The following is a 72,089-nucleotide window of genomic DNA, read 5'->3' on the forward strand; positions in this document are numbered from 1 at the left end:
GTGCATTGCCCTTTCTCACCTCGAGAGCTGGTGCAAACTTCGCCGGTGCATCCAAACCCCGTGATATGAGACGCTCTATCACACATAAGCCTCCTTATATCTTCCTTCAAACAGCCACCATACCTACCTATATTATGGCATTTCCATAGTAATTCTGAGATATATTGCCATGCAACTTCCATCATCATCATATACGTGACTTGAGCATTCATTGTCATATTGGTTTGCATGATCGTAAGATAGTTAGCATAATGTTTCCATGGCTTGTCCGTTTTTTGATGTCATTGCTACGCTAGATCATTGCACATCCTGGTACACCGCCAGAGGCATTCATATAGTGTCATACTTTGTTCTAGACATCGAGTTGTAATATTGAGTTGTAAGTAAATAAAAGTGTGATGATCATCATTAATAGAGCATTTCCCCGGTGAGGAAAGGATGATGGAGACTATGATTCCCCCACAAGTCAGGCTGAGACTCCGGACTTTAAAAAAAATAAAAGAGGCCAAAGAAGCCCAAATAAATAAAGAGGCCAAAGAAGCCCACAAAAAAATGAGAGAAAAAGAGAGAAGGGGCAATGCTACTATCCTTTTACCACACTTGTGCTTCAGAGTAGCACCATGTTCTTCATATAGAGAGTCTCTTGAGTTATCACTTTCATATACTAGTGGGAATTTTCATTATAGAACTTGGCTTGTATATTCCGATGATGGGCTTCCTCAAATGCCTGAGGTCTTCATGAGCAAGCAAGTTGGATGCACACCCACTTAGTTTCCAGTTTGAGCTTTCATACACTTATAGGTCTTGGTGCATCCATTGCATGGCAATCCCTACTCCTCGCATTGACATCAATTGATGGGCATCTCCATAGCCTGTTGATTAGCCGAGTCGATGTGAGACTTTCTCCCTTTTTTGTCTTCTCCACACAACCTCCATCATCATATTCTATTCCACCCATAGTGCTAAGTCCATGGCTCGCGCTCATGTATTGCGTGAAAGTTGAAAAAGTTTGAGAATACTAAGGTATGAAACAATTGCTTGGCTTGTCATCGGGGTTGTGCATGATGGGAGCATTTTGTGTGACGAAGGTGAAGCATAGCCAAACTATATGATTTTGTAGGGATGAGCTTTCTTTGGCTATGTTATTTTGAGAAGACATAATTGCTTGGTTGGTATGCTTGAACACTACTGCAGGATGCTGCTAACGCGACACTACAATCAGAGACCCTTCGAGAAACTGTGTGCGATGCAATGATCGCAAACGGTGATGTAGGAAAACCGTCAGAAATGTATAAAATGTTTGCGATGACGGATGCATGAAACACGGTTCAGGTTTTAGTTGCGTGTGCGATGAAGGGCATACGGTTCAGTTCAATTAACTGTTTGCGATGAGGAGGAACAAAAGAAACGGGCAGCCAGATGAAGGTGTGTGCGATGTACATCATACGGTTCACTCGGATGAACTGTTTGTGATTAGGCAACACAAAAGAAATGGACAGCCCGATCAAGGTGTGTGCGATGTACAACATACGGTTCACTCAGATGAACTATTTGTGATTAGGCAAGAGAACAGAAACGGTTCAATATAACAAGATGTGTGTGATACGCAGCAAACAGTATGTAATCAGAAATGTGTGCGAAGACCGATAATAACGTAGACGATTGCTTCTAATAAGACGTATGTGATATGCTTTGTCTACACAACATCTATTGGCCATTGTGGGACGGGCGGTCATCTGGATACACCATAAGGATGCGAAGAGGCATTCCTATCAGCAAGGACTAGCTGTTCCACCAGTAGCTCATGTAAGAAAACTATCAAGATAAGTGTGCTCAGGCTGGACCAGCCATCGGATGGGTGACTGGATGGGAAGTTGTGTCGATGTTAAATTAGGTGATGGGATGGGTCATTTCGGTCAAATGACTGAAATGCCCCATTCCCTCAGCTAATTTAACCTTGAGGTCCTTGTTTTTTATTTTTTTATTTTTAACACATGTTAAAGAAGGTCTACGGCATTACTTTTTGACAATGTGCGATACGTGGCATACTGTTGATCCATCCAACCTATTTGTGATGGGATAGGCCGTGTGTGTAGTGGGCAAACACTTGCTAGTATTCAACCATTTGGGATTGATGAATTCATCACCGACGGGATCCCTAGTGTGGTCCGTGTTCATATGATCATCATCTACTTCTTGTCCTAGCTCGATGCTAAGTTTCCATTAATCGATGGCGTTTTATGAACACGCCACCATTTCTCGCCATTTCCTCACCTGTTTCCCACCACCCTGCTATATTGCGCATAGGGGGCGCGCGACGCACGGAGGCGACAAGCGCAGCCTGTAGTACATCCACCTTTTCCAAGCATGCCAACCCACCAAAGCACCACCTCTGCCATCAACCTCATCGACGAGGAAAACAAGTAGGCGCCACGGCCCGTCGAGGCCGAGGCGCTCCCCGGCAACGTGATGGATGGCTGTGATGTGCGTCATCACCAGGGTTGAGCAGACCTTTGGCGCATGGAGCTTGAGCGCCGCGGATCAAGATAGGCATGTCAGTGCCGACAGGCTGTAGCTCACTGCACAACATGATCAATGGCATGCCACAAAGCAGGCTAGGCGCGTCCGCGCCGATAGGCTGCGGCTCTCCGCATGGCGAGACCGTTGGAGCACCGTAGAGCGAGAGGCGCGGCGCGCCGCAAAGCAAGAGCGGATCCATCAGCGCTTGCCTGCTGTCGACACGGCATCGCAGCTAGGTACACGTCCGGTCAGTACCCCCATTCCTCACCAGGAGTGGGCAGAGGCCCTCAGCGCCGTACTTGCACCAGATGCCGGCCACGCCATACTTGCACCGGACACCCGCCGTGCCGTTTGCATGGTTCCCGCCATTCTCCTTGTCCGCGGCCCGCTAGATGCCAATGCACTGGTCCGTAGGCTCGACTGCCTCCTTGGCCCAGGTGTCCGCCTGGGCGCAGTAGAGGAACATGGCCGTCGCATCCTCGAGCTGGTGATCTCCGATGAAATAGCCAACTTGGAGCTCGAGATCGCGCTCCAGATGTACCGTGAGCATGTCGACCGCTTGGAAGAACGCCTGCACAAGTTCAGGCAGAGCCAAGAGCTACCCTAGGCAAGGTCTGCTGGTCATGGTCTCATGGACGCATTTTATATTGAAAACTTGTTTTGACGTGGATAGCTTTGTATTCACAACAATCATAGTATTGCTCTGTTTATTGCTCTGTTTGAATATGTGTACTCTGTTTTCCATTCTTATATGTTCTGTTTCAATGTGTGTATATACGCTTTCCATTCTGTATATGTGGATGATAACAGCTAGATTCAAATTAGTATACAAAAACAGATAGAAAATGGAATTCATAATATATATATTAATTGTTCATTAGATCATCACAAAAAAAATATAAATATATAATATCATCACATATATGTGATGATACTTAACTACTAGGTACAATGCATAAAATTGAAAACGAACAATACTAAAACTAATAATCCCTCCTGGGGCTAGTATTCCGGCAGCCCCTCGCCAGCAGCTCCCTGGTGCGCGGCGTCCTCCCAGTGCGGAGGCAGTACTCCGACTCCTCCGCTCATAGTGCTTGACGTACCGATCTGCCTCTTGCTAGCGGACGCGCGCGACCGATCTTGCCATTTCGTTGGGTGCCCACCGGAGCTCCTCGTCGGTGGCACGCTGGAGCTTATCGACCCACCTCCACGCAGCGACGAGGCCCCCAGCGCCTGTGACCTTCCTCGCGAAGTACCCGTCTTCGTATAGCTCCTTGGCACGACGACGCGCCCACCCCCAAAGCTCCGCTGCCTCCTTTTTCCAGGCGGCATCACGGGTTTCACAGGATGCCTGGTACCTGGCTTCCTCCTCCACCATCTCCTTCTTGAACGCCACTTGCCTGGCTTTCTCAGCCGGTGGCAGCGACTTCCATAGGGAAAGATTGTACTGGCCCCAAAACCAATCCAAAGATGGGGGGTCCGGCGCAACCTCGTCAGGCGGCACATAGGGGTCCTCGTCGCTGCTAATCGAGTGAGCATCCTCGGGGGGGGGGGGGGGGCGACTCCTCATCGGCGCGTGGGAAGACCGGCGGCGCCATGGCAGAGATTTGAGAGAGAGAGAGAGGGCGAGCAAGGGGAGGATGTAGATGACAATGCAGGCGAGACGACGTGAGCAAGGTAGTATTTATTGGCAGCCGGAATCTAGATCGACGGGGACAGTACACACACCGGTCGCCGGAATTTACGAGTACTGTAGTTTGAGTTACACACAATTCCCGCAGCAAATCCATGTGTTTCCAATACAGAACCGTGTCTTATTAATGATCCCCGCCAATCACGTACCAAACCTCGAGCCGCGAGATAGAGTGCTAGTCATGTGGGGGCCGGTTGTCTTGCTAGATCTTTACATTTTTTGAACACCATATATTTACATCGTCTGATGATTTTTTAACTCAGACACAAGTACACAAAAATATGATTTTTCAAACCGTTTAGGTTAGGTGTTGCATGCAGATGTACTTCAAATTTGAATAACGGTCATTAAATGGTTATAAAATCACTTAAATGTCTTTAAAAGGTCAAATGACCCTTGAAAATTTCCAAATTTTCACATGACAGTTGTATTAGTGCATGTTAAACGTAGGAAAAAAATTGAAGGCCGTAAGAGGAAGCTATCTACCGGCCGTCAGCAAACATGAATTGTTCCCTCTCAGAACCATGAACCTTCTAGTGAGTTGCTCCGGTTTGTCAGGGGTGTGTGTCCAAACTTTCGTCAAACGAGCCATTTTTTACCACATCATCTTGGTGACATGACATTAAATCAAGCAAGGTTTCATGTTATTCTGATCATTTTTTATTTTTTTGGAATTAAAATGCCATGGCATGCACTCCATGCATGTGCCCATGCCTTGACACCAATATGTTTAAAAATTTATTCAAATTTACTGCACATGCAATTAACTTGCACACAAGTACACAACAATATGATTTTCAAACCGTTTTGGTTAGGCGTTGCATGTAGATGTAGTTCAAATTTGAATTACGGTCATTGAATGGTTAGAAAATCACTTAAATGTCTTTAGAAGGTCAAATGACCCCTGAAATTTACCAAATTTTCACATGACAGTTGTCTTAGTGCATGTTAAACATAGGAAAAAAATTGAAGGCCGTAAGAGGAAGCTATCTCCCGTTCGTCATCAAACATGCATTGTTCCCTCTCGGAACCACGAACCTTCTAGCGAGTTGCTCCGGTTTGTGAGGGGTGTGTGTCCAAACATTCATCAAACATGCCAATTTCTTTACCACATCATCTTGGTGGCATGAAATTACATCAACCAAGGTTTCATGTGTTTCTGATCATTTTTCTATTTTTTTTTGAATTAAAATTCCATGTCCCTCCATGCATACGTATGCATGTGTCCATGTTGTAAGACCAATATGTTTGAAAATTCCTTCTAATTTACTGCACATGGAATTAACTCAGACACAAGTACACATATATGATTTTTCAAACCGTTTTGGTTAGGCGTTGCATGCAGATGTAGTTCAAATTTGAATTACTGTCATTAAATTGTTAGAAAATCACTTAAATGTCTTTGAAAGGTCAAATGACCCCTAGAATTTTCCACAATTTCACATTACAATCGTAGTAGTGCACGTTAGACATTGAAAAATTTTCAAGGCCATAAGAGGAAGCTATCTCCCGTTCGTCATCAAACATGCATTGTTCCCTCTTGGAGCCACAAACCTTCTAACGAGTTGCTCCAGTTTGTGAGGGGTGTGTGTCCGAACTTTTATCAAACATGCCAATTTCTTTACCACATCATCTTGGTAGCATGACATTAAATCAAGCAAGGTTTCTTGTTTTTCTGATCATTTTTAAAATTTTTGGAATTAAAATACCATGGCATGCACTCCATGCATGTGCCCATGCCTTGACACTAATATGTTTGAAAATTCCGTCGAATTTACTGCACATGGAATTAACTCGCACACAAGTACACAAAAATATGATTTTTTCAAACCGTTATGGTTAGGCGTTGCATGTAGATGTAGTTCAAATTTGAATTACGATCATTAAATGGTTAGAAAATCACTTAAATGTCTTTAAAAGGTGAAATGACCCCTGAAATTTACCAATTTTCACATGACAGTTGTATTAGTGCATGTTAAACGTAGGAAAAAAATTGAAGGCCGTAAGATGAAGCTATCTCCTGTTCATCATCAAACCTGCATTGTTTCCTCCCGGAACCACGAACCTTCTAGCAAGTTGCTCCGGTTTGTGAGGGGTGCATGTCCAAACGTTCGTCAAACATGCCAATTTATTTACCACATCATCTTGGTGGCATGACATTACATCAACCAAGGTTTCATGTGTTTCTAATCATTTTTCTATTTTTTGAATTAAAATGCCATGTCACTCCATGCATACATATGCATGTGTCCATGTCGTGAGACCAATATGTTTGAAAATTCCTTCTAATTTACTGCACATGGAATTAACTCACACACAAGTACACATATATGATTTTTCAAACCGCGTTGGTTAGGCGTTGCATGTAGATGTAGTTTTGAATTACGGTCATTAAATGGTTAGAAAATCACTTAAATGTCTTTGAAAGGTCAAATGACCCCTAGAATTTTCCAAAATTTCACATTACAATCGTAGCAGTGCACGTTAGACGCTAAAAAATTTCAAGGCCGTAAGAGGCAGCTATCTCCCGTTCGTCATCAAACATGCCTTGTTCCCTCTCGGAACCATGAACCTTCTAGCGAGTTGCTCCGGTTTGTGAGGGGTGTGTGTCCAAAATTTTGTCAAACATGCCAATTTCTTTACTACATCATCTTGGTGGCATGACATTACATCAACCAAGGTTTCATGTGTTTCTGATTTTTTTTGGAATTAAAATGCCATGCCACTCCATGCATACGTATTTGTGCATATGTGTCCATGTCGTGATACAAATATGTTTGAAAATTCCTTCTAATTTACTTCACATGGAATTAACTCAAACATAAGTACACAAATATGGCTAGAAAATCACTTAAATGTCTTTAAAAGGTCAAATGACCTCTAGAATTTTCAAAAATTTCACATTACTGTTGTAGTTGTGCATGTTGGACGTAGAAAAAAAAATTGAAGGCCGTAAGAGGAAGCTATGTCCCATTCGTCATCGAACATGCATTGTTCCCTCTCGGAACCATGAGCCTTCTAGTGAGTTGCTCCGGTTTGTGAGGGGTGTGTGTCCAAACTTTGGTCAAACATGCCAATTTTTTTACCACATCATCTTGGTGGCATGACATTACATCAACCAAGGTTTCATGTGTTTCTGATTTTTATTTTATTTTTTGGAATTAAAATGCCATGTCACTCCATGCTTAATTGTGTCATAGCCGTTAGACCAATATGTTTGAAAATTCCTTACAATTTACTGCACATGGAATTAAATCACACACAAGTACAAGAAATATGAGTTTTCAAACCGTTATGGTTAGTTGTTGCATGTACATGTAGTTCAAATTTCATTATGGTCATTAAATGGCTAGAAAATCACTTAAATGTCTTAGAAGGTCAAATGACCCCTGAAATTTTCCAAAATTTGACACGACAGTTGTATTAGTACTACAAAATTTCTCGTTCATTTAAAACACCATCCGTTGGCACTTTATTCCAAATTCGTCTTTCACAACTAATAAAAGATATCTACAACATCACACACTGTTGTTTTCTAGGAACCATTTGCGATGAAAATATCTAGGTCTATTTAAGTCTCCCTCTTTAAGCTTCACCGGCTCGTCTGCTCTAGTGTTGGCAACCCCCGAATCCACGAATCCCGATCTCCATTTCCGCACCCCTTCTTGCAAAGATGACACCGTGGAAACGCTTCGTGAAGGCCCGTATGATGGCCGCGCCCCCCAAGCGCCGCCGCCTACGCCGAGAGCGCGGCCGCCTACGCCGAGAGTGCCGCCGCATCCGCATTGAGCATGGCTGCTTCCGTCGAGAGAGCATCTGTGGCAGCCGATAGGGCAGGTGCAGCAGCCAAGACGGCTGCAGCAGCTGCTGTGACGGCAGCTGCAAACGCCGAGAGCGCTCGAGCTGCCGTCCGTGCCACTGATGTCGCCCTGGCCCGGGTTGAGGCCATCCATGCCAAGATCGAGGATGCACACGCCAAGATATTCCAGGCCACCTCGGACTCCAGCATGCAACCCTTGTCTGAAAAGGAGGCGGTGGCCATGGAGCACCTGCTTCCTCATGAGGTCGCCGAGCGGGAGTTGGAGATGCCGGAGGCGGCGGAGATCGAGGAGCGCCGGGAGGAGGAGTTTCGTGTGTCCGAGGTCGAGGTAGAGAAGAGTCTGTCCGTCGAGGAATTGGTGGTGGAGTACCAATGCGAGCTCTGGCGCAACCACTACTACGAGTACTACAACCTTGAGGGCGGCGCCGAGGATGAGGACGAGGATGAGGACGTGGACGTGGTCGACTTCAGCAGGGGGGACGCGGAGTCCACCAACGGCGGCATGTCGCCAGGACAAGTCATCGACGTCTCATCTCACACTGGCGATGCATAGGCCGGCGCAGCGGTGGATTTTTAATTATGCGTACTTAGGTTTTGTTTTTAATGCTGCCCTTTTGTTAGAGAAATGTTTAGGTCAACTGGCTCTGTGTAATTACTGAAATTGCTTGATTCAATAAGTGTGGTATGTCTGCTGTACGCTCTATTGTGTGCCCAAATTAGCAAGCGATGTTAAATTATGCAATGACGTACCCGGGGAAATTTCCACCAAAATTTGAATTATCAAACTCATCCCATGCGCGTAAAGTAGAAGAATCATTTGTGATGCACACAATCGTTCAAAGTTAATGGTCCAGCGGCACCGCGCGCGCTCAAAGTGAATGTGTCCATGCCTTGAGACCAAAATTTGAATTATCAAACTCATCCCATGCGTGTATAGCAGAAGAATCGTTTGCGATGCACACAATCATTCAAAGTGAATGGTCTGGCGGCACCGCGCGCAAAGTTTCCCTCCACATTTCCAAAATTTTGGCCTACCGCCAAAATATCTACCCCCGCGCCCCTTCCCCCTTCCCCACCCCCTTTTCTCCCCGACCACAAGTCACATTTCCCATGTTTCCTCCTTCCTTCCTTCCTTCCTTGCTAAGCTATAGCCGCTTCCTCGCTCTCGCCGTCTCGCATCCTACCGCCGGGGTCGCCATGGTCCTCTTAAAAGACATCTCCAGCGGTTCCTCCTCCTCCGACTACTCCTTCACCACCTGGGTATGCCTCTCTTCTCTCTCTCGGGCTATGACTTGGAATGAAGGATTTTTACCCGGAGGTCGATTTGAGTTGTTTCTTCCTCTTGTAGCTCCCTAAGACCATCAGTGGCAACGAATGGAGTGGGGTGGCTGAAGATCTATCTGCTCGTTGTCACCATCAATCTCCATGCATGAAGCTACTTGCGTTTGATTCTGTGGACACTGGAGGAAGTTTCTGGCATGTGCAGAGAAGGTTAGACCCTCTTCCATTGTTACAAATCATATGTTAGATGTGATTCAGACACTGTCACGGTCCCAACCCATTCATACCACACCTTCAACCAAACGCATCCTAAGACAATGTCACAACTTTTACCTAGTATCTTAAATTGTTGCCATCTCATCAGCGATGCCATTAGAAAATTATTTGGCACCACTTCAGCAGTTTGTGCATCCAACTTTGGTCCACACATCCGAGCAGCCAAGAAGTAAAATACTAAATCTTTATGGCACGAAGGAACTGGGCATCGAAGCAACTACCTGCTTCGGAGTCCGGGTCCCTGATTTTTCCCCGCTGCATCGGCTCGCCAGTTTAGGGCACCGGTGCGAGATGTAGCAACATTTGTCTTTACACCAGTTTTGGCATACATAGTGGACGTCCTTAGTGCTATTAGTTCTATGTTACTAAATATGTGCATATACACACATGTTAGTATCAATTTGCTATCATCCAAACACTGTCGCTATGCTATTGCAGTTTGATACGTCTCCGTCGTATCTACTTTTCCAAACACTTTTTGCCCTTGCTTTGGACTCTAACTTGCATGATTTGAATGGAACTAACCCGGACTGACGATGTTTTCAGCAGAATTGCCATGGTGTTATTTTTGTGCAGAAATAAAAGTTCTCGGAGACCTGAAAATCAATGGAGAATTATTTTGGAATATATAAAAAATATTGGAAGAAAGATCCACGTTAGTGGGCCCACACCCTGTCCACGAGGGTGCGGGGAACGCCCTACCCCCCTGGGCGCGCCCCTGCCTTGTGGGCCCCCTGACACTCCATCGACCTCAACCTTGACTCCATATATTCACTTTCAGGGAGAAAAAATCAGAGAGGAGGATTCATCACGTTTTATGACACGGAGTCACCGCCAAGCCCTAAACTCTCTCGAGTGGGCTGATCTGGAGTCCGTTCAGGGCTCCGGAGAGGGGAATCCGTCGCCAACGTCATCATCAACCTTCCTCCATCACCAATTACATGATGATCACCTCCGTGCATGAGTAATTCCATCGTAGGCTTGCTGGATGGTGATGGTTTGGATGAGATTTATCATGTAATCGAGTTAGTTTTGTTAGGGTTTGATCCCTAATATCCACTATGTTCTGAGATTGATGTTGCTATGACTTTGCTATGCTTAATGCTTGTCACTAGGGCCCGAGTGCCATGATTTCAGATCTGAACCTATTATGTTTTCATCAATATATGAGAGTTCTTGATCCTATCTTGCAAGTCTATAGTCACCTATTATGTGTTATGATCCATTAACCCCGAAGTGACAATAATTGGGATACTTACCGGTGATGACTGTAGTTTGAGGAGTTCATGTATTCACTATGTGTTAATGCTTTGGCCCGATACTCTATTAAAAGGAGGCCTTAACATCCCTTAGTTTCCATTAGGACCCCGCTGCCATGGGAGGGTAGGACAAAAGATGTCATGCAAGTTCTTTTCCATAAGCACATATGACTATATTCGGAATACATGTCTACATTACATTGATGAACTGGAGCTAGTTCTGTGTCACGCTAGGTTATGACTGTTATATGATCGATCGCATCTGGCATAATTCTCCATCACTGATCCAATGCCTATGAGCTTTTCCTATATTGTTCTTCGCTTATTTACTCTTCCGCTGCTACTGTTACAATCACTATAAAACCCAAAAATATTACTTTTGCTATTGTTACCACTACTATCATATTACTTTGCTACTAAATACCTTGCTGCAGATATTAAGTTCCCAGGCGTGGTTGAATTGACAACTCAGCTTCTAATACTTGAGAATATTCTTTGGCTCCCCTTGTGTCGAATCAATAAATTTGGGTTGAATACTCTACCCTCGAAAACTGTTGCGATCCCCTATACTTGTGGGTTATCACAATTATATTTACCTTCCTCATAAAATGTTCAATTTTTTATTTATTCTACATGAGTAAGAACTTGTAGCGTCGTTGTAGTTAATTATAGCTTCTGATGTTCCAGAATTTGGTTGTTGTCTCAATACCAATTATTTCATTTGCACATTGATCTTTTTGAGAAGATATGTCATAATTAACATCTTTCTTCAGTTGTTCAAAATAAGCATAGGTGATTTTCTATGTTGCTATAAACCCATTTCCCCTACAATTGTTATTGATCTAGTTTTATATATTATAGGATGAACGGAAGTGTTCTTACTTGGAGTGGGTTGATCAAGAGTGGCCACCATCTTTGAAGATGTGCCTAACGAAGCTCTGGAGCATGTATGAGGAAGTGAACACTTCTAGACTTAGAAAAAGTCTTGTCAACGCTGAAGCATATTTCAAGATGAGGGATGAAAAGTTGAAGGTGGAGAATGAGCTGAGATTAAAAAAATACTTTGCTAAGATGGTGTTGGCGAAGGAGGAGGCACTTTCCCAGTTGGCCCATGCAAAACGGGTTCTTAATGAACTGAAAGAAGAGGTGGATAAGACGAGCCTGGATGATCTCGATTAGGGAAATGAATATATTGTTCTTATGAAGTTGAACTAGCTATATGTTGTACTGTGTTGTTTTCATGTAGCTACCATACTACGATGTTATAATATATTTATGCACCTGATATGAAATTGGCAAACAACTATTCGATATGAAATGTGAATTTGCGTAATACTGGAATTATTAATTGTAAACTAATAAACCTGCTAAATGTGTCATGGACCTTTTCAAACGATTCTAGCAGTAAAAGCGGTTGCGATGGATAGCCCAATGCCACACAGTTTTCTTCATCAAATCGTGTGTGATATAGTTGATAAAAGCAAACAGTTAACCAAGGAAGACCGTGTGTGATAGTTACACCTTTCACACACGAGCCTACACATAAAACTGTGTGGGATTTACGTCCGAACGGAAATGTTTTCCCTGGATTGACTGTGTGGGATGTACATAAGAACAAAAATGTATTCCTTGGATTGACTGTGTGTGATATACATGCAAATGGAAATGTTTTTCTGGGATTCACCGTGTGGGATGTACACACCTATGGAAATGATTTTCTTGGATTACCGTGTGGGGTGTACATACCTACGGAAATGATTTCTGGGATTCACCATGTGGGATGTACATACCTACAGAAATTATTTTTGGGATTCACCGTGTGGGATGTACATACCTACGGAAATGATTGGGTTTCGATGCCTCGCCCGATCGCACATGGCCCCAGCCTGGGTCCCAGGAGGGCCTATCCCCGACGATTTTTGGGTCGTGTGGGAAGGACACCCTATCGCACACACTCACTTGGCGACGGTTCCAAATGCCGTCGCGGAAAGGGGTAAAAAATCATTTGTTTAGGACCGACGTGCACCAGTGGAAGTATTATTGTCTTAATGTTAAATGATAGAATGTTGCTTTGAATTACTCATGTCTTAATATTCATGCCATGATTAGATTACATGATCAAGATTACGCTAGGTAGCATTCCACATCAAAAATTATCTTTTTTTATCATTTACCTACTCGAGGACGAGCAGGAATTAAGCTTGGGGATGCTGATACATCTCCGTCGTATCTATAATTTTTCATTGTTCCATGCCAATATTCTACAAATTTTACATACTTTTGGAAACTTTTTATACTATTTTTGGGACTAACATATTGATCCAGTGCCCAGTGCCAGTTCCTGTTTGTCGCATGTTTTTTGTTTCGCAGAAAATTCATATCAAACGGAGTCCAAAATGGGATGAAAACTGAGGGATTTTTTTGGAATATATGTGATTTTTGGGAAGAAGAATGAATGCGAGACGATGCCCGAGGGGGCCATGAGGCAGGGGGCACACCCCAGGGGGTCAGGCGTGCCATGGGCCCTCGTGGCCACCCCGTAAGGTGGTTGGTGCCCTTCTTTTGCCGCAAGAAAGCCAATATCCGGATAGAAACCGTGTTAAAATTTCAGCCCAATCAGAGTTACGGATCTCCAGGAATATAAGAAATGGTGAAAGGCCAGAATCAAGAACGCAGAAACAGAGTGAGACAGAGAGACAGATCCAATCTCGGAGGGGCTCTCGCCCCTCCGCCGCCATGGAGGCCATGGAACAGAGGGGAAACCCTTCTCCCATCTAGGGAGAAGGGCAAGGAAGAAGAAGGAGAAGAAGAAGGGGGGCTCACTCCCCCTCTCTCCCGGTCGCGTCGGAACGCCGTCGGGGCCATCATCGTCACCGCAATCTACACCAACACCTCCGTCATCTTCACCAACATCTTCATCACCTCCCCCATCTATCTACATCGGTCCACTCTCCCGCAACCTGCTGTACCCTCTACTTGAACATGGTGCTTTATGCTTCATATAATTATCCAATGATGTGTTGCCATCCTATGATATCTGAGTAGATTTTCGTTGTCCTATCAATAATTGGTGAATTTCTATGATTGGATTAATTTGCTTGTGGTTATGTTGTTGTCCTTTGGTGCCCATCATATGAGCGCGTGCGTGGATCACACCATAGGGTTAGTTGTATGTTGATAGGACTATGTATTGGAGGGCAAGAGTGACAGAAGCTTCAACCTAGCATAGAAATTGATGCATACGGGATTGAAGGGGGACCAATATATCTTAATGCTATGGTTGGGTTTGACCTTAATGAACGTTAGTAGTTGCGGATGCTTGCTAATAGTTCCAGTCATAAGTGCATAGAATTCCATGTCAGGGATGACATGCTAGCAGTGGCCTCTCCCACATAAAACTTAATAGCGGTCTAGTAAAGTAGTCAATTGCTTAGGGACAATTTCACAACTCCTACCACCACTTTTCCACACTCGCTATACTAACTTTATTTCTTATTTACCTAAAACCGCCCCTAGTTTTTATGTACGTGCTCGTTATATTCTTCCAAACCTATCTCGTTACACATAAAAAGTACTTCCAGTTTTATACTTGTTCTTGGTAAAGCGAACGTGAAGCATGCGTAGAGTTGTATCGGTGGTCGATAAAACATGAGGGAATATTTTTCCTACCTTTAGCTCCTCGTTGGGTTCGACGCTCTTACTTATCAAAAGAGGCTACAATTGATCCCCTATACTTGTGGGTTATCATCATCAGACACGGTCCCTTATTCAGACATGGCCTGACGATATTTTGTGCTGCATCTCACATGGTCTGTTATAATAAACTATGTGGGATCTACTTGATTTTTCGTCTGGATTTGAATTATATAATGGGATCACCGCGTCCATGGATGGTGTTTCAATTGCTAGACCTTTTATCTACAGTGATCATAAAAGAATTGGAATTATTCAGGGTTCGTTTGGACATTTTTATGCATTAAGTGAGTTTTCAATGCATTTATGTGCATAATTCAAATTTGAACTACATGCACATGCTCCAGTGCATATAAATTCTTTGAAAAATGAAATCTTTGTCCTTGGGTGCATGCTTAGGTCCCATGCAAGAAATGGGAATGAATGTCAAACACCATGGCACCGCTGATTGCTGGCAAAATATTGAGATGCCTGGTTTTTAAATTCTAGTAAATCCAAAACTTGTCTGAAATTCATGAAACTTGGCATGCTATCATGGAGCGGCATCAACATGCCGTGGTAAAACTTTTGTCCCATTTGGGGCAGGTTTGGGTATATGCTTCTCACAAACCGGAGCTTCTCACAACAAGCATGATGATTTTCGGTAGGGAACGTCCCACCTTTGGGGACGAAACAATATCCATTACCTCTTATTGCTTTCAAATTTTTTTCTCGTGTCAACATAGAACAACAGGAGTGTTGTGTGAATTTTTGTGATTTTTCGGAGTTCGTTTGGACATTTTTATGCATTAAGTGAGTTTTCAACGTATTTATGTGCTTAATTCAGATTTGAACTACACGCACATTCTCTAGTGCATATAAATTGGTTGAAAAATCAAATATGTGTCCCTGGGTGCATGCTTAGGTCCCATGGAAGAAATGGGAATGAATTTCAAACACCAGGGCACCGTTGATTGCCGGCTAAACACTGAGATTCCTGGTTTTTAAATTCTAGTAAATCCAAGACTCGTCTGAAATTCATGAAACTTGGCATGCTATCATGGAGCGGCATCAACATGCCATGGTACAATTTTTTCCCATTTGGGGCAGGTTTGGGTATATGCTTCTCACAAGCTGGAGCTTCTCACAACAAGCATGATGGTTTTCGGTGGGGAACGTCCCACCTTTGGGGATGAAACGATATCCATTGCCTCTTATTGGTTTCAATTTTTTCTCGTGCCAACATTGAACAACAGGAGTGTTGTGTGATTTTTTGGGGTTCGTTTGGACATTTTATGCATTAAGTGAGTTTTCAATGCATTTATTTGCATAATTCAAATTTGAACTACATGCACATGCTCCATTGCATATAAATTGGTTCAAAAATCAAATCTGTCTCCTTGGGTGCATGCTTAGGTGCCATGCAAGAAATGGGAATGAATGTCAAACACCAGGGCACCGTTGATTCTCGGCAAAACATTGAGATGCCTGGTTTTTAAATTCTAGTAAGTCCAAAACTCATTTGAAATTCGTGAAACTTGGCAAGATATCATGGAGCGACATCAACATGCCGTGGTAAAAGCTTTGTGCCATTTGGGGCAGGTTTGGGCATATGCTTCTCACAAACCGGAGCTTCTCACAACAAGCATGATGGCTTTCGGTAGGGAATGTCCCACCTTTGTGGACGAAACGATATCCATTGCCTCTTATTGCTTTAAATTATTTTCTCATGTCAACATAGAACAACATGAGTGTTGTGTGAATTATTTTCGGGGTCCATTTGGACATTTTTATGCATTAAGTGACTTTTCAATGCATTTATGTGCATAATTCAAATTTGAACTACATGCACATGCTCCAATGCATATAAATTGGTTGAAAAATCAAATCTATGTCCTTGGGTGCATGCTTAGGTCCCATGCAAGAAATGGGAATGAATATCAAACACCAGGGCATCGTTGATTGCCGGCAAAACATTGAGATGCCTGGTTTTTAAATTGTAGTAAATTCAAAACTCATCTGAAATTCATGAAACTTGGCATGCTATCATGGAGCGGCATCAACATGCCATGGTACCAATTTTGTCCAATTTGGGGAAGGTTTGGGTATATGCTTCTCAGAAACCGGAGCTTCTCACAACAAGCATGATGGTTTTCGGTAGGGAATGTTCCACCTTTGGGGACAAAACGATATCCATTGCCTCTTATTGCTTTCAATTTTTTTCTCGTGTCAACATAGAACAACATGAGTGTCGTGTGAATTTGTGTGATTTTTTGGGGTTCGTTTGGACATTTTTATGCATTAAGTGACTTTTCAATGCATTTATGTGCATAATTCAAATTTGAACTACATGCACATGCTCGAGTGCATATAAATTCGTTGAAAAATCAAATCTTTGTCCTTGGGTGCATGCTTAGTTCCCATGCAAGAAAAGGGAATGAATTTCAAACACAAGGGCACCATTGATTGCCGCCAAAACATTGAGATGCCTGGTTTTTAAATTCTACTAAATCCAATCGTCTGAAATTCATGAAACTTGGCATGCTATCATGGAGCGGCATCAACATGCCGTGGTACAAATTTTGTCCCGTTTGGGGCAGGTTTGGGTATATGCTTCTCACAAACCGGAGCTTCTCACAACAAGCATGATGGTTTTCGGTAGGGAACGTCCCACCTTTGGGGACGAAACGATATCCATTGCCTCTTATTGCTTTCAAATTTTTTTCTCATGTCAACATAGAACAACATGAGTGTTGTGTGAATTTGTGTGATTTTTTGGGGTTCGTTTGGATATTTTTATGCATACTGAGTTTTCAATGCATTTATGTGCATAATTCAAATTTGAACTAGATGCACATGCTCCAGTGCGTATAAATTGGTTGAAAAAAATCAAATATGTGTCCTTGGGTGCATGCTTAGGTCTCATGCATGAAATGGGAATGAATTTGAAACACCAGAGCACCGTTGATTGCCGGCAAAGCATTGAGATGCCTGGTTTTTAAATTCTAGTAAATCCAAAATTATGTTAACCATTCACGTGACGCCACGTGTCTTGGTTTTAATGGCTATAGTAGGTGCTGTGCGGATAGCTGCTTGACCTTGACTCAACGGGAGGCATGCGAGCGCCGTCCAGTGCGCAGGCTGACCGAGAGGCGTGCAAGCTGTCCTCGAGTACGCAGGCTCACCGAGAAGCGTGCGGGCTGTATGCTGCGCAGGCTCACTGGCAAGCGAGCCCTTTGACTCGCATCCTCCCCATTAATGGCACCCAAGTCGCAGTTTAATTCGCTTTTTAATTATAAAACACTCATCACAAACGTTTTAGTTAGAACACCCGTATGCAAACCGACAGCTTCCCCAGGAAGCCAAGAGAAAATGTGCCAAGCAGGATTTCTACAGCTCTTGATCGCAAATGATTTAGATAGAACACCCGTATGCAAAGTGAGAGCAGCGCAGGATTTGTGCATCCCTTCAACGCAAACGGTTGTTTTTGATGACCCGTGTGCAACCACGTACAATCAATTTGGTAAGATTTGCATCTATCATATTGGGTATGTTGCCGTTTGTCAAACTGGAAAAATTTACATTTCTTGATCTAGTAACGCTGCCATTTGTCAATCCTTGTCACACTGCGATTTGTCAAAATATGCATCTAGAAATCATTAGCACTATGTAATTTTTGCAACTAAAATTCAGTAATTAAGCATAGATTTCATTCATAGATTAAGCAGTCGTTCTTAATTTATACAAACAGTTCAACTCGACAGCTGAGCCGACCAAACTTCTCCCCAATTGTTGCCAACCACATACTGAAATAGCTAGTTCAACTATATATACTAGCCAATTTTAAGTACGTTGTACAGTTCCACCACACATCTATAGTTAGATGAACTGAACAAAATAGCTCCTAAATACTACTACTACCACGGAGGGGCTTTGTGCTACTTCCGGTAGCCTCTCCTCTACTGAGCGTGCTCAGTAAGAGGCGGAGGAGGAGGAGGAGCCTACCGACAAGCTGGAAAAATGCAATATGGTGCCTACCGCTGCTGCACATTCAGCGACGCTCGCCAGCTCGAACGCCCACTGCCGCTCTAGACGATCCCTCTCGAAGCGGCCGGACACGTTACTGAACCCGAGCGATCGATTGATCCCTTACCGTAAACTAAACCCGAGTGATTCCTTCGCTACTGCTGCTAACTGAAGCCGATCGATGCTGCCTCTAGATGAACAGTGAGCGTTATTGGGGGGTTTGGATGAACAGTTCCCGGTGGGGGTTGGATGAATAGGAACCCATGGTAGTAGAGGTCGTTGTCGCTAGATGAACAATACCCCGATCGATCGAGCCGGTGGATGAACAGGAACCCGTGGAGGACTGGATGAACAGGACCCCGTGGAGGGCTGGTTGAATAGTAGCCGGTGGAAGGCTGGCTGAACAGTATCTGGTGGAGGGCTGGATGAACAGTAGCCCATGGAGGGGTGGTTGAACAGGACCCCATGGAGAGGGCTGGTTGAACAGAGCCGGTGGAGGAGCGCGCGGTGGAGGCTGGATGAGCAGGAGCCCGTGGATGAAAAGTCACAGGTGGAGGCTGGAGGAGGTCGACGGTGGATGAACAGTAGCCTGTGGAGGCTGGAGGAGGTCGACGGTGGAGATGAACAGTATCCCGTGGAGTCCCGTTTTGCGGTACGCCACAGCCCTCCTGATGAACAGGACCCCCGTTTTGACCGTAGTGCTCCAACACAGGTCCGTTTCCTCCGTTTTGCAGTACGCCACACCCCTCCCAATCAACAGGACCCCGTTTCCACCGTAGGAGGTCCGTTTCCTCCGTTTTGCAGTACGCGAGACCCCTTCCGATGAACAGGATCCCGTTTCCACCGTGGCCAGTCGAACACAAGGCCGTTTCCTCCATTCCACGATACGCCAAACCACGTTTCCATCGGCTATTCCGTCCAAGCCGGTTGGCTCCCGATGAACAGCACGCATTCCGTTGCCTCCCAATGAACACGACGCATTTCGTTAACTCCCCATGAACACGACGACGACGTAGTTTCTTCGTTCCGACCCAGCCCCAGCCATGTACATTAGCCCTGGCCGTACGTATGCGCGAGTAGGCATTCAAGACCCCGCCCGTATGTATGTATGTTGTCGTTTTTTACTTTCTTGTACCCTGGCCGCTGTACGTATGTGTACATGCTACGTGCGCGCCTCTACTACTGAGGGATTCCTGGACTAAGGGGTCCTCGGATTACCCATGCCTGCATTAATGAAAATCTCGTAAATAAAGGGACACGATCTCTGCCCTGATGAGACGTGCCAGTAAAACCGCACCCTGAGACGTGGGGCGGCTCGCTAGCTGACGGTTGGAAATAGCCACTGGGCAGGCATGATATGATGTCATGACCAGTTATCAACAAGTTGGGCTCGTGGGTTATTATATTCTGTGCCAGTATATACACAGGTCCGGATATACTTCCTTTGTCCGAAGACTATTCTGGAGTTCGGAAGGAGGGAACCCGCCTTGCAATGCCGAAGACAAATCTCCGCGCCGGACTCCTCGTCATTGAAGCCAGGTTCAGGGGCTACTGAGGGAGCCCTGGACTAAGGGGTCCTCGGACGTCCGACCTGATATCCATGGGCCGGACTGATGGGCTGTGAAGATCGAAGATCATACTCGTGTCCGGATTGGACTCTACTTGGCGTGGAAGGCAAGCTTGGCAACCGAAGATTCCTTTTTATGTAATCGACTCCATGTAAACCCTAGATCTCCTCGGTGTCTATATGAACCGAAGGGGATAGTCCGGAAAGGACACCATGTATACTCATTACCATATTCATAGGCTAGACTTCTAGGGTTTAACCATTACGATCTCGTGGTAGATCAACTCTTGTAACACTCATATTCATCAAGATCAATCAAGCAGGAAGTAGGGTATTACGTCCATAGAGAGGGCCCAAACCTGGGTAAACATCGTGTCCCCTGTCTCCTGTTACCATCGATCCTAGACGCATAGTTCGGGACCCCCTACCCGATATCCGCCGGTTTTGACACCGACATTGGTGCTTTCATTGAGAGTTCCACTGTGCCGTCGGCAGAAGGCTCGATGGCCCCTTCGTTCGTCAATAATCATGCTGTCCAAGGAGCAACCTTCCTCCCCTAACAGATCTTCGTATTCGGCGGCTTCGTACCGTGGGCCAACTCACTTTGCCATCTGGAGAAGATCGACAGCTATGCCCCTGGCCATCAGATCAGATTCGGGAGCTTAAATTACGTCGCGGACATCCGTGGAGATTTGATCTTTGACGGATTCGAGACCACGGAAGCCGCTCCCCATTGCCTCGATGAACATGGCTTAGACCTATCATCAGGCAGCACCCAGGAGTTAGCTCTTGCAGCAGCTCCGACTTCAAATCTGGAGCAGAGAAAATCGCCCGATGGGAAGCTTGACTCCATCACAGGGGCTACCGATTTCGCGGTGTTGCAACCGCACACAGATTCCACTTCCTACGGTATCCGCATCAACGAAACCCCGAACTCACCTCTGACGTTGAACTCCGAACCCTGCGAGCCCGCATGTAACAAACTCGATCGGTTATCGATCTTCAAGTTCAGCGCCGCAGATGTCTTCCAACAGGCGCCCATGGGTGACATATTAAACTCGCTAAAAAACCTATCCCTGGCAAACGACCCGTCGTCGAACTATGTTCGGTTCGAACTTTTAGCGGACGATGGAGAATTTTGTTTCCCACTCGCCACCCAACTCATAGCCACTGTGGAAGACCTAAACAACACGCCTGATACCTGCCCTGAAGACATCGACAGTTTGGACGGCGATGAGGGGCAAGGCCAGAGCTTATTACCCGCTCGACACGGGAAGACCACTTCCTGGTATGACATGTGTATGAAGGATACACCTTATGGTGCTCTCGACGATGATAAGGAGAATCCGATCGAGAATAAACCGCCTGGTACACAACCCGGAAACCGGCACCCTAGGCCACACCGCCCAAGAGAAAACACTGCCAACACCAGAGAAGACGACACCCCGGACAACAAAGACCCTGCTGAGGTAGAATCCGAGCAGGATGAACAGGAAGGCAGGTAGGACAACTCTGATGAACATACCACATATGGGGACTCGGAGGACAGCAATTATCTCCCACCCTCCGAGGAAGAGGAGATCCTCGGAGATGAAGACTTTATCATGCCCAAGGAACCTCTCGAGCAGGACCGCTTTAAACGCCAGCTTATAGCCACTTCAAGGAGCCTAAGAAAGAAGCAGGTGCAGCTTCAAGCAAGCCAAGATTTGCTCAATGATAGATGGACCGAGGTCTTGGCCGCCGAAGAACACGGCCTTAGCAGCCCAGTCAAAAGCCACCCAAAGAATAGGTGGCTCCCTCAATACGACGGCAGGGCGGTGGAGCCCATACCACCATCAAATAATGCGGCGGGCCGACCACAGTTCGGTCCATTCCAAGAAGCAGCCCAAGCAGAGCACCATACCAACCCATCCGGCCGTCAAAACAAAACAGCTCGGAGGAATACCCGCGATATCAACCAATCCACTGAGGGTAGAGCAGGACGTACACGATCGACGTACTGATCATGAAGATATATCCCGACCGACGCTGATGGTCGCCTATTCGGACGCTATAAAGCCGACCATGCCCGGGCCGTACACCGTAAACAGAACCCGCGGGAGGTGCTTCATAGTGTGGCCCAACATAGAGGAGCCGCACACCCTCTCTGCTTCACTAACGAAGTAACGGAGCACGAATTACCAGATGGGCTTAAACCCATCAACATCGAATCATATGATGGAACAACAGATCCCGTGGTATGGATCAAGGATTACCTCCTTCATATTCATATGGCCCATGGAGACGACCTCCACGCCATTAAATACCTACCTCTCAAGCTTAAAGGGCCAGCTCGATACTGGCTAAACAGTTTGCCAGAAAATTCCATCGGCAACTGGGAAGATTTGGAAGACGCCTTTCGACGCAATTTCCAGGGAACATATATTCGGCCATAATATGCCGATGACTTAAGTCACATTGTCCAAGAGCCCGGCGAGTCAGCCAAGGAGCTCTAGACCAGGTTCTTAGTCAAAAAGAACCAAATTGTTGACTGTCCGAACGCAAAAGCCCTTGCGGCCTTCAGACATGGCGTACGGGACGAATGGCTAGCGCGCCACCTCGGCCAAGAAGGACCCAAATCCATGGCAGCCCTTACCGCTCTAATGACCTGCTTCTGCGCGGCAGAAGACAACTGGCTGGCTCGTAAAAGTAACGACGCCAGCAGCCCGGGCACCTCCGAAATCCGAGATGGCAACGGCAAGCCACTACGAACCAAACACAACAATCGCAGTAATATACACGACACAGTGGTGAACGCCGGATTTCACAATCCGAAGCCCGGTCAATGGAAGAAGCCACCAAAGGCAAACCAGGATGGACCATCCACCCTCGACAGGATATTGGACCGACCTTGTCAGATTCACGGTCAACCTGATATGCCAGCTAATATTACCAACCGAAACTGTTGGGTCTTCAAGCAGGCAGGCAAGCTTAATGCTAATCACAAGGGGAGGAGGCCACCAGGCGATAAAGACGACGGATCGGCTCGCCAGCAGAACGCCAGGGGCCAGAAACAGTTTCCCTCTGACATTCGACTACTCTGGGAACACGAATAGCAGTCCGTCTTCAACCACCCACGTACTGTACTGGCAAAATTTGCACCACGTGCACATCACTACGCACTCAAGATACCATGGGCATCGGCGGAAGCATAATACAGACAACCCTACAAGCATTCCCGTAACGTTTTCTATCTGCTTACTTTATTTTTTTGTATCATCCCTAAATAACAGGTGACCAGCCGGACAACATCTACAATAGACTCTATCAGAGTCCGGATCTGTACGCTCACCTAAGGGGCTACCTCCATTAAGGATTCCCCTCCCCGAGGATGGGCGATGGAGACGTGCAACAGGAGGTCCAAAATAATATTTTGTGGACCATACTCTTTCTTCCGAGCCTGTAATATGCCCTTCTTGCTCTGATCCCGACCCCGAGCATGTCAAATAGCCGGGTTCATGGTTCCCTTTTTATTATATATATATGTTTACCATTGGCTGCTTTGCAGATACACCTCGGCATACTCTGCCAGGGGCTCGGCATGGGAACGAATGAGCTGCTAGTAAAAGTCTGAACAACTCTATAGCGTACTTCGGTGTCGCAAGTTTGGCCTTATGTGCATCAGCTCTGAATCATTGTCTTGGGTCAATAGTTGGGTTGCCCGGCTCCTGTGTTTGCTACCCTATGTTCCGCCCTATCGGCTAGGGTAGTAAAGGGAGAACTACTGCGATTGTGCCCTGGCCTAGACCAGATGAGCACCTCAGTAGAGAAAGCCGAAAACTGACTGTCATGATGCGGCGAGAGCTGGTCAACCACTTGACGACTTGTTGGAATCCTTAGTGATTCTCCATGTAACACGAAGGATCCTTTTCAGATCAGATATGCAAGGCCCCACACGCCGCATACACACCAGGGGCTATGTCGTAGCCCCGCCATAAAACTCATACGGTTAAGTGAAAGTGTTAACGCCTTATAGTCTGATTGCCTGGTTCGCCGCATTATCACCTCCTTCATGGACCAAGACATTGGAAAATGAGTGATTAAATGCTTTTCCGGACACCCCCGTACTTCCTACGAGGGGGCTGAAGCCGACGACCAGAAAACTTTCAGATTATATTAAAACAACCACATAGGAGGAATTCAAGCTTTCGAGTAAAACACAAATAGATTAACTATAAAGTTGTCTTTTATAATCATCATACAGCTCACTTGAACATTATGCTTTTCAGGCATTGACCCTCTATCAAGCGGGCGGCCTCCGGGACGTCTTCAAAATAACGCTCCGGTTCCAGACGGTCCTTGCCTTCAGGCGGACCCTTCGTTGCGACATCGATGTCCTTCCTCTTTCCCCGGAATGTCTTGACTCGGGCAAGGGCCATCTGTGCACCTTCAACGCATGTTGATCGCTTCGCAGCATCGATTCGTGGCACCGCATCGACAAGTTTCTGCACCAAACCGAAATAGCTACTCGGAACAGGTTTGGTTGGCCACAACCGAATTATAACATGCTTCATGGTAGCGCCGGATACCCTATGAAGTTCAGCCCATTGGGACATCTGTTCATTAAGAAGCAGCGGGTGCTTCGACGCACCAAACTGTGACCAAAAAAGCTTCTCCGTTGCATATCCAGCTCACGCTTGGTAATACCGCGCTGCATCGGAAGAACTCTTCAACAAGTCCAAATACTCGTCCAGAGAACTCCACACTTGGTTCAGATGAGCATAGTCTGGGTTGCCGATCTTAGTCTACAGCAGAAAAGGCTTTCCAGCCACTATCTCTTTCGCCTGCCGAACCTCCTCATGGAGTGCTCTGGACTCTGATCGCGCTTCTCTTGCCTCATGTCGGGCCTTGTCCAGTTCAGCCGTTAAGGCTTCATTCTCCTTCTCAAGAATTTCGCAGCAGCCAGTGGCATTCTCCAAAGCAAGTGTCATTGTGGATACCTTCTCCTCGACCTAGCATCGTGCAGCTTGTTCAGCCTTCAGTTCAACCAATGCCTCTATAGTAGCATCACTCAACCGGGCCCGCTCATTGGCTCGGACTAGCTCCGCCCAAAGAGCCTCAACAGCGGCAGCACCATCTGCATTTCATGCACATTTCATATAAAGCTCTTTCCTACGTCAAGCACACTGGTGTAAAGAATGCTCGAAATACATACCTTGCGAGTCGTCAAGACGCCTGTTGATCAATGCAATGTCATCCTCCGCAATATCCAGCTTTTGCTGGAGTTCAGCCACTTTCGTATTCCGGGCCGCCATAGGAGGGGCAGCAGCCTGTATTTCAAATTAAACCAAGGTTAATACCTGAGCATATCTCTTTGATCCTCCGATCGCTTCCTTTGGAAGACAATCCGAGTCTCAGGGGCTACTGCATATACAACAGGTGCATTCTGGCAATAAAATTTAATTGACAAAACTACATCACAAACCTCAAAACCTCGTAGAAGGCTCGTAAAAGCCTCATTCAATCCACTCTTCATGGATAGAATCCTTTTAACCACCGTAGCCATCAAAGTACGGTGCTCTTCTGAAAGGGATGCTCGTCGTAGCAAGTCCGTCAGTGGCCCGGCACCCTTGGGTCTTCGGAAACCGCCGCCGAAGTACGGCCTTCCCGTGAAGGATCCCACTTACTTACCTCCAGAATCATATTGGGCTGTAAACCGGACGGTTCGGGGACTCCATTCTTGATCCCGGAACCTCGAATGATAGAGGCGCCTCCTTCAGGGAACGCCTTCTCCGTTTCTTGTACCACTTGGTGTTCGGGAGGAGCCCTTCGGGACGATACCTCGGTACCATCCCCCCTATCGGGCGATGGGGCCGGAGAAGGCGTATCACTCTCCATCATCTCTGGAAGAAGACCTCCCGAGGAGGAGAACGATTGAGAAGCACCAGGCATTAACCTGCGTGGATGAACATATATCGGATGATTACTTCACTAATAGGAAAAGAATGAGGTGCCCCAGCCACACTTACGTTTTGCCGCGAGGCTCGTCCTTGTCATCGTTCGCCCGGCCCAAGCCGCTTGATGATGTCGTTTTTCCCTTCTTGGAAGGCTTCCCCTCCTAACCTTCGGAGGCGGCCCTCTTCTTGCCCTGGAAGGGTCCCTCTGCACTTTTTCCCTTGGGTAAAAGGGTTTCGGTTTCCCCGAACGCGGCCACCTGGTACGGTGTCGGAACCAGCATCCTCGTCAGCAGGTCGGTCGCAGGGCCTTCGGGAAGAGGCACCGGACACCAAATCAGCACCGCTTTCTTTACCCAGTCCTATACATGGACGGATTGTCCAATATCTTGTTAAGAGATACCTGAATGGAAGGTGCTTGGATACCGAATACTTACCGAAGTGTCCGGATGATTGCAGTCAAGGCCAACGTCTTCGGTGGTGTCCGGCCATTCCTCTCGTTCCCCAAAATATAATTTCCACATTCCTCTATGCGTAGCGCCGAAGAAGTGTTGTAGGGTCCGCGCCCTTCTGGGTTAAACTCCCACATACGAAGAGGCCGCCGCTGACATGGCAGGATCCGGCGTACTAGCATTATTTGAACGACGTTCACAATATCGATGCCCTTCTCAATAAGGCTTCGGATGCGACTTTGCAGAGTCTGCACTTCATTGACGGATCCCCAGTCCAATCCCTTATTGACCCATGAAGCAAGCTGGACTGGAGGGCCGGGTCATAACGTAGGTGTAGCCGCCCACTTGGAGCTCCACGGCTCGTTGACATAAAACCACACCTGCTTCCACAGGTCTGAAGATTTGGCGAAAGATCCTTCGGGCCAAACCATGCCAGCCAGTTTGCTTATTATGACGCTGCCACACTCTACCTGCTCCTCCTCTGCCACCTGCAGCCTCACATCAAAGGTCTTGAGACACAAACCGAAGTGCGGAGGAGTCCGGAGTAAGGCCCCACACGTGACAATAAATGTTGAGCTGAGGAGGATAGAGTCCGGGGTCAGATCGTGAAAATCTAGCCCATAGTAGAACATGAGCCCACGGACGAAGTTGTTAAGCGCGAACCCTAGCCCGTGAAGAAAGTGAGACACAAATACAACCCTATCGCCAGATCTAGGGGTCAGTATGACTTTCCCTAGCGCCGAAAGCCGATGAAAGATTTCCGAGGTCAGGTACCTCGCTACGCGAAGCTCCGCAATGTCCTCCTCTGTGACAGAAGAAGCCACCCACCGGCCCTGACGGTTGGGTCCGGACATGACTAAGGCTAGTGGTGATTGGAACCCGAGGTTGGAACTTGGGGAGGCTGGGGTTGAGGAAGGAGCAAGCGCAAGGGAAGAAGAAGACATGCTCTCTATATAAAGGCCCCGAATACTGGGCGTCTCCCCCGGGGTCTCTAAACTTACCTATTACCAAGGAGTTGTACCCAGGGGACGGTTGGGTTACCCACGCCTGCATTAATGAAAATCCCATAAATAAAGGGACACGATCTCCGCCCTGAAGAGACGTGCCAGTAAAACCGCACCCCGATACATGGGGCGGCTCGCTAGCTGACGATTGGAAATAGCAACTGGGCAGGCATGATATGATGTCATGAACAGTTATCAACAAGTTGGGCTCGTGGGTTATTGTATTCTGTGCCAGTATATACACAGGTCCGGATAATCTTCCTTCGTCCGAAGACTATTCTGGAGTTCGGAAGGAGGGAACCCGCCTTGCAATGCCGAAGACAAATCTCCGCGCCAGACTCCTCGTCATTGAAGCCAGGTTCAGGGGCTACTAAGGGAGCCCTGGACTAAGGGGTCCTCGGACGTCCGGCCTGATATCCATGGGCCGGATTGATGGGCTGTGAAGATCGAAGACCATACTCGTGTACGGATTGAACTCTACTTGGCGTGGAAGGCAAGCTTGGCGACCGAAGATTCCTTTTTATGTAACCGACTCCATGTAAACCCTAGATCTCCTCGGTGTCTATATAAACCGAAGGGGATAGTCCAGAAAGGACACCACGTATACTTATTACCATATTCATAGGCTAGACTTCTAGGGTTTAGCCATTACGATCTCGTGGTAGATCAACTCTTGTAACACTCATATTCATCAAGATCAATCAAGCAAGAAGTAGGGTATTACCTCCATAGAGAGGGCCCGAACCTGGGTAAACATCGTGTCCCCTGTCTCCTATTACCATCGATCCTAGACGCACAGTTCGGAACACCCTACCCAAGATCCGCCGGTTTTGACACCGACAACTACCACACATGCGCACCTCTACTACCACATGTGTGTGCCTCTACATTGACCAGTATGTGCGTACACGTTCGCGACCAGAATGACAACGCTACGTACGCTTCGACCAGGTGGATCCCGACTGTCAGGCACTTCCTTGCATGCGAAGATGTAGCTGGTGGGTCCCAGCAGTCAGGGGGGCGAATCATATTTTTTTGCCCGTAATATGGATGCACTTCCTTGCGTGCGAATATGTAGCTGGTCGGTCCCAGCAGTTAGGGGGATAAAACATTATTTTTAGGGTAAAAGGATGAAGTTGCATGCATGCGTCCATGGGCGTGGTGCGTCCCCACTGTCAACCTCTCACGTACAGTCATCTTCTAATGAATCTCGATTGTTGACCACGTTGACCACACCATGCCGAGCGCACCAAGGCCGGTGGGCGACGACGAGGCCCCAGACTAGAACGACCCGAAGATGGGGAAGACAGGGCAGTGGAGTCGTAGATGGAGAGGAGTGGGAAACTTGACTGGTTTGGGTGTGCGGGAGCACTGCCACCCACGGGAGACAGGAGCAAGAACAGAGGTTGAAGAAGGAGCACGACTGTTGGATTAACATCCAATGGTCTAGCTGCTAGACTCATTTGTTGATTAAGTTGACAAAGCCCTGCGTACATGTCTGCTTAGTAGGCCCACAAGTCAGCCACCAAATCTGCCAGGTCCCAGCTGTCATCGGAAGGAATTATTTTTTTGCATAACAAGGAGACACTTCCTTCTGTGCAAAGATACATCTGATGGGTCCCAGCTGTCGGGGGGAGGAAACATCTTAATAAGGAGGAACTTTCCTTGCGTACGACCATGGACCTCGTGGGTCCTAGCCGTCAGGTTCTCCAAGTACAGTCCTCTTCTGATGGCTCTCGTTTGTTGACCATGCCGCGCCGAGCGCAGCGAGGAGATGGGGAAGACACGGCAGTGGATTCGCAGACGGAGAGGAGTGGGAAACTTGACTGGTTCGGGGGCGGGGTGGGCCTACACTCGGTAGAGAATAACATGAGGTGCGGAGTGGAGGGATGGCCTGGCCGTCGGCAGGGTAGCGTTTTTCTGAGGCGCGCAAAACAACGCTGCTGGACGCCGGAGGCTGGAGCAGGCGGTCCCGACAGCGCTGGGGCAAGAAGACGAGAGAATGAAGAATAATGCTGGCCATTAGATGTAAATCCAACGCCTTGTTAGGATTTGACCTACTGGCCCACATGTCAGCCAGTCCATTTTTTTAGTCCATTTGGTGGGCTGGGTGAAACAATGATGTAGCATCTATGCAGCCCGTTTATATATACGGAGGAACTTAAACCCCATTTGCATTTTTCTCGGAATCCATGGACTTGCTGGGCTGGGTGAAAACATCATGTTGGGCTGGACGGAGAAATGTTATAAACACGTAAACACATGATTGCACATTGATACATCTCCGTCGTATCTACTTTTCCAAACACTTTTGCCCTTGTTTTGGACTCTAACTTGCATGATTTGAATGGAACTAACCCGGACTGACGCTGTTTTCAGTAGAATTGCCATGGTGTTATTTTTGTGCAGAAATAAAAGTTCTCGAAATGACCTGAAAATCAAAGGAGATTATTTTTGGAATATATAAAAAATACTAGAAGAAAGATCCACGTCAGGGGGGCCACACCCTATCCACGAGGGTGGGGGCGCGCCCTACCCCCTGGGCGTGCCTCCTACCTCGTGGGCCCCCTGACGCTCCACCGACCTCAACTCCAGCTCCATATATCCGTGTTCGGGGAGAAAAAATCAAAGAGAAGGATTCATCACGTTTTACGATACGGAGCCGCCGCCAAGCCCTAAACTCTCTCGGGAGGGCTGATCTGGAGTCCGTTCGGGGCTCCGGAGAGGGGAATCCGTCGCCATCGTCATCATCAACCTTCCTCCATCACCAATTTCATGATGCTCACCACCGTGCATGAGTAATTCCATTGTAGGCTTGCTGGATGGTGATGGGTTGGATGAGATTTATCATGTAATCGAGTTAGTTTTGTTAGGGTTTGATCCCTAGTATCCACTATGTTCTGAGATTGATGTTGCTATGACTTTGCTATGCTTAATGCTTGTCACTAAGGCCTGAGTGCAATGATTTCAGATCTGAACCTATTATGTTTTTATCAATATATGTGAGTTCTTGATCCTATCTTGCAAGTCTATAGTCACCTATTTATGTGTTATGATCCGTTAACCCCGAAGTGACAATAATCGGGATCCTTACCGGTGATGACATAGTTTGAGGAGTTCATGTATTCACTAAGTGTTAATGCTTTGGTACGGTACTCTATTAAAAGGAGGCCTTAATATCCCTTAGCTTCCAATAGGACCCCGCTGCCACGGGAGGGTAGGACAAAAGATGTCATGCAAAAGCACGTATGAATATATTCGGAATACATGCCTACATTACATTGATGAACTGGAGCTAGTTCTGTGTCACCCTATGTTATGATTGTTACATGATCGATCGCATCCGACATAATTCTCCATCACCGATCCATTTCCTACGAGCTTTTCCATATATTGTTCTTCGCTTATTTACTCTTCCGCTGCTATTGTTACAATCACTACAAAACCCAAAAATATTTCTTTTGCTACTGTTACCATTACTATCATATTACTTTGGTACTAAACATTTTGCTGCAGATATTAAGTTTCCAGGTGTGGTTGAATTGACAACTCAGCTGCTAATACTTGAGAATATTCTTTGGCTCCCCTTGTGTCGAATCAATAATTTTGGGTTGAAACTCTACCCTCGAAAACTGTTGCAACCCCCTATACTTGTGGGTTATCACACGTCTATTACTACATTGGTCAGTAAAATCTTTGCAAGCTTATGTACGCAACCACTAGGAGTTAACTTGCCAAGTTATATATAAACAATTATTATTATTATTTTGTAAGAACTTTCAACTTACAAAATAAAATACCACTTTAATTTCATGAGTTAATAGGACGTGGGGTATTATTATTTTTTAGGCTAGACGTGGGACAGTTGAGTTGGTTCTAGGGAAAAGTACTGGGAGAAAACTCAGTTTACATCGAAAAATAAAGTGGGAGAAAATTCAGATATAGGATTAATGAAAATGAAAAATAAAGGAAGTGGGAGGTCTATAAAATGGTTGGACGAGTGACAGGTTTAACAGAACCTTATGTTGTTGGTATTATATATATGTAATAAAATAAGATATAAATATAGGTTCAGTTTTGCATTCTTATAGAAAACATAGGTTCAGTTTTGCATTCTTATAGAAAAATAGAACTGAGCTGTGCGTCGTCTTGAAAAAACAAACATAACTTGGGATGTTGATGTCATAGACAAGCTAGGTTGGGAGGCCCAGAGGCCGCTTGATACCTGCTGGATCCAAAAAATGTTGAAACATGTCGTGGGTTGTCCATGTTAAACAACAAAACCTAGGCCATGGACCTGGTGGGCCCGGGACTATCAGCCTCGCGACGAACAGTTGTCTCCCGATTCCTCTTGTTTTGCCAACCATGTTGGGAACGACAAACGGCGGCACCACGGTGAGAGCACCAAGGCAGAGGACGACATCAAGACCTCGGACCGAATGAACCAGAGCGGGGGAAGACGCAGGTGGAGGGGAGTACGAGGGTTGACTTGTTCGGGTGCAGGGTGGGCCGGTGGAGCTGCCACCACCAGACAATGTGTGGGAGTAGAGGGATGGCCAGCCGCTGTATAGGAAGAGGAAGAAAGACTGAACAAAATAAAGAACTACAAATGTATAGGTGGTTGGTCCCATATGTCTGTGTACGAGACCTGCTGGGTCCACCTGAGAAGGGTAATATGTTGGCAGGAAGGAGATTCAAAGCACGGTAGCCGAGTGAACTAGTTTTTTTAAACGGACAAGTGAACTAGTTACATACATAAGCAAATAGCCACTAAAAAAACAAAATAGGTTAATGTGTTCTTAAAAGAAATATTTCAGACAAAATAGATAATTAATACACATAGGCTAATGCATGAAACACTCAGATGATAAAGGTGCTTATCAACAGATAAAGTACAACATCTAGACCTTCCTGGCATGCTTGATCATGACGCTGCGGCTGTCCGTGTACTCGTCGGTTATGGTAAGCAGACATGCCCTCATGTCCAAGATCCGCCTGTAAATGTCGTAGCATGTGTATGCATCCTTGGCTGCATAGGTTATGTAGGCTAGATTCAGGGGTACCTCCCATGTGTTCAAGTCCTTGATATTGTTGTATTCTTTCATGTTGGCGTATCAGGGGTCGATGATGGTCTCGGCGAGGTCAACCACGGAGTCCTTCTCCTGCCCGTTGTCGATGATCTTGTATTGCTTCTGGATGTCGACAAGCTTGTTGCACCAGATGGCCAAATCGTCGCGTTCTTCCTTCTCTCCATCATAGCGAAGGTGCAGTCGGCGCTGCCGATGAAACGGGTGAATGCTCTAGAACCTCTGATGGCCCTACAACTGTGGTAGACGAGAACCTCGTCCCGCACACATACCTAGGCGACGGTGATCCACTAGTCCCTGTTAGGAGACGAATGGACGGGCACAAGGTCTAAGTCCCGCGACCTTGTGCTTTCTCATCCTGTAGGTACTGCTTGAACTCGGCGAGGTAGAGCTACACCGAGTCCAGATCATTGGTGTACATCACATTCAACTTGGTGCAGCCATAGGACTGAACAGCGAACTCAAAGGGGAACTCCTTGCTGAAGTCCATATCCAGCAGGCTCACCCCTCGGATCGCCATTGGAGTCTCTTCAAGTGAACAAGTGGGTAGGCGGCGGTAGCAGTTCGTTTTTCGGCTCTTGGGGAACTGGATTCAACAGTAAACTGAGTGTGTACAGGCGATAACAGTTACTATCCATCCCTCGCCTGCTGCACACCCGGCAGAAGATGCACCCTCAGCGCATTCAAACGCCTCCATTAATAAACCTACTCTGGCCACACGTCGGTTCACGAGCGGGTCTGTATTGGCACTTTCACACAGATAATACTACCAAGCTTGAACTGTTTGTTATGGTTGTTGTCCTCTGCATCATCATGCCGTGTTTCCCAGCTTGCAAGATTCAGAACCAACAAATAAGATCCAAATAATAAGTACAACAAAGATGCCTACACATCTCATTGATTCCCAGCTTGCAAAATGCATAACCAACAAATAAGTTTCAAATCATAAGTACAACAAATATGCCTACACATCTCATTGATTCCCAGCTTGCAAGATTAAGAATCAACCCATTAGAGCCTTTTGATAAAGTGAATATCGAAGAACTTGGCGTGTCATACAACCGAAGAACTTGGCGAATGCTCTTGACTGTCACAACATCTGTAGTTGAGTATTACTATTTGCACATCACAAACAAGAAGAGCCTGATTACTATAATTGTGGCACTCCTTAAACTCAACCTGCAGCTCCACTCGGATGAGGCCTACCTGGACTTCCATGATTCAATTCATGCACCTTTTTCTACAGTTCACCTGAAATGAAGCAAAGATTACATCATTCAGCTAGCAACAAGTACTTGCTCTCGTGAGCTGGCAGGTTCTTTAGTAGTTGCACTAAAATTGAGGAACATTAAGGTTGGTTGTCCTCCTCAAGTAAGGTGCAACTATAATTTGCTAATCCTTGTGTGCAGTTCCACTAAAATAAAGTGCCATTGTGGTGACAATGGTGGCTCATCTTGCAAAGGCTAATAAAATGTTGCACGAGATTACTAGCAGAATTTGATGAAGATTTTGGAAACTCCAATCACCATTTTGTGCAGTTCCAACAAAATTGAGAGATGTTGCCCACGTGACATTTTAGTTGAACTGCACAAGACACTCATTCCAAAAAAAGAGTGTTTTGTGCAGTTCACCAAAAGGTCACAATAGCAACAAGGTGAAATGGATATCCCTATCTGCACAAAAAGATAGAAAGTAAATAGTTGCTGGTCAATAAGAATATACGAAACATACATGAAATGAAAAGAAGCATCTTAATTATGTTCATGGAAATCACACAAGGATAGTAGAAATCTTAAAACATCAGCAATAACTCATGTTACCGGAAGCATTACGATCAATAATGACATTCGTCAAATATGGGATTACTTTAATGGTGGCATTGCTTGTTTACCAGATACAGTAAATCAACAACAGCTAAAGAGTTGGTTTAAGGGCATGGGACCGTAGGGACACCAGGACACTCAGCAGCGTAAAGGAGCAACTTACTTATCATACTGGGAAAACAGCAGGAGTACCATTTGTAACACAGTTTAATTGCATCATATCACTGGAGGCATTAGATTAACAATAACACTGGTTAGACATGTCCCTAAGGTAATAGTGTGATCGCTTCATTTTACATGCACCCTTACATTAACAATAGCAAAAGGTTGGTATAAGGACATGCGACAGTGGACGCATCAGCGCAATGTACCTACAAGGAGGCATAAAGTGGTGATGTCGAGTTTGTTCATGCTCTATGAGGGCAGCAAATCTAATCCTGGAGACCTTTTACTATGTGAGGCCAGCAAATCTAATCTTGGAGACCTTTTACTATGTGAGGGTAGCAAATCTAATCCTGGAGACCTTTTACTATGTGAGGGCAGCAAATATAATCCTGGAGACCTTTTACATTGTGAGGGCAGCAATTCTAATCCTGGAGACCCTTTACTATGTGAGGGAAGCAAATCTAATCCTGAAGACCTTTTACTATGTGAGGGTAGCAATTCGAATCCTGTAGACCTTTTACTATGTGAGGGCAACAAATCTAATCCTGGATGTACTCTGTTGACTTGTCCACCAGCCGCCACTTTCTATCCTTTCTTCAACCAATAATAGATTTGTTCCTTATCTAGTTTGTACTGCATTTTCCCATTATTTCCCTTTTCAACCAAGAGACCGGTTGGGTATCCGGTCTCTACTACTTTCACCATATTATTTCCTCTTTGAATCAAGTCCTAGATTCATGCTACAACTTTCCCCCCTTTCTTCGTTATTTGAACCAAGTCCTAGATTCGAATGCATGAAGTAGATTTACCTCTAATAATACTAAAAATTTAGGTGGCTTTGGAAGAGCTGATGGGAGTAGAAAAAGATGCACATGCATACACGTGGGGAGCTGGGGCAGTAGAGCAAGGCCGCTTTCGAAGAACTTATACCTGAGGGTTGTCGGGATGTTGGCGGCGGCAGGTCGGATCTGCGCACAATACGGTAGGGAGGAAGAAGGGTCGGAGGACCTGCCGAGTCGGTGCTGTGTCGGAGAGAATGGCACGGGCAGAGGATCGGGCCCCTTCGGCAGCTTGGGTTTCCTCCCTCGCCGGCGATGACCGCGTGAACGATGCACCTAGTCCTCTACACAGACCGGCCGAAGGGATCCGGCTGGATCTGTGACCAGCTGTGAGCGAAGAGAAAATGTCACTACCGCTATCTTGTTTAGATCTGGAGAGGATGAGAGAATAAATAGAGCAACCCTAGTAAAGCAAGCGCTCAGGACCCGGTGTACATATATAGTGGAGTGATTATCTTTTTCTCTCCACAACAAGCGGTTCAATATGTGTACGTGGCATTAAAGAAAAGAAAGTATCTATTTAAGGTGAGTAACTGTACGACTCCTACTTACTACTACTACTACTACCTCCGTCCTGGTTTATAAGTCACCTTTGTATTTCGTGCCAAATTTTTGCCAAATATTTAGCTAACAAAATGTTAATGCATGTCAATGAAAATTATATCGTTGGATTCGTATTTAAAAATAGTTATCAATGATATAATTTTTGGTATCATGCATGAACGTTTTGTTAGTTTAATCTATAGTCAAAATTTGACACAATATACAATGGGGCCAATAAACTAGGACGGAGGTAGTGGTAGTACTCGTATTGTTCACTTGTGCTCCCCGGCCCTCCATTCAATGACCAACGCCACAGGTGAATAAACATACAGTACTAGTATTTATATAGAACCAACAAGCTCGAACTATTTTCGCATAGTTAAAAGTTGAGGGCGGGCCTTTTCCCAGGCAGTACGCGCGGTAGTTTTCGCGTAGGCGGTTTGACAGAGAGGCGAGGAGGGTAAGGGAGTAGCGGATTCAACTTACTTACTGCTAGAAAGGTCGGGCTGTCCGATTTGATGACGTGTTACTGCTGGAAAGACTTGTGATATGACTACTCACTATAATCATGAATTACTGGCGGTACGACCGGGGTGATGCCCCCCTTCGATTCCGCACTCTAATCTGGTGCATGACACATCGACCCGGATGCTGGCTCTCCCAAATGTCGGCAATGTAAGTAGGAGGAGTGCGAACCATGACAGAGCAGTGTGAACCACGGTAGCCAAGTGAATCAGCAGTAGAAAACAATGTACTGATATGGCCATAAAAAACAATGTTCTACGGTCCAGACTGTAGCATGTACAGCACTACTCCTCCTTGTTTGGATCCCTGAGTTAGAGCTAGTTTGGGTTGAAATAGCCTCAAATTATCCAAATAGGAGGGGTTAGTTTGAGCTAGTTTGCTCTAACCCAGCTAAAAAAACTAGGGACTAGGGACTTTTTAGTTGGGACTGGAAAAAGTCCTAGGACTTATGAACCAAAGAGGGCCTCAAGCACCTATGGAGGTGACTGCCGCTTGCGTCTATCGCGTGTCAGGAGACGTTCCCATCGACGACGAGGTGCCTATGGTGCCTATTGTGCACCGCGACCAAGGCGGAGAGGAAAATGAGAGAACTACATATTTATTTACGGTGTAGATTCACTCATTTTGCTCCATATGTACTCCATCTCGGTGTAGTCTAGTCACTTGTTGAAATCTCTAGAAAGGCAAATACTCCTTTCTGGTTTACAAGGCTATACAAGCAAGTAATAGTGGTCTCACATAGCAATTTTGTCTCATGAAAGAGCCTGGCTATATGCGTGCTCCAAGGTTCGAAACGCCACGTTCAGTTGCGCTTGGCTCTTCGCCTCTTCGAGAAGAAGAACAATGATGTTACTACCGCTGCTTCTACAATATCGAATCCATTGCTGCATGTCCGTCCACCGCGAGCGGGAGGGATAGCTTGTTGTAGTACTACTATAAGCAAAAGCTTGTCCTCGTCTGCGAGCCACCGCGCGCATGGGCGAGGGAGAAGGCGAGTAGTAAGGCTGGTTGTAATGCTAGTATCATAGCTAGTATCATGCATGCCAACTAGGCAATTTTGATGAGGTGTCATAGAATTAAATGAAGAAAAGTGTTGAGTGTCATATCATGATACTATATCATAATAAATACTATGCTACTATGTGTCATGCATGACAATAAATAAAGCACTACATGATACTACCATATGCTACTATGCATTAGGGAGGTAGTATCATATGCATGATACTAGTATATGATACTCCCCATTACAACCAGCCTAAAATCAAGCCTCTCCTCGTTGTACGAGTTTACATACCCGCAGTGTACAATACTCCATTTGCTGCAACCTCTAATATACCCCACCACAATCTAAAATATATATTCCTGTCTTGACCAGATGAGCGTGCAAACTACAATCACCAAGATGACAGGCAGGGACAGAAGATTATTTTAATAAAAAAAGCATGGAGCTGACCCCAATGATTTTAAAGCTTACAAGCATGATACACGCTATCCTAGACTACTCTACACATGAAACTGCCACACGAGCGTCCGGGCTACGCTTGGCTCTTTGCCTCTTCGGGAAGTCGAACAATGATGGAATACTACTGTAGTGGAGGAGTACTACAGTATGCTTCTGGCCATCTAACACCGATTGAACTACTACATGTCCACCGCGTGCGGGAGGGAGAGCGTGTAGAGAACGAAAGCTTCTCCTAGTCCTGCCAGCCACCACGCTCATGGGCGAGGGAGGGATGCAGCTTCATTGACTTACTTCTCATGCCTTTGCGTGTATGACAGGTGGGACCAACAGGAGGGTGGCGCACCTGTCATGCAGCCAAAGGCAGGTGCGGTTAAGGCGAGAGGACGTTGTAGTAATCAAACTTCTCGGTCTTGTACGAGTTGACGCGACAGATCAAAGCACCGCACTCGATATATTTCAATAATTTGCGTTTACTGATGCATTAATTACAATGCATGCATGCCATGACTCTCCTTTTGATACTCGCATGTGTTGATTTAATGCACCTTGAAGTAGTATGAATATGTGTGCCCCGGCCCTAATAAAGCGAGAGATGGTTGTGCACGAGGAGGGCAGAATTCTGAGGATGGCGAGATCATGCAGATGGAACAGGACCCGACGATGGAGATCTCTATGGTCTCGATGGACCTCACCTTGCCCCACTGCCCCTTGTGCCTTCGCCCCTTGAAGCCTCCAGTGTATGAGGTTCGAATACACCTCCTCCGTTCGGCTGATCGAGCACGGTGCAGGTTTCTTGATTGATGTGTTGTTTGATTGATTTGTGCAGTGCAAGGGAGGGCACCTGGCTTGAGTGGACTGCCACATCGAGCGCCCCGAAAACCAGCGGAAGTGCCAGAAGTGCGAGCGCGGCAGTGGCTTCGACAGTGGACGCCGTCCTCTCCTCGGTGAGGGTGGAGTGCCTGCACGAAGGATGTGGGCTCTACGTCACTTACCACAAGCGCGCCAATCACCAGAGCGTGTGTCCGCTCGCGCCCTGCAAATGCCCCGTGCCCGTCTGCGGCTACGAAGGCCCGCTGCCAGCGCTCTCCTACCACATCAGCACCGTGCATCCCGTGCCCGTGCATAGGATCCAGTACGGCAAGGTGCTTGTAACGCCCTCGATGCGGCTATATCTCCTACGTGTCAAAGAACGACTTAGAGGCATAACCGCATTGAAAGCAATGTCGCAAGTAAGGTAATCTTCACAACAACCCATGTAAATATATAAAAGGGGAAAGAATACATAGTTGGCTTACACTCGCCACGCCACACAAATACATGAATAACATTACAATCATCCAAAACACTCATGGTCCGACTACGGTACCAAAATAAAAGATCAACCCCACATGCGACACGGACCCCGATCGCCCCAACTGGGCACCACTACTGATCATCTGGGAAAGACACATAGTAACGACGAGAGTCTTCATTGAACTCCCACTTGAGCTCAAGCGCATCGTCTGGAATGGTATCATCGGTCCCTGCATCTGGTTTTGGAAGTAAACTGTGAGTCACGGGGACTCAGCAATCTCGCACCCTCGCGATCAAGACTATTTAAGCTTATAGGTAAGGCAAGGTAATATGTGGAGCTGCAGCAAGCGACTAGCATATATGGTGGCTATCCTGTTCGCAAAAGAGAGCGAGAAGAGAAGGCAAAGCATGAACGAAGAACTATGATCAAGAAGTGATCCTAGAACAACCTACGTCAAACATTACTCCACCGTGTTCACTTCCCGGACTCCGCCGAGAAGATACCATCATGGTTACACACGCGGTTGATTCATTTTAATTAAGTTAAGTTTCATGTTTTCTACAACCAGACATTAACAAATTCCCATCTGCCCATAACCGCGGGCACAGATTTCGAAAGTTCAAGTCCCTGCAGGGGTGTCCCAACTTAGCCCATCATAAGCTCTCACGGTCAACGAAGGATATTCCTTCTCCCGAGACATTCCGATCAGACTCGGCATCCCGGTTTTACAAGACATCCTCGACAATGGTAAAACAAGTCCAGCAACACCGCCCGAATGTGCCAACAAATCCCGATAGGAGCTGCACATATCTTGTTCTCAGGGCACACTCAGATGAACACTACGTACAACTAAAACCAACCCTCAAGTTTCCCCGAGGTGGCACTGCAAGTGGCTCTTTTTGGACCAACACTCAGAGGAGCACTGGCCCGGGGGGTTTAAATAAAGATGACCCTTGGGATCTGGAAACCCAAGGGAAAAAAGGCTAGGTGGCAAATGGTAAAACCAAGGTTGGGCATTGCTGGAGGAGTTTTATTCAAGGCGAACTGTCAAGGGGTTCCCATTATAACCCAACCGCGTAAGGAACACAAAATCCGGGAACATAACACCGATATGATAGAAACTAGGGCGGCAAGAGTGGAACAAAGCACTAGGAAAAAGGCCGAGCCTTCCACCCTTTACCAAGTATATAGGTGCATTAATATAACAAGATAATATGGTGATATCCCAACAATAAACAATGTTCCAACAAGGAACGATCTCCAATCTTCACCTGCAACTAGCAACGCTATAAGAGGGGCCGAGCAAAGCGGTAACATAGCCAATCAACAGTTTGCTAGGACATGGTGGGTTAGAGGTTTGACATGGCAGTTTGGGAGGCATGATAAGCAAGTGGTAGGTATCATAGCATAGGCATAGCAAAAGAGCAAGCATCTAGCAAGCAAAGATAGAAGTGATTTCGAGGGTATGATAATATTGCCTACAAAGTTGTCATAGTTGACTTGATCCTCGTAAGCAAACTCAACGGGCTCCTCATTCACAAACTCTTCTCCAGGCTCTACCCAAATAAGACAAACAAGCAAAAGTAACACAATCAACCACGTGCAATGCTCAAACAACATGATGCGAACATGGTATGCTATGCGGGATGCGATATGTGATGCATATGCAAGATTGGACAAGGAATGATTGAACCTGGCCTCAACATGGAAATCCAAGAGTGCCACTAGAAAGGTGAGGTGATTTTGGTTGAAATCGATATAAAGATCACCGGAATCGGCTGCACGGTTTGGAAATGGCAAGCAAAACAAATATGACACCGGTCTGCGATAATCAGCAAGTAGCAATCTAAATGCATCAAGATAAATATGGTAAAGCACCCAAACATGACAAAAAAATACATGGAAGGGATCCACTCATGATGCTTGACAAAAGATGAACACTGAGCTACAGCTAATTCATCCATTAACAGGTTCAAACAAGCATGGCAAAAGTGTAAACGGTAATAGGTTTCAGACTTAGTGAAATTAACACAAGTCTAGAATTTAACATCAGGAAGCACACTTTAGAGCATGAAAACTACATGCTACAGGAACTTAACATGGCAAAGCAAGGCATGGCATGAAGCTACTCGAAGCACTTAACAAAAGTCCCTTAGTGACCTTGAGCCAAAAGGGATCGTAAAATACAATTGCAAGCATGTGAACATGGCAAAAACATAAACAGATCTCAGACTTGGTGAAAAACTGGAGCATGCAAAACAGTTACCGAGTAGGCATGTTTACGAGCTCGATGCACTCACTACAGAGCATGGCATGACAAACTAAGCACACACTCATCAATAATACATGGCATAGAAGCTAGACATGGCAAGAACAATAACATAGCATGCACGGATCAATAGCAACATCCTCGGCAAAATCGCTAACAAGTCAACAATCTGCCAGGATTCACGAAATAGCAAAAGTAGAGCTCGATTGACTCAAGCTAGGGTGCTCCATAAATTCAAACAAAGACATGGATGGATAGATCACCACAATGTTAACAAATCATCCTCACTGATCATCCTTAAAAGAGGCACGAATCACTAGGAAACAACATGAACATATGGCATAACAACAAAAACAGAACAAGGACTTAGTGAAATTCTAAGTCCTTGAAATCAGCATTACCGATTACGCTACTTTGGAAGCTTGTGCTAGTCACCACACATATCACAAAAATACATGGTAAGCACCTATGTAAAGATGGCATGGCATATAACAAAACTCATGTAGAGCTCAGGAGCATATCATGCACACATTAATCATGGCAAATATGACAAATATCTATTTGATGAAACAGATCTGGCAATTTTATCACATAGCCCTCTTCCAACAGCATTTCGGGCATCAGGATGGGCTCAGATGAAAATGACGCAATGAGATGAAATGATGTACTCGTTGAGGCGAACATTTTGATATGATACATGCGCAAATCGGAGCTACGGATGCAGAGATACGACATGCCAAAGTTTGCAAAATAAATAGGGTTTCGGGGGAAAAGTCAACCCTCGAAGTGGATCCAGATCTGGATCGGCTGGAGTTACTGTAGCAGGGCGCGACTTTCGAGGTTCTCCGGAGACGGGGATGATGCCGAACTTGGAGGAGAGGAGGCGCGGAAGTGGAGGTGGCCTGAGGTTTGGCGACGCCGGCGCGGGGCATCGCCGGAGCTCGGCGGCGCGGGTCGACGAGGTAGCGCGGCGAGGCGGCGTTCGAGGCGGCGGAGGTAGCCGGCAATGGCGGCGCGGCGGCCGACCGAGCGAAGTGGCGATGGCGGCGGACGGCGGAGCGAGCATCGTCGGGCGGCGTGGCCTCGGGCACCCGCGCGAGCGGCGGCACGCGGATGGGCTTAGGGGGCCCGAGCTGGGCCTCGTCGGGCCGGCGGCAGAGGGAGCAGCGAGGCGACACGTGTCACGCCCTAGTTGGGCGCGGACGGCGGCGGCAGTGCGTCCGGCGCGAAGCGGACATGTCTGGCGTGGCAGGAGATGATTTCTAGGGTTTCGGGGAAGAAGACCCGTGATTTTTGGAGGAGGAGCTATTTATAGGCATAGAGGGAGTTAGGAAGCTCCAAATGGAGTGCGGTTTTTGGCCACGCGATCGTGATCGAACGCTCTAGGTGATGGAAGGTCTTTGGTGGGTTTTGGGCCAAATGGGAAGGGTGTTGGTCTGCAACACAAACGAGGCCTTCTCGGTCCCTCGGTTAACCATTGGAGTATCAAACGAAGTCCAAATGCACGAAACTTGACAGGCGGTCTACTGGTAGTAAACCAAGTCCGCATGACAAGTCACGGTCCAATCCGGAAATTTTTAACCCCCACACACGAAAAGAGGTAGAAAGGGGCACCGGAGGAGATAGGTGCGCCGGAATGCAAAACAGACAACGGGGAAAAAGCTCGGATGCATGAGACGAACACGTATGCAAATGCAATGCACATGATGACACGATATGAGATGCATGACAAAGGAAACAACACACGGAGACAAAAACCCAAACCCGAGGTAAATAAAATAACTTAGGCCAGAAACAGCAAGAGTTAGAGTACAGATAAGGTAAATTACATCCGGGCTGTTACAACACTCCACCACTATGAAAGGATCTCGTCCCGAGATCTAGGACTGGAAAAACGCCGGCTACTCAGAACGGAGGTGATCCTCGCGTTCCCAGGTGGCTTCACGGTCGAAATGGTGTGACCACTTGACTTTGAGGAATTTGATTGACTTATTGCGAGTCTTGCGCCCAGTTTCTTCAAGAATAGCAACTGGGTGATCACGATAAGAGAGGTCTTCTTGGAGATCAATGTCTTCGAAGTTGACGGTGCGGTCAGGGGTCTTGAAGCACTTGCGGAGCTGAGAGACATGGAACACGTCATGCACGTTTGCAAAGTTGGAGGGAAGCTCGAGTTGATAGGCGAGATCGCCTCTCTTGCTGACGATCTTGAAAGGACCCACGTATCTAGGGGCAAGCTTCCCTTTGATACCGAAGCAACGAGTACCTTTCATTGGAGAGACGCGGAGGTAAACATGATCTCCGATCTTGAAAGCCAAGTCACGATGCTTACTATCATAGTAGCTCTTCTGGCGTGATTGCGCTGCTTTGAGGTTATCACGAATGACTTTGCACATCGCCTCTGCCTCTGTGATCAAGTCATTTCCAAGAAGTTGACGTTCACCGGTCTCTGACCAGTTAAGAGGAGTACGACACTTCCTGCCATAGAGAATTTCAAATGGGGCCTTGCCCGAACTTTCTTGAAAACTGTTGTTGTAGGAGAACTCGGCATATGGAAGACAATCTTCCCACTTCATACCGAAAGAGATAACGCAAGCCCTGAGCATATCTTCAAGAATCTGATTGACACGCTCAACTTGACCGCTAGTTTGAGGATGAAAAGCTGTGCTGAAACGGATGTTGGTGCCCATGGCCTTCTGAAAAGAATCCCAAAACTTGGAGGTAAAGATGCTGCCACGGTCTGAAGAGATCAGCTGTGGAATGCCGTGCAGAGAGACAATCTGAGAGGTATAAAGCTCCGCTAATTGAGCTGCAGTGATAGACTCTTTGATAGGCAGGAAATGAGCCACTTTAGTGAGTTTGTCGTTGACAACGAATATAGCATCATTGCCACGCTTGGACTTTGGAAATCCCATCACAAAGTCCATCTCAATGTGGTCAAACATCCATTCTGGAATGGCAAGAGGTTGGAGGAGACCAGCTGGTCATTGGTGTTCTGCCTTCACTCTTTTGCAGCCATCACATTCATTCACGAACTGAGCAATCTCGCGCTTCATTCGAGTCCACCAATACGCCTGCTTGAGGTCCTGGTACATCTTCGTACTCCCAGGGTGGATAGAGAGGAGTGAATTGTGAGCCTCGTTCAAAATGACTTTACGAAGGTCACCTTTAGGCACAACAATGCGATCCTCGAAGAAGAGGGTTGACTCTTGGCAATCCCAATCTTCACCTTCTTCACCATAGCATCAAGAAGTTGAGCCTCGCGAATCTGATCTTCCAAAGTAGGAGAGACTGGAAGGTTTGCGAGGAAACCTTGAGGAACAACTTGCAAATTGAGTTTGCGGAAAACTTCACAAAGCTCGGGTTGGTAGGGATTGAGAATCAGACTGTTGCAGTAAGCCTTCCTGCTCAATGCGTCAGCAATCACATTGGCCTTACCTGGAGTATATTCGATGCTCGGATTATACTCTTGAATCATTTCGACCCAACGAGTCTGCCTGAGGTTGAGATTAGGCTGAGTGAAGATGTACTTGAGACTCTTGTGGTCAGTGAAGATGTCCACTTTTCTTCCCAATAAGAGATGTCTCCAAGTCAAAAGAGCATGCACAACTGCCACCAACTCAAGGTCGTGAGTGGGGTAGTTCTTCTCGTTGGGCTTCAACTGGCGAGAGGTATAAGCCACAACTTTCTTCTCTTGCATCAACACTGCACCAAGGCCTTGAAGAGAGGCATCACAGAAGACCTTGAACGGTTTGGATTCATCAGGAGGAGTCAGAACTGGAGCAGTGACTAATTTCTCTTTCAGGGTGTTGAAAGAGATGTCACATTCCGGAGACCAAACGTACTTCACATGCTTCTGGAGAAGTTTTGAAAGAGGCTTCGCGATCTTTGAAAAGTTCTCAACGAACCTTCGACAATAGCTTGCGAGACCAAGGAAGCTGCGGAGTTGCTTCATGTTCTGAGGTGGTTCCCAATTCACAATTGCAGACACCTTCTCAGGATTCACTGCTATGCCCTTGGCAGAGATGATATGCCCAAGATAGAGAACCTCATCGAGCCAAAACTCGCACTTTGAGAACTTGGCGTAGAACTGATGTTCTCTGAGCTTATCGAGCACCAAATGCAAGTGTTTGGCATGATGTTCCTTGTTCTTCCAAAAGACCAGAATGTCATCGAGGTAGACCAAGATGAAGTCATTTGTGTAGGGGTTGAAGATGAAGTTCATCATGCGAGAGAAAGTTGGCGGAGCGTTGACGAGGCCAAAAGACATGAAAGTGTATTCATACGAACCATAGCTTGTTCTGAAAGCCGTCTTGGGGATATCTTGCTCATGGATTCGAATCTGGTGATAGCCCATACGGAGATCAAGCTTGGAGAATACTTGAGCACCTTTGAGTTGTTCAAACAGCTCGTTGATGTTGGGAAGTGGGTACTTGTTCTTCATAGTCTTCTTGTTCAATGGATGGTAGTCAACACAAAGTCGGTTTGTTCCATCCTTCTTCACAAAAAGAACTCCGCAACCCCACGGAGAAGAACTAGGTCGGATGAGACCCATTCGCTCTTGAATATTGAGTTGCTTCTTCAGCTCCTTCAACTCTTCAGGTCCAAGCTTGTAAGGACATTTGCAAACAGGTTCCGTGCCCGGCTCAAGATCGATGATGAATTCATCTGGCCGGTGCGGAGGCATTCCTGGAAGCTCTTCTGGAAAGACGTCTTGATATTCGCAAACGACTGGAATTTGAGAGATGGCATCCATTTCACCCTTCTCATTGAGAGAAAATAGGCGGATGGTATCATCACGGGCGGCAAAAACAATTACATCCTCAGACGAATGAGTCAATTGAATCTGCCTGGCAGCATAATCAAGATGAGCCTTGTGCTTTGAAAGCCAATCCATTCTGGGAATAAGATCAATATCCTAGTTACCAAGAACCACTGGAGAGGACAGAAACTTGTAGTCGCCCAACGTGATAGTAACATCCGGGACGCAATTGTTAGAAGTCATTTGCTTGCCCGGAGACACAATCTTCAATGGGAAAGGAATCCTTTCGGTCACAAAATCATGCTTGGAAACAAATGGTCTTGAAATAAAAGAAAGCGATGCACCAATGTCAAAAAGAACTTTTGCAGGAACATCGTTAACAGGAAGGTTACCCATGATGACATCTGGCGAGTCCTCTGCCTAAGCTGTGTTCAACAAGTTGACCTTGGCGTGCTTGGGGTTATTCTTGACCATAGTTGTACCTGCTGATCTCACAGGAGGAGGAGGAGGAGGGAGACACCTCTGATTGAAGCATTTGTTGGCATAGTGACCCTTCTGTTGGCACTTGTTGCACGTGACCTCTGAAAGCGGACGGTGATACGGAGCACTCGATCTTGGAGCTTGAGACGAAGTCTTGTTCTGAAAGCCAGGGTTGGGTGGGTGGGAAGATCCACTGCCACCTTTGCTCTTGTGCTGATAAGGCTGACGGAACGGAGGAGGAGGAAGCCAATACTTCTGCTGCTTATCCACTTGAGTTGAGGAAGAAGGAGTTGCATCTCCGACTCGCTTCTTGGAAGCATTGCACTTCAGTTGAGCAGTCTCTTGCTTCATTGCCATGTTGTAAAACTCATCGTACCTCTTGGGCTCAAAGAGAACGAGAGCTAGCTAGATTTCATCTCTGAGACCACCCCTGAACTGGTATATCATGCTCTTCTCGTCAGGGACGTCTTGCTTAGAAAAATGGGCGAGCTTCTGAAACATCTTGTTGTACTCGTAAACAGACATAGAGCCTTGCTTCAGGTTGCGGAATTCCTTACGCTTGCTTTCAATCACGCTTTGAGGAATATGATGAGCTTTGAAGTCTTGACGGAATTCATCCCAGGTGATCACACGGCCTCCTCTGGAATCTTTGTATTGCTGAAACCATTCTGCAACTTGGTCTTTGAGTTGGAAGGAAGCGAACTTGACAAAGTCCTCAGGCCTGACGTTACTGCACTCGAAATGCTTGCATATGTCCATGAGCCAATCATCAGCGTCTGTTCCCTCAACACAATTGCTGAAGGTCTTTGGCTGGTTAGCAAGGAACTGGTTGAGTGTAGCAAAGTGATTCTGATTGTTGCCTTGGCCCTGGTTCCCTTGGTTGCGCTCTTGAAGAAGTTGCATGATCAGCTGCGTGTTTGCATTGGTAGCGGCCATCACAGCTTGCCATGCCTCCGGAGGTGGAGGTGGTGGTGGCGGATCGGGATTCGGAGTCGTGCGCGTTGGAGGAGCCATCCTGAAGAGGTTGACATCCATTAGCACATAGATAGACAAATATTAAAGCTGAATCAAACGGGTTGAAATTGCAACATATAGTCTTCACATCCGAACAAAATGAACGAATGCATTCCAATCGAAATGGTCACATATCCATAAATTGAGAAGCCACTTAGAATTGAGGTAGAAGAATAAAACCAACAAGGTACAGAACAAGAACAAATACTCGGTGAGGATTACCCAATCCCAAACCAAATATCCGCGGAAGAAGAACTAGAGCTACAAGAATTCCCACCTATGAAACTCCCGAACCTTTCTGGTTATGCAATCAGGTGTTGGGGATACAGGGGAAGCATAATATCTCACCCAAATCTAGCAAATCCTACATCCAGCTGTATCCATCCTTCAACACATAACCGAGAAAAACTTCGGAAATCGTTTACCTCAACCTTCGAAAAGCATCCGTTATACGAGTTATGGCAATACTCCCGAACTCCCGCCCCAGTGCTGGGTGGCGTCGAGATTATCTCACCAAGAACTGCATAAAAGAGATTTTCGATGTCGGCGAAACTCAGGTGTTCCAGAATCTTAACGATAAAATTGTGACGACAACACCTCAGAGCTCAACTCCCCGGGACACTGCCACAACCCCTAAATGACAGGGGGCACCAAGAACAATGTTCTCGTCACAAATCGATCGGAACAATTCCAAGATACCCACGTGATCCTAAAATTTTTTTAGTGAAATTTGAGAAGAGAAGAGTAAAGACTCTATGTCAGGATGCCTTACCAGAGCGATGAAGGGACTGGGGAGTAAAAAGAATTCCTAAGCTCTCCGATATATAATTCCTAAATGACTCAAAACATTTTTCTAGACTCAACAGCGCCAACAATTCGATAAAGCAGGGGGCTCCTAAGGTCGGGGAAGGCTCTGATTACCAACTTGTAACGTCCTCGATGCGGCTATATCTCCTACATGTCAAAGCACGACTTAGAGGCATAACCGCATTGAAAGCAATGTCGCAAGTAAGGTAATCTTCACAACAACCCATGTAAAAATATAAAAAGGGAAAGGATACATAGTTGGCTTACACTCTCCACGTCACACAAATACATGAATAACATTACAATCATCGAAAACACTCATGGTCTGACTACGGTACCAAAATAAAAGATCAACCCCACATGCGACACGGACCCAGATCGCCCCAACTGGGCACAACTACTGATCATCTGGGAAAGACACATAGTAACGACGAGAGTCTTCATCGAACTCCCACTTGAGCTCAAGCGCATTGTCTGGAACGGTATCATCGGTCCCTGCATCTGGTTTTGGAAGTAAACTGTGAGTCACGGGGACTCAACAATCTCGCACCCTCGCGATCAAGACTATTTAAGCTTATAGGTAAGGCAAGGTAATATGTGGAGCTGCAGCAAGCGACTAGCATATATGGTGGCTATCCTGTTCGCAAAAGAGAGAGAGAAGAGAAGGCAAAGCACGAACGAAGAACTATGTTCAAGAAGTGATCCTAGAACAACCTACGTCAAATATTACTCCAACACCGTGTTCACTTCCCGGACTCCGCCTAGAAGAGACCATCACGGTTACACACGCGGTTGATTCATTTTAATTAAGTTAAGTTTCATGTTTTCTACAACCGGACATTAACAAATTCCCATCTGCCCATAACCGCGGGCACGGCTTTCGAAAGTTCAAATCCCTGCAGGGGTGCCCCAACTTAGCCCATCACAAGCTCTCATGGTCAACGAAGGATATTCCTTCTCCCGAGACATTCCGATCAGACTCGGCATCCCGGTTTTACAAGACATCCTCGACAATGGTAAAACAAGTCCAGCAACACCGCCCGAATGTGCTGACAAATCCCGATAGGAGCTGCACATATCTCGTTCTCAGGGCACACTCAGATGAACACTACGTACAACTAAAACCAACCCTCAAGTTTCCCCGAGGTGGCGCTGCAAGTGGCTCTGTTTGGACCAACACTCAGAGGAGCACTGGCCCGGGGGGTTTAAATAAAGATGACCCTTGGGCTCCGGAAACCCAAGGGAAAAAAAGGCTAGGTGGAAAATGGTAAAACCAAGGTTGGGCATTGCTGGAGGAGTTTTATTCAAGTCGAACTATCAAGGGGTTCCCATTATAACCCAGCCGCCTAAGGAACGCAAAATCCGGGAACATAACACCGATATGACGGAAACTAGGGCGGCAAGAGTGGAACAAAACACTAGGCAAAAGGCCGAGCCTTCCACCATATACCAATTATATAGGTGCATTAAGATAACAAGATAATATGGTGATATCCCAACAATAAACAAAGTTCCAACAAGGAACGATCTCCAATCTTCACCTCCAACTAGCAACGCTATAAGAGGGGCTGAGCAAAGCGGTAACATAGCCAATCAACGGTTTGCTAGGACATGGTGGGTTAGAGGTTTGACATGGCAGTTTGGGAGGCATGATAAGCAAGTGGTAGGTATCGTAGCATAGGGATAGCAAAAGAGCGAGCATCTAGCAAGCAAAGATAGAAGTGATTTCGAGGGTATGATCATCTTGCCTGCAAAGTTGTCAGAGTTGACTTGATCCTCGTAAGCAAACTCAACGGGCTCCTCGTTCACAAACTCTTCTCCCTGCTCTTCCCAAACAAGACAAACAAGCAAAAGGAACACAATCAACCACGTGCAATGCTCAAACAACATGATGCGAACATGGTATGCTATGCGGGATGCGATATGTGATGCATATGCAAGATTGGACAAGGAATGATTGAACCAGGTCTCAACTTGGAAATCCAAGAGTGCCACTGGAAAGTTGAGGTGATTTCGGTTGAAATCGATATAAAGATCACCGGAATTGGATGCACGGTTTGGAAATGGCAAGCAAAATAAATATGGCACCGGTGTGCGATAATCAGCAAGTAGCCATCTAAATGCATCAAGATAAATATGCTACAGCACCCAAACATGACAACAAAATACATGGAAGGTATCCACTCATGATGCTTGACAAAATATGAACACTGAGATACGGCTAATTCATCCATTGAGAGTTTCAAACAAGAATGGAAAAAGTGCAAACGGTAACAGGTTTCAGACTTAGTGAAATTAACACAAGTCTGGAATTTAACATCAGGAAGCACACTTTAGAGCATGAAAAGTACATGCTACAGGAACTGAACATGGCAAAGCAAGGCATGTCATGAAGCTACTCAAAGCACTTAACAAAAGTCCCTTAGTGACCTTGAGCCAAAAGGGATCATAAAATACAATTGCAAGCATGTGAACATGGCAAAAACATAAACAGATCTCAGACTTGGTGAAAAACTGGAGCATGCAAAACAGTTAACGAGTAGGCATGTTTACAAGCTCGATGCACTCACTAGATAGCATGGCATGACAAACTAAGCATACACCCATCAAGAATACATGGCATAGAAGCTAGACATGGAAAGAACAATAACATAGCATGCACGGATCAATAGCAACATCCTCGGCAAAATCGCTAACAAGTCAACAATCTGCCAGGATTCATGAAATAGCAAAAGTAGAGCTCGATTGACTCAAGCTAGGTTGCTCCATAAATGCAAAAAAAGACATGGATGGATAGATCGCCATAATGTTAACAAATCATCCTCACTGATCATCCTCAAAAGAGGCACGGATCACTAGGAAACAACATGAACATATGGCATACCGACAAAAACAGAACAAGGACTTAGTGAAATTTTAAGTCCCTGAAATCAGCATTACCGATTACGCTACTTTGCAAGCTTGTGCTAGTCACCACGCATATCACAAAAATACATGGTAAGCACCTATGTAAAGATGGCATGGCATATAACAAAACTCATGTAGAGCTCAGGAGCATATCATGCACACATTAATCATGGCAAATATGACAAATATCTACTTGATGAAACAGATCTGGCAATTTTATCACATAGCCCTCTTCCAACAGCATTTCGGGCATCAAGATAGGCTCAAATGAAAATGACGCAGTGAGATGAAATGATGTACTCGTTGAGGCGAACATTTTGATATGCTACACGCGCAAATCGGAGCTACGGATGCAGAGATACGACATGCCAAAGTTTGCAAAATAAATAGGGTTTCGGGTATAGCGACACGACCCGAATGGATCAAGTCTCTGTGCTTAAGTGTCATCCCTGGATCGGTATGCTGACACACACAGTACTCGAGGATTTATAACAGAGGTAAATCACATGTATAAAGTAACATAAATACTATTACCTCAATCCAAAAATAGCGGAAGTAACAAGGTTGTGGATTCCCATCAACACCAACGGCAAAGTTGAGTGTAGAAATCATAACCCTAACGTATCACTTACTCGTCGTATGATAATCCTGCAACATGAGATGTTGCAACCACAAAGGGTCAGTACATTGAATGTACTGGCAAATTCACACCATAGAGAATGATGAATAAAGGCTATCACTACATGCATATTTGGCTGGTGGAAAAGCTCTATTGTTTAGTTTTTGCGAAAAGCCAATTTCTCCCTACTGCAAAGGAATAAATTTTATTTAACTATCATGGTGGTTGTTAAACATTGAGAATGGTTGACAGCATTCTCAATCCCAATTAAGTAACATCATTAAACCCAACAATATTCATTTAAAGTAACGTGATGAGATCAACAGGATAATCCAAGAACTAGATACTCAAGACGTCCATAACCGGGGACACGGCTAATCATGATTAGGTTATACAGTCTGCAGAGGTTTGCGCACTTTTCCCCACAAGACTCGATCTCCTCTGTTGGATTTCTCGCACTACATGGTGTTTGAGAAACGGATGATCGAGACATAGTCTTTCAGAAGCGTTTGCACCTTGGGTAGACCGTACCACCTACAACCCCTACATCTGCTAGTCTACCACTGTAAGAGTTCACACGACTTAATCAACTATGCTAGAGCCCATAATAGCTTGTGGCTGCACACGGAAGTTTCTAGCATGAATAATCTTATGATCCCTTTGAGCCTGGGTGGCGAACCATAGGAGGATCACACGGTAACCCCGGGATCTCCTAGGACAACACTAGTATATCCCCAGGTGTCCGGGCAAGTCCACTGGTATATCCCCAGGGTGCCCCAACCAATCCACCCAGATGTGTATTAAAGTAGCCACCTTAAGTTAAACCTTAGTTAACAATAATCTCTCACATCCATCATGAAATACTCTCAAACCCAATCCACGTCTACGAGCATAGCATGGCAATTAAAGCATAACGTAATAGTAACTCCCAAGGGTTTGAATGTAACAGGGTAATATGCTCTACCTCATCAACTACTTCCCAATACCCACATGTTACCAATCCTACTCATGCAATGTTGGAGGGTGAAACTAATGCATAAAAACTGGGTATGAAAGGAATATGATCAAGGTGTGAACTTGCCTGCAATGTTGATGAAGATGATTCGCACTCAAAACTCTTGATAGTTCTACTCGTCACACTCCGGTCAATCTATCGTAATCAAGCAATAGTAACCACACATAAGCAATCACTCAAAAAAACCAGAAGGATCGAAGAAGTCGATTCGAAAAACATCAAAACCAAGCAAATAGCTCTTGCAACATAAAACAATTTCTAACAGTACCAAAATTATGTGAATTTGGCCTTATCAGAAGGTTTAGGTCAAGAGCTTCGATTTGCAAAAAAGAATCAACTCAAATGGAGCTATGAAACTCAAGTTATGATCAAATGAAGTTTGAATTCAAATCTGATCTAATTTAAATTTTAAACTTTTCAAAAACATGTTTGAGTTGGATTACTGGAAGGAGGGGATCATAACAAAGACGTGGGCATTGGTTTCGTCTAATTTGGATAAACGAGTGAAAAGTTATGGCTATTTGAAAAATCAGGGCCAAGCTGTTTTACGGAAGAAAAAAAATAGCTACGGGCTAGGGTCTAATGTATAAATACGTAGACTAATTGATAATCTAATTATTTTATCATATTAGTCTAAAAATAATAAACTACGGAGGTATAAGAAGAAAAAAAATACCTTTATAAGGCAGAGAAAAGACAACTTTGGAGAGAAGAGACAATTTCCAGAAGTCGCGCCAGGGAGGAGAAATATATTTTTCTTAAATGAATCTAGTCAAACCAAAATATTGATTTAACCCGAATCAGATGATTTTTGGAGGCTCTATGGGTCTATATTTATTGGTGGAAAAGAGGCTTAGGGGTCAAAGGCTAGGCAATGTGGGACTAAACGTAGACGAAAATATAGAGGCGATGGGCCTAAAGGCCTTCGGCCGGCCACGCGGTGCAGTTCTTTTTTCTCTTTTTTTTACAGAATGCGATAAACTGAAAAATGAAAATAATATAAAACTTTATATAGGCATATTATATATCAAAATTTTCAGAATTTTTTTCTACAACATGAACATTTTTATAAATTCAAATAAAATCCACACAAATTCAGATAAATCAAAGAGTGCTACAGGTCTATTAAAATCCAACAAAAAACATTTTAAAAATATCAAAATGATTTCAAATTTATTTCTCTCCAATTTTTTGTTGTAGGGAATCATGTTACCCTATTTTCCATATATTTTATTTTTGGAGAAAAATAATTTGAATAAAATCCAAATAACTCCAAATTGAAAAATAATTCCAAAAAAGACTTGGAATTTGATCCTTTGAAACTCCCAACTCATATTTCATATAATTTGAAGAAGTCATTTTATCTCCTCTCGTGAAAATCATTGAGTTGCATAAAGTTTCAGAATTGGAGATATTTTCCAAATGAAATTCAAATATTTTCAACACCCCTTGTCATTTAAATAAATGGAAGAAGTCATGTCATCTTCTCTCCAGGGTTTCGTGGTGAAAAGAATTTGAATTCACGGAGATCACGAATGAAAAATGAAAGTTTGGGAAAGTCCTTTTATTCCCTCTCATTTAACTTTCAAAAAGGTTTCGAATTTAACTCAATTTCACACAATCAATCAAACAATCAATCAAATCTATCTATTTATTATAACATTCCAAAATTTAGAATTTTGGGATGTTACATCGGGGGAAAAGTCAACCCTCGAAGTGGATCCAGATCTGGATCGGCCGGAGTTACTGTAGCAGGGCGCGACTTCCGAGGTTCGCCGGAGACGGGGATGACGCCGGACTTGGAGGAGAGGAGGCGCGGCAGTGGAGGTGGCCGGAGGTGGGGCGACGCCGGCGCGGGGCGGCGCCGGAGCTCGGCGGCGCAGGTCGGCGAGGTAGCGCAGCGGGGCGGCGTTCGAGGCGGCGGAGGCAGCCGGCAATGGCGGCGCGGCGGCCGGCCAAGCGAAGCGGCGGACGGCGGAGCGAGCACCGTCGGGCGGCGCGGCCTCAGGCACCCGCGCGGGCAGCGACCCGCGGATGGGCTTGGGGGGCCCGAGCGGGGCCTCGTCGGGCTGGCGGCGGAGGGAGCAGCGAGGCGACACGTGTCACGCCCTAGTTGGGCGCGGACGGCGGCGGCGGTGCGTCCGGCACGGAGCGGACATGTCCGGCGTGGGAGGAGACGATTTCTAGGGTTTCGGGGAAGAAGACCCGTGATTTTTGGAGGAGGAGCTATTTATAGGCATAGAGGGAGCTAGGAAGCTCCAAATGGAGTGCGGTTTTCGGCCACGCGATCATGATCGAACGCTCTAGGTGATGGAAGGGTCTTTGGTGGGTTTTGGGCCAAATTGGAAGGGTGTTGGGCTGCAACACAAATGAGGCCTTCTCGGTCCCTCGGTTAACCATTGGAGTATCAAACGAAGTCCAAATGGCACGAAACTTGACAGGCGGTCTACCAGTAGTAAACCAAGTCCGCATGACAAGTCTCGGTCCAATCCGGAAATGGTTAACCCCCAGACACGAAAAGAGGTAGAAAGGGGCACCGGAGGAGATAGGAGCGCCGGAATGCAAAACGGACAACGGGGAAAAAGCTCGGATGCATGAGACAAACACGTATGCAAATGCAATGCACATGATGACATGATATGAGATGCATGACAAAGGCAACAACACACGGAGACAAAAACCCGAACCCGAGGTAAATAAAATAACTTAGGCCGGAAACGGCAAGAGTTGGAGTACAGATAAGGTAAATTACATCCGGGGTGTTACAGTGCTCCAGCTGCAAGTGCCACTGTCGGAGCCACGACTTTTGCTGTTCGCGGAGGAGGACGGTTGTGCGTTTTTCTTGGTCGGTGGCATGCTCGACATCAGCGCGCCTATCGCCGTGTCGGTCATCTGCGTTAGAGCGGGGCCATCCCCACTTCCACACTACATAGCCAAGTTGTGGGTGAACGGCCCGCCGGGGGAGCCCAAAAGGCAGGACCGATGCCGTCAGGGTGGAAAGGGAGGTGACAAGCAGCAAGGATCCCGGCGACGTCGCCGTGCATGAGCTGACCTTCTTCACAGTTCCACCCAAGCTGCTGGTCGGGGCTAAGCTGGTGTCCCTCCACATTCAGATTGACAAGCTCATGTCCTAAATGATTCTACAGTGCCTTCTGTTTATCTTAGTAATATGCTAATATAGGGGTTAGCTTGGTCTACTTTAGCTTAAGAGATGGTGGGCTTTGGTGGCGATGCAACAATTACTTCGACATCAGATCAGCCGTTAAAGTAATTTCCAACAATCGAACGAATATTTTGTGTCTGTTGGATATAAAGACCCTTTGGGTAAGAAGTATAACTGCTTATAAGAAGTAAGTATAACAGCTTATATGCTTGTTTGTTCAGGAAGTGTTGCATACTTGTGCGAGTTGACGCGACACATCAAAGTAGTACTACTAGCAGTACTCCCTCCGATCCTAATTTCTCTGCGCATGTGCATAATTCAAATTTGAACTACATGCACATGCTCCAGTACATAAATTGGTTGAAAAATCAAATATGTGTCCTTGGGTGCATGCTTAGGTCCCATGCAAGAAATAGGAATGAATTTCAAACACCAGGGCATCGTTGATTGCCAGCAAAACATTGAGAAGCCTGGTTTTTAAATTCTTGTAAATCCAAAACTCGTCTAGAATTCATGAAACTTGGCATGCTATCATGGAGTGGCATCAACATGCCGTGGTACAAATTTTGTCCCATTTGGGGCAGGTTTGCGTATATGCTTCTCATAAACCGGAGCTTCCCACAACAAGCATGATGGTTTTCGGTAGGGAACGTCCCACCTTTGGGGACGAAACGATATCCATTGCCTCCTATTGCTTTCAAGTTTTTTTTCTCGTGTCAACATAGAACAAGAGGAGTGTTGTGTGAATTTTATTGATTTTTCGGGGTTCGTTTGGACATTTTTATGCATTAACTGAGTTTTCGATGCATTTATGTGCATAATTCAAATTTGAACTACATGCGCATGCTCCAGTACAAATAAATTGGTTGAAAAATCAAATATGTGTCCTTGGGTGCATGCTTAGGTCCCATGAAAGAAATGGGAATGAATTTCAAACACCGGGGCACCGTTGATTGCCGACAAAACATTGAGATACCTGGCTTTTAAATTCTAATAGATCCAAAACTCATCTGAAATTCATGAAACTTGGCATGCTATCTTGGAGCGTGTCGGCGTCCTGGGACGGGGTCCCCAGACTTGCCTTCCTGCGGCCCGCTGCGTGGCTAAGCCAGCAGGCCGTACGACCCATCTTCATCAACAAGGCATCCAAGACCCTCGCGATGGGCCAAGCCTCGCGAGGCGGACTGTAACACCCTCGATGCGACTGTATCTCCCACGTGTCGAGGCACGACTTAGAGGCATAATCGCATTGAAGGCATATGTCGCAAGTCAGGCAATCATCACAAACATCCCATGTAATATAGATAATAAAAATGGATAACATAGTTGGCTTACACTCGCCACGTCAATCAAGTACATAAATAACATACATCATCCAAACACTCATGGCCCGACTACGGCGCCAAAATAAAAGATAACCCAACATGCGACACGGTCCTGATAACCCCCAACTGGGCACCACTACTGATCATCAGGAAAGGAAACATAATAACATTGAGAGTCCTCGTCGAACTCCCACTTGAGCTCGAGCGCGTCACCTGGAGCGGAATCATCAGGCCCTGCATCTGGTGTAATAGTAATCTGTGAGCCACAGGGACTCAGCAATCTCGCACCCTCGTGATCAAGACTATTTAAGCTTATAGGTAAGGCAAGGTAAAATATAAGTGGAGCTGCAGCAAGCGACTAGCAAATATGTTGGCTAACTTATTCGCAAAAGAGAGCGAGAAGAGGAGGCAAAGCGCGAGCGAGAAACTAGAGAACAACCTGCGCAAGCATTACTCCAACACCTTGTCCACTTCCCGAACTCCGCCGAGAAGAGGCCATCACGGTAACACACTCATTTGATTCATTTAAATTAAGTTAAGGTTCAAGTTATCTACAACCGGACATTAACAAATTCCCATTTGCCCATAACCGCGGGCACGGCTTTCGAAAGTTCAAATCCCTGCAGGGGAGTCCCAACTTAGCCCATGACAAGCTCTCACGGTCAACGAAGGAATAGACCTCCTCCTGAGACGTTCCGATCAGACTCGGTATCTCGGTTCCTCAAGACACTTCAACAGGTTAAAACTAAACCAGCAACACCGCCCGAATGTGCCGACAAATCCCGATAGGAGCTGCACATATCTCTTTCTCAGGGCACACTCAGATGAACACTACGTACAACTAAAACCAACCCTCGAGTTGCCCCGAGGTGGCGCTGCAAGTGGCTCTATTTGGACCAACACTCAGAGGAGCACTGGCCCGGGGGGCTAAAATAAGATGACCCTCGGGCTCCGGAAACCCAAGGGAAAAGAGGCTAGGTGGCAAATGGTAAAACCAAGGTTGGGCATTGCTGGAAAAGCTTTAATCAAGGCGAACTATCAAGGGGTTCCCATTATAACCCAACCGCGTAAGGAAAGCAAAAATCCGGGAACATAACACCGATATGACGGAAACTAGGGCGGCAAGAGTGGAACAAAACACTAGGCGAGAGGCCGAGCCTTCCACCCTTTACCAAGTATATAGATGCATTAAGATAACATAGCAATATAATGATATCCCAACAAGTAAATAAATGTTCCAACAAGGAACGGCCCCCAATCTTCACCTGCAACTAGCAACGCTATAAGAGGGGCTGAGCAAAGCGGTAACATAGCCAATCAACGGTTTGCTAGGACAAGGTGGGTTAGAGGTTTGACATGGCAATTTGGGAGGCCTGAAAGCAAATGGTAGGCATCGTAGCATTGGCATAGCAAAAGAGCGAGCAATCTAGCATAGCAAAGATAGTAGTGATTTCGACGGTATGATCATCTTGCCTACAAAGTTGTCAGAGTTGACTGGATCCTCGAAAGCAAACTCAACGGGCTCCTCGTTAGCGAACTCGTATCCCGGCTCTACCCAAACAATACAAACAAGCAACAAGGACACAATCAACCACGTGCAAGGATCAAACAATACGATGCAAGGATGGTATGCTATGCAGGATGCGATGCGGGATCCATATGCAAGATGTGACAGAAAATGCATGAACCTAGCCTCAACTTGGGAATACAAGTGTGCCACTAGAAATATGAGATGAAATCGCTTGAAAACGATATAAAGAACGTTGGAATCGGAGTTACGGTTTGGAAATGGCAAGCAAAACAAATATGACGCCGGTCTGCGATTTACAGCAAGTAGCCAACTAAATGCAATGAGATGAAAATGATACCGCACCCAAACATGACAACAAAATACATGGCAGGGATGCATTCAAGATACTTAACAAAAGTCTAGCACTGAGCTACGGCCAATTCATCCATTAACAGGTTCAAACAAGCATGGCAAAAATGCATATGGAAAACAGATTTCAGACTTACTGAAATTAACACTTGTCTGGAATCTCAGATCAGGTAGCCCTCTTCGGAGCAACAAAACTACATGCTATAGGACCTGAACATGGCAAAGTAAAGAATGGCATGGAGCTACTCAAAGAGCTTAAAAAAAGTCCCTTAGTGACCTTGAGCCAAAAGGTATCACAAAATACAATTGCAAGCATGTGAACATGGCAAAAACATAATCAGTTCTCAGACTTGGTGAAAACTGGAGCATGCTGAAAACATAACTCAAGTAGGCATGTTTACGAGCTCGATGCACTCACTACGGAGAAAGTCATGACAAACTAAGCATACATCTATCAAGAACACACAAAATGCAAGCTACACATGGCAAGAACAATAACATAGCATGCACGGTTCAACCACAACAACATCGGCAAAATTGCAAACAAGTTGACAATCTGCCCAGATTCACAAAGTAGCAAAAGTATAGCTCGATTGACTCAAGCTAGGGTGCTCCATAATTGCAAACAAAGACATGGATGGATAGAGCACTACAAGATTAATAAAACATCCTTACTGATCATCCACAAAAGAGGCACGGATCGCTAGGAAACAACATGAACATATTGCATCATGAACTAAACAGCTCAAGGACTTAGTGGAAATGCTAAGTCCCTAAAAACAGAATTAGCAAGTGCACCACTTTGCAAGCTTGCACTAGGCACCACACACATCACAAAAATACATGGGTTGCACCTCTGGAGAGATGGCAAAACCCTTAACAAAACATATGTAGAGCATCAGGGGCATATCATGCACACAATAATCATGGCAAAAATGACAAATATGCAAATGGAGTAGCAGATCTGACAAATATCTCAAGTATCCCTCTTGTAACAGCATTTCGGGCATCAAGATGACCTCAAATGAAAATGATGCAATGGAATGAAATGATGTACTCTCTGAGATGAACATTTTGATATGCTATATGCATGAATCGGAGCTACGGATGCAAAGTTACGAGGCCATGAACAGGAGCATATGGATATGAAAAATTGGGAACTTAGACGAATTTTTCAACCTCCGGACCTAGGGTTTTGGTGGCATGCGGCCCGAGGCGACTCCGGCAAACACTGTAGCGATTCCGGCGAGGCGATGGCGGCCGGGGTCGACGAGGGAGGGCCGGAGGGCGGCGAGGACGCGGCGCGGCGACCCGGGAGGAGAGGCGGCGTTCGCCGGCGTCGGGGAGGCACGTCGGCCGGCGAGGGCGCGTGGTGGCGGCGGGAGCAGCGCGGGCGGCGGGGAGGCGGACGAAGCGGCGGCGGAGACGATGGACGGGCGGGCCCGCTGCGGGCTCGCCGGGCCGCGGCGGCGGCTGGCGGCGGAGGTGCCATGTGGCAGCACAGGAGTGGGAGCGCAGGCAGATCGGACAATGTCCATCGGCGGGGGAGTGTCCGACGGCGCGCGAGGTGACGGATCTAGGGTTTGGAAGGAGGGGATCCGGAAATTTCTAGGAGGGGTCTTTAAATAGGCATAGAGGGAGCTAGGAGAGTCCAAATGAGGTGCGGTTTTCGGCCATGCGATCCTGATCGAACGCTCTAGGTGATGGAGCAGGTTTAGGTGGGTTTTGGGCCAAATTGGAGGGGTGTTGGGCTGCAACACACACGAGGCCTTTTCGGTCCCTCGGTTAACCGTTGGAGTATCAAACGAAGTCCAAATGATATGAAACTTGACAGGCGGTCTACCGGTAGTAAACCAAGGCCGCATGGCAAGTCTCGGTCCAATTCGGAATGTTTAATCCCCACACACGAAAGAAAGCTAGAAATGACCACCAGAGGAGAACGAAGCGCCGGAATGCAAAATGGACAACGGGGAAAATGCTCGAATGCATGAGATGAACACGTATGCAAATGCAATGCATATGATGACATGATATGAGATGCATGACAACGATAACAACACACAGAGACAAAAACCCGAACCCGAGAAAATAAAATAACTTAACGCCGGAAACGGCAAGAGTTGGAATACATATTGGGAAAGTCATATCCGGGGTGTTACACGGATGGCACAAGACCTCCTCTGGAGCAGCCTAGTCAGGCAGGCTCACGAGGAATGGAGATATCAAGGCGAGGCGAACCTCATGAGGCTCTCGTGACGTGAGCCATGATGATTAACACCAGGCGGCCGCCAGCGCGCACAACGTCCTTGTTTCCTCTTTGGTGCTAAGGAAACCAGCGCAGGCGAGGAGTACTGAGGCATCAGGCAAAGGTTGCCATTTTGGTGCAACAAGACCAAGACCAGAAGGACGGAAAGACGGAGGTCATCATGGAGCCCAAGACGGCATAACCACCAGAGCCCGTGGCAGGCGAAGACCACTTTTGTCAGGATAGCCTGTACTAGCTGCCCCCTTCAAATTTGCACGCCATTGTTGGCTCCCTTCCCACTCAAGATTTGGGAAGATGACCAGGGCCTCTATAAGTAGGACTAGCCACCACCATAGGCAAGGGAGGCCATTTTTAGATCACTCTCACCCACACAAGTTAGCCTAGCCCAAGCACACCTCAACCTCAGGAGGTTGTTCTTCCCCTTGTATTGTTCATCATCAGCCCAAGAGGCAATCCACCACTACCACACTAGAGTAGGGTATTACACCACAACGGTGGCCCGAACCAGTATAAATCTTGTGTCTTCCTGTGTTGCGAGTTCATTGAGTTCGTCCGCGAGATCTTAGCGAGCCAGGGGGTAGATTGGTGGGAGGAAAAGACTTCGCGCGCACCCCAGTGTTCGAACCTTAAGGGTTTGCCAAAACCCCACATCCGAAATTTGGCACGCCAGGTAGGGGTGCGCCGGAGCTTCTTCTCCGACAACCGACTTGCAGACGCTTCGCGGCCGCGATGTCCGACGACCCAAGAGTTGACTCCGACCGCTGGGCGGCCTGGCCAGCCCGAACTGCGCCACTCGCCTATGAAGACCTCAACCCCGCGCTCCAGGCGGCACGAGCGCCATCCGATCTGGCGGGGCGTGGGCGACGCAGCGGGGCGTCATCTATCCCCACTCCATGACAAGTGCGGTCCGCTGCCAGAGCAGCAAGCCACGCCGTACCGACGGTGCTGCACTCACGGCGGGAACAAGCAACCACGCGGGCAGCACTCACCGTGGCAAGGGAGCTGCTGTGGTGCCGGCTGATGGAAAGCGGCCGGGACACACTGCTGGAACGCGTTGCCGAGCTGCGGGACGCGGCGGCCTCAGGAGCCCCGCCTTTCTGCCATCAGCTTCTTCCTCAGGCCGCTACGGGGATTCTCGGCGGGCCACGCCACCACCACGCACCACTAGGTGCGCCAGGGGGCTTCGTCAACACCAGCATGGCTGGCGGCGCCGGGGGCTCTACCACCCCCATACCGCCTGCAACAAGCATGGGCACAAGCGTCGCCTTCCATGGCCCAAGTGGGACGCCACGCTATCACCCCCAGGGTCTCACGCTGGGTCGGGCGACATGGAGTGTGGGGCACCACGGCTTGGTGTTTGGGGTAACAGCCCCAGAAGCCTACGTGCCCCGCATGACGGACCAGGAGTACACGCCGGAGGACGACCCCAGCTCGTTCGTTGGAGAAGATTAGGAAGAAGGGACACTAGGAGTCGAAGCCTTCCAGTAGCTGCTGGGGAACCACCACGGCCGCGTGTGCGATGACCACTACAGAGTACCCCTAATCCCTTAGGAGCAAGCTTATGCTAACCATGAGTCGCAGGAGGAGCAGGTCACCGCAGCGGCAGGCGGCCCCAGCTCGACGGCCCCCCTGGCAGCAGGAGGATCGCATTGGGGGATGCAGGAGAGGGGCCGGGAGCCAGGCCCCTCCCCAAAGCATGCAAGGCTAGGGGATACCAGGAGGTAGGTCCTCTGCCGGGGAGGCTTCGACGACCCTTCCCCCGGCAGAGGACCTATGGTCACCGAGGGAACCGCTGGCGTCCCCTTTCCCTCCTTTGTGTCGTCCTGGTGACTGGTCGGCACAGAGAAGGTCGAGGGCGGCGCAAGGTGCGGCCCTCGTTTGGCAATATGAAGCAAGGCCGGTTCCTGTGAAGAAGGCCTAGTGCCTGTGAAGCTCGCCACCCGTGACACTCTCACGTAATAATGAGTTGGGGATGTACATGCCCCGGAGTCTCAGGAGCGCCGGCCTCAGGACCTGGGCTCCCTCCCACGCCTAGTGGTAGCACTTAGCTCCGCGCTGGTGAGAAGACTTGAAGACCTGAAGACTAGACTAGGTGCCGGACGCGGCCTTTTGCTTTGGATCTCTCTTTCTGTGGCTTTGCTTTCCGGATCTGGATTTAAGTTGAAGCTAAATTTTTATCGATGCGCGCGGGGGTGCCTTTTCTCGTTCGATCCATTTCTCGCCTTCTAGATCTCATTTGGTTTGGGACTCATGTCCATCGCCTTTCCCTCGCAAGCTCCTCGCGAGCCGGACTATGCAAAATGCACGCTCGTCAAGCACGCGTCAGCGCTGCGGCTGGCGCTCTCCTCTTAAGGGCCCCCCTCAGACGGGGCGATAAGCTCTACAGGATTCTCAGAAGCTCGTCGCTTCACGACCCAGCCCAGAGCCAGTGCTGACTAAGGTAAACCACGACGGGAAGCTCGCCCCCGGCTTCATGAGTTCACGAGGACACATATCCACATCGCATAGGAAAGTAAAAACTGCAATTGCTTACATGAGGGGCTCCCCCTCTCAAAATGCTCTTACAAGTCTTCCACGGCCACGCCCGAGTTTTGCGTGTAGGATGAAACAACAGGAGAACATGGGATCAGCCAGAAATATCACTCGCTACATCACCCGCGGACGCGTCACTCGCGTCAACGTCATCTTCGTCGGCGTAGTCGTCGTCGTCGGTGATGCCCCCATAGCCGTTGTCAACCACGCTGCCTTCGTCTGCGACGACCACCACCGCGTCATCCTCCAAGGTGAAGGCCCTGACCAACGCGTCCACATGGTCCTCTACCCAATGCGCCAGGTCGCCCCGGACGGCCGTGGGTACGGGGACAATGGCGGCATCAAAGTCAAAGTTGGGGCCGGCATTCAGAAGGTGGCCGAAGACACGGGAGAAGGCGTGTTGAAGCAGGCCACGACCACTTTCCTCCACAAGCTAGCGAGCCCTGGCAGATCGAGCCTCCAGGCGCGTCACCACCTCGGTAAAGAAGGTCATGTGGCTGGCATAGTCATTCGAGTGGGGGGCCGGAGCGTTCTCGTCGCAGATATAACCCAGGGCGGTGTTGGCCCTGTTCTGGAGGCCTTCAAGCATAGGAGCATGCTCGCGCTCCAGTGTCCGACGCTGGAGCACCTCCTTCCTGTTTTGTCGTGCGACGGCCTCGGCATCTGATACGTCCCCACCGTATCTACTTTTCCAAACACTTTTGCCCTTGTTTTGGACTCTAACTTGCATGATTTGAATGGAACTAACCCGGACTGACGCTGTTTTCAACAGAATTACCATGGTGTTATTTATGTGCAGAAACAAAAGTTCTCGGAATGACCTGAAACTTCACGGAACATCTTTCGGAAATAATAAAAAATCCTTACAAAAGATGAGCACCAGGGGGCCCACACCCTAGCCATGAGGGTGGGGGTGCGCCTGCCCCCTACGGTGCACCCCCTACCTCGTGGGCCCCCTGGAGCTCCTCCGACCTCAACTCCAACTCTATGTATTTTGTTTCGGGGAGAAAAAAATACGAGAGAAGGATTCATCGCGTTTTACGATACGGAGACGCCGCCAATCCCTAAAACCTCTCGGGAGGGCTGATCTGGAGTCCGTTCGGGGCTCCGGAGAGGGGAATCCGTCGCCATCATCATCATCAACCTTCCTCCATCACCAATTTCATGATTCTCATCGCCGTGCGTGAGTAATTCCATCGTAGGCTTGTTGGACGGTGATGGGTTGGATGAGATTTATCATGTAATCGAGTTAGTTTTGTTAGGGTTTGATCCCTAGTATCCACTATGTTCTGAGATTGATGTTGCAATGACTTTGCTATGCTTAATGCTTGTCACTAGGGCCCGAGTGCCATGATTTTAGATCTGAACCTATTATGTTTTCATCAATATATGAGAGTTCTTGATCCTATCTTGCAAGTCTATAGTCACCTATTATGTGTTATGATCCGTTAACCCCGAAGTGACAATAATCGGGATACTTACTGGTGATGACCGTAGTTTGAGGAGTTCATGTATTCACTATGTGTTAATGCTTTGGTCCGGTACTCTATTAAAAGGAGGCATTAATATCCCTTAGTTTCCGCTAGGACCCCGCTGCCACGGGAGGGTAGGACAAAAGATGTGATGCAAGTTCTTTTCCATAAGCACGTATGACTATATTCGGAATACATGCCTACATTACATTGATGAATTGCAGCTAGTTCTGTGTCACCCTAGGTTATGACTGTTACATGATGAACCGCATCCGGCATAATTCTCTATCACCGATCCATTGCCTACGAGCTTTCCATATATCGTTCTTCGCTTATTTACTTTTCCATTGGTATTGCTATCATCACTACAAAATACCAAAAACACTACTTTTGCTACCATTACCTTTTGCTACCATTACCACTACTATCATATTACTTTCCTAATAAACACTTTGCTGCAGATATTAAGTTTCCAGGTGTGGTTGAATTGACAACTCAGCTGCTAATACTTGAGAATATTCTTTGGCTCCCTTGTGTCGAATCAATAAATTTGGGTTGAATACTCTACCCTCGAAAACTGTTGCGATCCCCTATACTTGTGGGTTATCAAGACTATTTTCTGGCGCCGTTGCCGGGGAGCATAGCTCTATTCTTGGAGTCACTTGGGATTTATATCTGCTTATCAATATTAAGAACTTGAAAGATCCAAGAACCAAGATTTATCCCTCAACTACGAGGGGAGGTAAGGAACTGCCATCTAGCTCTGCACTTGATTCACCTTCTGTTTTGAGTAAGGTTGCAACACCTAAACCTGCTTCTGCTATTCGTTCTGATATGTCGCATGTTATTGATGATGCCACTTCTGCTATGCTTGATACTATAGTGCCACTTGGTAAATTTCTTGATGAACAACTTGCTAGGGTTAGAGAGAGAGAAAATATTGAATCTGATAATATTGATGAAAGTGATGATGAAGACTCTTCCCATAATAATGAATCACCTGTTATTCCTGAGGGATATGTTTTTGAAAAAGAAGCTGCCTTAGCTATTTTAGCTTGCAAAGATAGGTACGAACTCAAGTGGTTATTAGCTAAATGGAAGCAGCAATTTCTTAATGCTAGAATGAAACCTGACCCTGTTTTGTTACTTCACCTATCTGTGTTACTGATAAGGATTATGAATTCTCTGTTGATCCTGATATAATTAATTTGGTTGAATCTGATCCTTTTCATGGCTATGAATCTGAAATTGTTGTGGCACATCTTACTAAATTAAATGATATAGCCACCCTGTTCACTAATGATGAGAGAACTCGTTACTTTTATATCCTTAAAATATTTCGTTCTCATTAAAGGGTGATGCTAAGATATGGTTTAATTCTCTTGATCCTGGTTGTGTGCGTAGTCCCCAGGATATGATTTATTACTTCTCTACTAAATATTTCCCTGCTCATAAGAAACAAGCTGCTTTAAGGGATATATATAATTTTGTGCAAATTGAAGAAGAGAGTCTCCCACAAGCTTGGGGGAGGCTTCTCCAATTACTTAATGCTTTGCCTGATCATCCTCTTAAGAAAAATGAAATACTTGATATCTTTTATAATGGACTAACCAATGCTTCTAGAGATTACCTGGATAGTTGTGTTGGTTCTGTTTTCAGGGAGAGAACACGAGATGAAGCTGAAATTCTATTGAATAATATGTTGACAAATGAAAATAATTGGACACTTTTTGAGCCAGCTCCTGATCCTATTCCTAAACCAACTCCGAAGAAGAGGGGTATTCTATTTCTCAGTCCTGAAGATATGCAAGAGGCAAAGAAATCTATGAAAGAAAAGGGTATTAAAGCTAAAGATGTTAAGAATTTACCTCCTATTGAAGAAATACATAGTATTAATTTACCGCCTGTTGAAGAAACATATGATCTTAATCCATTACCTATTGAAGAAGTCTTGATAACCTGACATAGGTAGTAAAGGTAAATTCTCTCTATAGATATGATAAATCTGAAATCCCATTTACTAAGTTTTCTAGCCCATGCTTAGATGAGTTTGATAAATTTATGGTTAAGCAAGAAGACTTCAATGCTTATTTTGGTAGACAATTGAAATACAATTCAAATATGCTTGAAAACTCTGGTGATTATATGGCGAATGTTAAAGGTGAACTTAAACTTATTAGTAAACATGCTTCTATGGTTACCACTCAAGTAGAACAAGTACTTAAAGCTTAAAATGATTTTCTCAATGAATTGAATAGTAAGAATAATGATAATGCTGTTAGAGTTATGACTAGAGGTGGTAGAATGACTAAGGAACCTCTGTATCCTGAAGGCCACCCTAAGAGAATTGAGCAAGATTCTTAGAGAAATAATATAGATGCACCTAGTCCTTCTAAAAGGAAGAAAAAGAAAAATGATAGGACTTTGCATGCTTCTAGTGAACCTATTACTGAAACACCTGAGAATCCAAATGATATTTCTATTTCTGATGCTGAAACACAATCTGGTAATGAACCTGAAACTAGTGAAAATGCTAATAATAATGTTCATGATGATGCTCAACCTAGTAATGATAATGATATAGAAATGAACCTCCTGTTGATCTTGATAACCCACGATCAAAGAATCAACGTTATGATAAGAAAGACTTTGTTGCTAGGAAACATGGAAAGGAAAGAGAGCATTGGGTTCAGAAACCCATGCCTTTTCCTCCCAAACCATCCAAGAAAAAGGATGATGAAGATTTTGAGCGCTTTGCTGAAATGATTAGACCTATCTTTTTGCATATGCGATTAACTGATATACTTAAGGTGAATCCTTATGCTAAGTATATGAAAGATATTGTTACAAATAAGAGAAAGATACCGGAAGCTAAAATTTCCACCATGCTTGCTAATAATACTTTTAAGGGTGGAATACCAAAGAAACTTGGAGATCTAGGAGTACCCACTATACCATGCTCCATTAAAAGGAACTATGTTAAAACTGCTTTATGTTATCTTGGAGCCGGTGTTAGTGTTATGCCTCTCTCTTTATATCATAAACTTGATTTGAATAAGTTGACACCTACTGAAATATCTTTGCAAATGGTTGATAAATCAACTGCTATACCTGTCGATATTTGTGAGCATGTGCCTGTTGTAACTATTTTAACGGACTTTGTTATTCTTGATATTCCCGAGGACGATATTATGTATATTATTCTTGGAGGACCCTTTTTGAATACTGCAGGGGCTGTTATTGATTGCACTAAAGGCAATGTCACTTTTCATGTTAATGGTAATGAGGATACGGTACACTTTCTGAGGAAACAACCTCAAGTTCATAGTATCAACTCTATTGGAAAATTTCCATCGATTATATTTGGAGGTTTTGAATTTCCTCTTCCTACTATCAAGAAGAAATATGATATTCTTATTATTGGGGATGTGGATATCCCCGTTGAGGTAACATAGTGTTATTCGAAATTTCTCCGGTTCCATGTTATTCGGAATGAGTTCATTAACAAGACTTGATCAACCTTGTTAGTGGATTCCTTTTGATAAGCATGAGATGGATGAAACTAGAAGGCACAACCTTCTGTACCCTCCTTTTACTTTCTGTTATTCATATTAAATAAAATAAAAATAAGTAATTTTCTGTCTATTATCTGAATTATCCGTGCAATATAAAAATCCCCCAAAAATAAAAGTTCTCCAAATGCCCTGAAATTTATATATGATATTTTCTAGAATATTTGAAAATATTTGGCATTAAGAACACATCAGGGGGGTCATCCACCTGGCCACGAGGGTGGAGGGCGCGCCCTACCCCCCCTGGGCGCGCCCCCCTGCCTCGTGGGCCCACGGTGGACCTTCTCTACTTATTCCTGCACCCACACAGTTCTTCTTCCTCCCACAAACATGAATATCCAGTTCATACCCAAGTCCAAGCTCATTTTGCTGCCATTTTCGATCTCCTTGCTCAAAGCACCTCTCACAAAACTGCTTGGGGAGATTGTTCCTTGGTATGTGACTCCTCCATTGTTCCAATTAGTTTTTGTTCTGGGGCTTTATTCATTGCAAATTTTTGCTTCTTAGGTGACCCTATTCTTGAGCTTGCATGTCAAATTTATATGGTCAAAAGTAGTTTTGATGCACGATATAGGCTCTAGGCACTTGTAGTAGTTGCTATCAATTTTGTTGAGTTTGGTTTACTTTTATTTTTGAAGTTACCAAAAATTTCAGAAATTTTTCAGAGGAAGAAACATGTTTAGGAAAATGTATCATGGTGGCTCTTCCAGGAAACAAGAGCCCAGGCTTGCAATGCGTGATGCTGATGAAGAGCCACCAAGAGACGCTCCAGTGCGTCCTTGTGATTGGCCTTCAAAAAATTTTATGGATCGAGCGGGAATTAAGGAAGAATTTAACGCATATTTGCGTAAGGCTCACCTTGTGAGATTCGAGGAAGAAAAGTATAGCCAGTATCACTATCTCACTAGTTCCTTTGTGAGGAGGTTTGAATTTTCATCTTCATGTAATTCTCCAACTGTCCTGTTTGATCTTTATGAAAATTCTTACACTATCTCACTATGTAATTCTCACTAGTTCCTTTGTGAGGAGGATTTTACCACTGCTTGCAAACTTCCACAATGGGGTAGTGTCAGGGAACCTCGCAAATCTGAATTTAGAGATTTTCTTGCTAGTATAACTGTGGGGGAATCTAGAGATATAACACAAGCTACTATAGGGAGCATTCACTTTCCTGCTATACATTATTTTGCTCTCTTCATAGGTAGATGCATTAATGGTAAAGATGAGGCATGTCACATGTGTGTCTCCGACCTCAATATTCTTAGGAGTGTTGTGTTAGGAGATAAATCTTATAATTTGGGAGCCATTGTTGCACGTAGGTTGCATCTTAATAGATTTAATGGAGATTTCTTTGGTGGAATTTATGCAACAGCATAGCTAATTTTCTTGGTATAGCTATACGCGAAGATGATATTGAGTTGCCTCCTGCTTATTTGGATTATGAGGCTATGGTTCACCACCAGTTTGTCGAGAGGAATGAATCACCTCTCCAATATCGCTTAATCTTTGACAGATGTCGTGCTGTCCGTATTACTCTCCCTGCTCCTGCCTTCTTTGATTATCAGGAAAAAGGAAGATATGTTATTACCAGAGAGGAGGCAGATGAGTACGAGAGGAGGGTGGAGGCTGCTCCTCGCCACGCTGCAGCTCAGGAGGCGATAGCCGCTGCATCTTAGTATGACCCCAACTATTATTATGGATATCCGCCAGGCCAGCCATGGCCATAGACCAACTTAGGCCAAAAGCCTAAGCTTGGTGGAGTACGTATTTCCCACCGACATTACATTCATGTTCACACACTCATTGCTAGATGTCGGTGCTCACACTTTTTCATTGTATCATCCATGCTAGTTTATTTTCCTTTTTATGCTTTCTTCTTGTGTGTTTAATAAACCTTAAGAAAAACCAAAAAAAATAGTTGTAGCCTTTAGCTAGTTTTAATTTCCATGCTTGTAGTAGTAATTAAAAAGAAAACCCAAAAAGATTTCCTGTTCTTCTTTTACTTGTTGGGAGCCTTCCCGTGTAAATAGTTTTATTTCTTTTCTTTTCTTTGGGGGTCGATAGGAGAAGGCCATGATTAAATTGTTGAAGTGGCTCTTATATGCATTATTGTTGATCTGATAAAAGAGCCCATATTGCCTTGTCTTCTCCTGTTTATTGAATGCTTGCAGATTCCAGCTTAGTCCAATGCACGTGCACTGTTATTGTTATCCACATCATTCAGTCGTGCAAGTGAAAGGCAATTATGACGATATATGATGGACTGACTGAGATGATAAAAGCTGGTATGAACTCGACCTCTCTTGTTTTTGTAAATATGATTAGTTCATCGTTCCTGATTCAACCTATTATAAATAAACATGCTCAAAATATTATTCACCTCTATTTCAAAACCGAGCTCTGGCACCTCTACAAATCCCTGCTTCCCTCTGCGAAGGGCCTATCTATTTACTTTCATGTTGAGTCATCATCCTCTTATTAAAAAGCATCAGCTAGAGAGCACCGCTATCATTTGCATTCATTACTGTTAGTTTACATTGAGTATGACTTGACTGGATCTCTTTTACCATGAATTACAATGTCTAGTCAATCCTTGATCTTTAAAGGTGCTCTGCATTTATGTTTTGCGGTCTCAGAAAGGGCTAGCGAGATACCATCTTGTTATATCATATTATGATTGTTTTGAGAAAGTGTTGTCATCCGAGATTTATTATTATTGCTCGCTAGTTGATTATGCCATTGATATGAGTAAACATGAGACCTATG

General features: G+C 45.9%; 1 pseudogene; it reads left to right on the top strand.

The window, feature by feature from the left end:
• The first annotated feature begins 38,610 nt into the window (after nt 1–38,610).
• LOC125541349 lies at nt 38,611–56,248 on the top strand (annotated as a pseudogene).
• Nucleotides 56,249–72,089: the final 15,841 nt, after the last annotated feature.

Source organism: Triticum urartu, chromosome 2 (genome assembly GCF_003073215.2).
Source record: "Triticum urartu cultivar G1812 chromosome 2, Tu2.1, whole genome shotgun sequence".
NCBI lineage: Eukaryota > Viridiplantae > Streptophyta > Magnoliopsida > Poales > Poaceae > Triticum > Triticum urartu.